This window comes from Budorcas taxicolor, chromosome 3, assembly GCF_023091745.1.
Source record: "Budorcas taxicolor isolate Tak-1 chromosome 3, Takin1.1, whole genome shotgun sequence".
Taxonomy (NCBI): Eukaryota; Metazoa; Chordata; class Mammalia; order Artiodactyla; family Bovidae; genus Budorcas; species Budorcas taxicolor.
In genome coordinates this window covers 106234985-106295932 of record NC_068912.1, presented here as the reverse complement: position 1 = coordinate 106295932, position 60948 = coordinate 106234985, and the positions used below count along the sequence as shown (strand labels likewise).

The window sequence follows — 60948 nt, the reverse complement described above, 5'->3', positions numbered from 1 at the left end:
CAGCCATGGGCATACATGTGTTCCCCATCCTGAACCCCTGTCCCACCTCCCTCCCCATCCCATCCCTCAGGGTCATCCCAGTGCACTGGCCCTGAGCAACCTGTCTCATGCATCAGACCTAGACTGGTGATCTATTTCACATATGATAATATACATGTTTCAATGCTATTCTGTCAAATCACCCCACCCTCGCCTTCTCCCACAGAGTCCAAAAGTCTGTTCTTTACATATGTGTCTCTTTTGCTGTCTCGCATGTAGGGTCTTCGTTACTATCTTTCTAAATTCCATATACATGCATTCAGTTCAGTTCAGTTCAGTTCAGTTGCTCAGTCGTGTCCGACTCTTTGCGACCCCACGAATCTCAGCATGCCAGGCCTCCTTGTCCATCACCAACTCCCGGAGTTCACTCAAACTCATGTCCATCAAGTCCGTGATGCCATCCAGCCATCTCATCCTCTGTCGTCCTCTTTTCCTCCTGCCCCCAATCCCTCCCAGCATCAGAGTCTTTTAGCATCTTTTAATTTCACGGCTGCAATCACCATCTGCAGTGATTTTGGAGCCCCCAAAAATAAAGTCTGACACTGTTTCCACTGTTTCCCCATCTATTTCCCATGAAGTGATGGGACCAGATGCCATGATCTTCGTTTTTTGAATGTTGAGCTTTAAGCCAACGTTTTCACTCTCCTCTTTCACTTTCATCAAGAGGCTTTTTAGTTCCTCTTCACTTTCTGCCATAAGGGTGGTGTCATCTGCATATCTGAGGTTATTGATATTTCTCCCGGCAATCTTGATTCCAGCTTGTGCTTCTTCCCTGGTGGCTCAGACGGTAAAACGTCTGTCTGCAGTGCAGAAGACCCAGGTTCAATCCCTGGGTTGGGAAGATCCCCTGGAGAAGGAAATGGCAACCCACTCCAGTATTCTTGCCTGGAGAATCCCATGGGCAGAGGAGCCTGGTGGGCTACAGTCCACAGGGTCGCAAAGAGTCGGACACGACTAAGCGACTTCACTTTCACTTTCACTCTGCATATACGTTAAATAAGCAGGGTAACAATATACAGCCTTATATTGTATTGGTGTTTTTCTTTCTGACTTACTTCCCTCTGTATAATAGGCTCCAGTTTCATCCACCTCATTAGAAGTGAGAATGCTTGACTTTTAAAACCTTAATTTTAGTAAAACTAAGAAGTAAGTAAGTATGAACTGTCTTACCTTGGCATTCTATAGACTGGTGAGCATAAACACTGGTGAAAATTTCTAAAAACATTTGTGTTCTTACAGAGAACAACTGATATCTCAGGATCTTTTATTTATTCAATAAATTTTCATCACTTAGCTTAAACTGGCATAGCTCTAGAATTCTAAGTTACCAAGTATCTGGAAAGATCATTTTTTTGTTTGTTTTTTCTTTTATTTTTGTTGGAAAGATCATTTTTGAATAGTTTTAAAATATAAAAAGAATTTACCCTAGAGTCCTTATCTCATTTAGATTTATCTTAAAGTTACATCATTTCAAGTTATTTTTCTTTCAAGAGATCTAGTAAGGTCTTATTTATTAAACATAGGTATGATACAGTATTATACTCAATTTCAATGACTGTAAATGACATATCTATATTAACTAGGTCAACAAACTTAAACATTAATATCAGGTGTCAACTTACTATTGAATATTTCCTAGTTAACATGAACCTGAAAGTCATCTTGGTCAGTTTCTTTTAAATGCAAGTTCTTTTTGTTAAAATTAAATAGAGCTCTTTATAAATCCAATTCTAATAATACTTTTAAAAAGTAGAGATATCTTATATGTATAATGTGTACACAGACATAAATAGGCAAACCAGGAATCTCATGGCTTCATTTAAAAGCTTAGCTAAGAATCAGGAATACAATATAAACATACTAGTTCACAAACATTTGGAATACACAAAAGTTGCTTGCTCAGATGATAAAGGCTTACTATCTGTAAGGTTTGGCTGAGGGAATGGTCTCAATGGTTTGAATTTAAAATTGCCGCTTTTTTCCTTTGGTTTCAGTTCTTGCCTGCTTAACTGGCCTCGGTGTCAAGTCCCTCTGGCCTGTACTCATATTCTGGTTTTTAGACAGTTGCTTAGTTTTCCACCTTTAGAGTTTAATTTTTCATGTCTTCAAAGGTTTGTATAAGCCATTCAGCAAAATACCTTTCTGGGTTTATGAATTAAACCAAAGCAAAATCACTATTTTTATTTTTATTAGCCCTTGCATGTTAGTTCCCACTTTTACTTATTTTGTAACTCTACTGGTTTCCTCAGTATATTTAGTTAACACTTCTTTAGTGGCAATCTATATGCCTTCTCTATCCCACAATAAAAATAAGTAAGAGCTATGACCATCATATACAAAGTAAGTGAAAGTGAAAGTCACTTAGTCGTGTCCAACTCTTCGTGATTCCATGGACTATACAGCCCATAGAATTTTGCAGGCCAGGTTACTGGAGTGGGTAGCCTTTTCCTTCTGCAGGGGATCTTCCCAACCCGGGCATTGAACCCAGGTCTGCCGCATTGCAGGTGGATTCTTTACCAGCTGAGCCACAAGGGAAGCCTTCATATATAAATGCCATCTAAATATACCAATTTTATATACCTTTATCTAAACTCTGCCACCAATTTCTATGCCTTTAACTTTAGTTTTCATTACATCAAGGCTGTATATTGTCACTCTGCTTATTTAACTTCTATGCAGAGTACACCATGGAAAATGCCAGGATGGATGAAGTTCAAGCTGGAATGAAGGTTTCCAGGAGAAATATCAGTAATCTCAGATATGCAGATGACACCACCCTACTGACAAAAAGTGAAGAGGAACTAAAGAGCCTCTTGATGTAGGTGAAAGAGGAGAGTGAAAAAGTTGGCTTAAAACTCAATATTCAAAAACTAAGATCATGCCATCTGGCCTCACCACTTCATGGCAAACAGAAGGGGAAACAATGGAAACAGTAACAGACTTTATTTCCTTGGGCTGCAAAAGTCACTGCTGATGGTGACTGCAGTTGTGAAATTAAAAGACACTTGCTTCTTAAGCTTTGACAAACCTAGACAGCATATTAAAACGCAGAGACAAATGTCTGTCTAGTCAAAGCTATGGTTTTTCCCAGTAGTCACGTATGGATGTGAGAGTTAGATCATAAAGAAGGCTGAGCACCAAAGAATTGATGCTTTTGAACTGTGGTGCTGGAGAAGACTCTTGAGAGTTCCTTGGACTGCCAGGAGATCAAACCAGTCCATCCTACATGAAATCAATCCTGAATATTCACTGGAAGGACTGATGCTGAAGCTGAAGCTCCAATACTTTGGTCACCTGATGTGAAGAGCCAATTCATTTGAAAAGACCCTGGTGCTGGGAAGAATTGAAGGCAGGAGAAGGGAATGACAGGGGATGAAATGGTTGGATGGCATCATCGATTTAATGGACATGAGTTTGAGCAAACTCCTGGAGATAGTGAAGGACAGGGAAACCTGGTGTGCTGTGGCCCATGGGATCGCAAAGAGTCAGACATGACTGAGTGACTGAACAAGAAATAGGGCAAACACAAATTAACCCAGGAACACAGAACAACCTAGGAATATCAGGTAGAAACATTTACAACTCGAAGACACAGGGAAATGTGAGTTTCCCTTTGTTTAAAGTTTTACTAAGCCAGTTTTTAACTTTGCATACAAAATAAGGACCCCCTCAATTTCTAGGGTAAGATTTCCTTCAGTATAATTTCTCCAATTAAAGTATAATTTCTCCAATTAACTAGGTATTTGCAAGTATGAGCTCCTTATGAATCTGGCTAGGGTGTTAGTCACAGGTTGACTTTCTGATGCCCTTTGTTTTCCTTTTGAGAAATTCTATTTCCCATTTTTTTTTTTCTATTTCCCATTTTAACTTGAATTTGTCAGGGATAAAAATTCCCTAGCGAAGTCGTGTGGTGAGCCTGTGTGCTGCTTGTGAGTGTAACTCCTCCCAGAGTCAGCCCAGAGTTGTTTTAGCTCATCTTATGTGTCTCAGAGTCTATCTCTGGCAGTTAAGGACCACTGAGTTTTTGAGTGCTTGAGTCGCTGAACACCCAGTTCTTATTTGTTTCCCCAGGTGAGCAATTTTTTAATTAATGAGAGGATTTCTCTATGGGACCACTGCTCAGCATGAGGACTCAGCCTCTACTATTCCCATAAATATCTCAGGCACCTGAGGAGACTGTAACTGGCTTGGAGCTATGTTCCTTTTCCTCAGGGTAAAGCTTTCATGGAATATCTTCACTTTTATCCCAACAAATTCTATTAAGGCAGCCAAACTGAGGAAAAATGTCAGATCAGGCTCTTACCTAACTACTCAGCACAGACTGCTCAACTTCCTACAATGTAGCAACCTTGGTGTCTTTCAACAAAGATCCGGGGATTCCTCGGTGGGTATTTCAAGGTATCTTCTAACTGGATGGGTATTTCCCTGGTTATCTGTTAACCAACCCCTTTCAGTGTCTTACAACTGGGAGGGGGTATTCCTTGGTGTTTTGTAACCGAGTCCCACTCAGTGTCTAGACTGTGGGTGGGCCCCAGTGTTTTTCAACTGAGTGCCCCCGCTAGGAACTTTCAAGTGAGAGGAGGCAAGGACCTGCTACATCCCACCAAATAAAACTCAGGATCTTCAACCAATATGAGCGATCCTAGAACCAGAAGAGACTCAATCAAATCCGTCTGAACTCCCAAGGAGATGGATGGGCGCAAGGGGCCTCTGCTGGTACCAAGGCTCCAGATTCCTGTAGAGCTCAGGCAGAGGAGAAGGAATCTGCTCTGGGTCCCTTTGTGTTGGTTGCCGAAACTGTCTACTAAAAAATATAGTCACAACCTGAAAGCAGAACGTATTTTATTTGGTGAGAATGTTATGACTTCAAGCCTGGAAGGCAGCGTCTCTGGTAGTCCTGAGAAACTGCTCCAAGGAGCTGGGGGGGAGGAGTCAGGATATATAGAAGTTTGTAACAAAGCAGGGCAGGCAGTCTGAACATCAAAGATTACTGTTAATTAAGGAAAACCAGATATCTCAAGTTAAGGAAATTAGCACTCTTCTATGTATGGGCAGATGCGAGTCTGGGATTATTAAAGTCATTTCATTCATACACATCTCAAGTATCTGGGACCTGCATCCTGTTTTTTTGATTTCTTACTCCCCACCCCATCCCCTAGCTCCTCAGCAATCACAGGGAGGGGGTGAGGGGGAATGCGTGGCAGCATCTGCTGGATCTCAAGCTTTGTTTTCCCTTTGGGAGCCCTTATTCAAATCTGGAGGCCCCAAATCGCTGATGGCTATTACATCCTTATTTATTGATATGGCAAGAGATACTCTACTTCACAACTGGTAGCCTCAGATGACTTGAAAAGCTCTTAGCTACTTTCTACATGAAGAGTTTCTCTTGGGACCCTCAAGAGTCTCTCCTTTCTACTTTCTGCTCTTCCATCTCCCTCCAGGGCAAACAAAAGGACTGGGTACAGAATAGCTTCAGGCTACTCCAATGCTTGCCCAGCCCTAAGCTCTTCAGCCTGGCCATTTCCTGTCCTCAGGCCTCAGACCACCACTATCCAGTTCAGCTCAGCTCTGTCTGACTCTGCAACCCCATGAACTGCAGCACACCAGGCTTCCTGTCCATCACCAACTCCCGGCGCTTCCTCTGTCATCCCCTTCTCCTCCTGCCTTCAATCTTTCCCAACATCAGGGTCTTTTCAAATGAGTCAGCCCTTTGAAACAGCTGGCCAAAGTATTGGAGTTTCAGCTTCAGCATCAGTCCTTCCAATTATTTTCAGGACTGATTTCCTTTAGGATTGACTGGTTTGATCTCCTTGCTGTCCAAGGGACTCTCAAGAGTCTTCTTCAACACCACAGTTCAAAAGCATCAGTTCTTCAGCGCTCAGCCTTCTTTATGGTCTAATTTTCGCATCCATACATGACTATTGGAAAAACCATGGCTCAGATGGTAAAGTGTCTGCCTGCAATGCAGGGGACCCGAGTTTGGTCCCTGGGTCGGGAAGATCCCCTGGAGAAGGAAATGGCAACCCACTCCAGTACTCTTGCTTGGAAAATTCCATGGATGGAGGAGCCTGGTGGGTTACAGTCCGTGGGGTCACAGAGTCAGACACGACTAAGCAACTTCACTTTTCTTTCTTTCACTTTTCTTCTTTTGACTAGATGAAACTTTGTCGGGAAAGTACTGTCTGCTTTTTAATATGCTGTCTAGGCTTGTCATAGCTTTTCTTCCAAGGAGGAAGCATCTTTTAATTTCATGGCTGCAGTCATCATCTGCAGTGATTTTGGAGCCCAAGAAAATAAAGTCTCTCACTGTTTCCATTGTTTCCCGATCTATTTGCCATGAAGTGATGGGACTGGAGGTCATGATCTTCATTTTTTTAATGCTGAGTTTTAAGCCAGCTTTTTCACTCTCCTCTTTCAGTTTCATCAAGAGGCTCTTTAGTTCCTCTTCGTTTTCTGCCATAAGCACCAACCAAGGTATAAACTTACCAGTGGCTCTTGAGATAAGTATGGGCTTCCCTAATGGCTCAGACATTAAAGAATCTGCCTGCAATGCAGAAGACCTGAGTTCAATCCCTGGGTCAGGAAGATCCCCTGGAGGAAGGAATGGCTACCCATTCCAATATTCTTGCCTGGAGATCCCATGAACAGAAGAGCCTGGTCAGCTACAGTTCATGGGTTTGCAAGAGTAGGACATGCATGACTGAGTGACTAAACAGGAACTCATAAGTTGAGATAAGTATGTTTTAAAGCATGGGCTGGGCTCCTTTTTTCCAGAAGTCAGGGTGGTAGATCTGCCATTTAAGGACTAAAGAGATCTTACCACAGGATAACAGATTGTTGTTCTACTTGACAACCCTGGCACCTGACAACACCTTCACTTAGCAACAATCTTTTAGCCTGTCCCGGCAGCACCCCACTGGGTTAGAAAAACCATCTTGAACCACCAGATATAAATCTAGCCCCTAGCCATTTAAATCAAATTTTCTCCCCTCTGACTTAAATGATGTTATTTGGTGTGGTTTCACCACTCTAATCAATACTACTGATGATAGTGACTGTGGTGATGCTGATAATGATAACAAATATTTTTTAAAGGCAATCCACACTCTTTGTTTTCATTTATTTATTTTTTGAACGGAGTTAATAAGCTCTCTGGGGCATTTAAATTTTTAAAAAATTTTATTTATGTATTTTTTGGCCACGCTGGGCCTTTGTTGCTGCACACGGGCTTTCTCTAGTTGTAGGGAGAGGGCTTCTCATTGCAGTGGCTTCTCTTGCTGTGGAGCATGCACTCGAGGGCACGTGGACTTCACTAGTTGCAGCGTGTGGCTCAGTAGTTGTGGCACACGGGTTCAGTTGCTCCACAGCAAGTGGAATCTTCCCGGATCAGGGATTGAAGCCATGTCCCCTACTTTAGCAGGTGGATTCTTAACCACTGAACCACCAGGGATTTCTGCTTAAGTTCTTACTACAGGCCAAACACTGTTCTACGGACCCTACTTAATCCTCATGACTACACTGTGAGATATACAGAATTATTATCCTCATTTGACAGGTGAGAAAAGTGAGGCTCAAAGAGATTTTGTAATTTGCCCAGGAGTAAACTGTATGGTCAGAAAGATCTCCTGGAGAAGGAAACGGCAACCCACTGCAGTATATTTGCCTGGAAAATCTCACAGAGAAGCCCAGCGGGTTAGTCTATCGGGGTGCAAGAGTCCAAGACAACTGAACAACTGAGCTCACACACGCACAAACTGTATGGTAGAGATAGTCTATGAAGCCAGTGACCTGTCCTTCGAATCTTTGCATTTAACTCGGCTCCTCTGTCTCCAGAGAAGCTCAGGGGACCCAGCAGCATTCCCCAAAGGCCCTCAGGGGAGTACAGTAGGGTGTGAAGAAGCCCTTCAGGCTGGGCATGGCGCACTGTGAGGGCACAGACAAGTGGAAAGCAACAAGGGGAGCTCTGAAAGGTATTTGCCCTTGGCTGTGAGACTAGGCTACATCTAGAAAAGGTCAAGGATGGCCACAAGGGTAGTTTCATCACTGAGTGGGGAGCTGCCTTTCTGCTCCTCAGGGAGAAGCCCTTGTTCTCACTACTATCCTAGATGAAAAGAATGTTGCTGTGAAGAAAGGGTCCAGGTCTCTGCTCCAGGTTCCTGAGGCTAATGGAGCTGATAAAGTTGCCTTTTGCCCATCTTGGACTGGAGCCTCAGCAAAGCCCCTTGGGCTCCAGGCCTGGTGGTGAGGGGGAAAGAGGGGAGGAATGAGAACAGCCAAGACGGCCATGCAGGCACGTGGTCAGGACTGTGTGTAGCTGGAGGACAACATTTCTAAGCAACAAATTTACAGCCAAGCACATGGTCAGAAAAAGGGGCTTGACTCTGGGCGTGTAAAACCGGTCCCTGCTTTCCCTCCCTTAGTCTCAGATTCATCAACTACTCACTGATGTTGTGAGGAAATGAGATGGTATATACATAAAGCACTTAGCACCATGCTTGCCCAGCAATAATTGGGAGCTGTTGTAATTAGCTGGGCCCTAATTCAGTCAGTGGTGAAGAGTGTCTCTAGTGGAGCGTTGTGGGACTCTGTCCTGATCAACAGACCAGATGGTATAGTTGATGTGGAGAGGAGCAGCCTGTATCTAAAATTAGAGAGGGAGTAGGACTTCCTCCATTGGTCCGGTAGCTGGGATTCTACCTTCCAATGTAGGGGGCGCAGCCTCGATTCCTGACAGGGGAACTAGGGTCCTGCATGCCACATGCTGCAGCGAAAATTTAAAAAACAAAACAAAAACAGAAAAATAAACCGAAAGAGGGAGGAAACAGGAGGCAATAGAACCAGCACTGAAAACAATTTCAACAAGTGGAAATAAGCAAGAAGACACTGTTGTCCTGTGAGCTTCATGAAGGGGGAGACACTACACAAAGCAGAGGGTCGGGGAGAGACCTGACTTGACCCCAGTTCCAGTGAAAAGGATCTGAATAATTTAATTGACCACAACCTGATGGGAAATAGTCATGGGAGAGAAAGACTCCGAAGCCCAGCAGTCTTAGGCTGCATTAACAATGTGTCGTGTCCAGACTGCGGGAAATAATAGGCCTATTGTTCTCACTTGGTCAGGCCATATCTGGAATCTTACACTGCTACACTTTCAGACTGGAATCGGGCCAAGAGAGGGGAGGGGACCAGCCCAGCCTTGGCTCCCAGGCATTTGTGCTAAGCACTTCCCCTGCATTTTCTGGTTTCATACTCAAAACAGGTAGTCATTTAATATCTCTACCTTATAAATGTAGGACAGTTAACTGGGTTGCCCAGGATCAATCACACAGCTGGTAAATGAAGGAGCCTGGGGCTTTTCTGAATGGGCTCCCCCTGTGCTGTCCCTCAGGGAGACTGAGCAGGCATCACTGAATACATATTTAAGTTCCTACTATGAATCAGGCCCCCAGCTAGTCAGTGGGGATACAGGAGTGAAAAAGATGTGATTTTCACCTTCTGAGAGCTCAAGGTTTGACTGGGGTCTAAATCACGTCTGATGCAGTGTAATCCCCTAGCGCTGAAGATGTTAGGGCTGTGGACTCAAGCCCAGAGAGGGGCAGAGATACAAGAGCGTCACACAGCTCACGGCAGAGCCATGGGGGCCAGTCCAGGCCCTTTGCACCAATTCAGCTGCCTCATCTTGGCTCTCAGCAGTGGCCAAGATGGGGATTTTCTAGGGCAGATGAGGAAGCTTGGTGTGGCCATCACGGGGCCGCGAGACCTTATCTCTCCTGCTGGCAATAAGATTTTATGAAAGAAAAAAGAAGCCTGACACAGCAACCACAGACACAGGATTGAGGGGCCTTTGAGTAATCACTTCACTGGTCAGTGCCAGCTGGCACCCTCCTGGCCTCTTGAGTGTCTGGGAAGCCAGGAGTGATGGTGACACAAGGGACACACTGGTGGTAAAAGACTGTTTTCTGACATCTGTCTGGCCTCCCATCTTCTTTCTTTCTTTTTCTTTTGGCCAGACCCCAAGGCTTTGCAGGATCTTAATTCTCCACCAGTGATGGAGCGCCCTCAGAGTCGTAACCTCTGAACCGCCAGGGAATTCCCCTCCCACCTTCTTTCAAGGAGCAGATTATTCAGCACTCTTTCAAATCTTTCCTTGACTGTTTCAACTCAGGGCTTCCTATATCCCAGGGCTTCTTGTTGGGGAGACAGGTTCAGCCTTCTCATTTTTGCTAAGAGGGATAGCGTGGTGCTACGAAGAGGGAAGGCTTTGAAATGGGGCAAAACCTAGCCCTGGCTCTGCCACATCACAGCTATTTCACTTCTCTGAGTTTTCCTCCCCTTAGTTGCAAAACGGAGATAATAATAGTACCACCCTCACAGGGTGGTTAAAGGGCTGAAGGAGGTCATGTCAAGCCTGGAGGAAGTTCTCCATAAAACGCTGCTGTTACTATCATTGTGTGCTAATGGCTGTGGTCTCCACTCCTTTCCACAAAGTGGGGGTTTCTGCCCGAGGTGACGCGTTGCCTCTGTTGCCTGGTTACCTCAGCTTGTCTTTCTCCCCTATCATGAGGACCCCAAAGATGCCACTGTCCGTAAGAAGAAATAGTCCATCTTGGGGAAAGAGAGGGGCGTCGGTTAGGAAAGTGCCAGCGCTACATACTCCAGGTTTAGAGGAGAAGGAGACTCGACTTGACTGCGGACGTTAAAGGGGGGCAGTGGGCTTTGGAGCCCCTACTTTTCCTGGACCTGCGGGTCCGAGGTCATGAGGTGTAGATCTCGCTCTGGGAGAACTCACTCTGGGCGTCCGTGGGCAGGTCACTTTTAGCCTTGGGCTTCAGTTTCCTCGTGCGTGTCAGGTGGGTCTCCAGGCCTTCCCCCGAGGTTCCGCGGAGCAAGCGCAGCCGGATACGGGTTCCGGACTAGAGAACGTGGCTGGATGGCACCAGCTAGCTGGCCGGGTGGTTTGGGCAGGCGGGAGGACCGGCGGGCTCCAGGATTGGCTGGAGGCGGGGTAGCAAAGCTCCGGGATTGGCCAGATCAGAGAGGGCTGGACGAACCTTTAAGAGGCGCGGGGGGCGTGCAAGGGAGTGAGTGTTTCGCCTAGCCGCCTGCCGGCTTAACTTCTGTACGGCGACCGAAGTGGCGGCGGCGGCTACAACTACAACGCGAGCCCGGGCGGAGCGGAGGCCCGCGGAGCAGAGGAGCATCCCGGCCTCCCGGTCCCCGGGCGGCGTGGCCCGCGGGTCATGGCCAAAGGAGAGGGCGCCGAGAGCGGCTCCGCCGCGGGACTTCTGCCCACCGGTATCCTCCAAGCCGGTGAACGCCCGGTCCAGGTGAAGGTGAGGTCCCCGCAACCCTAGGTGGAGGGTCTGGGATGGGGGGCCAGGATGAGATGGGGGCGTCGCGGGATAAGCCTGGTTCTGGGACACACTGGGCTAAGCCGGGGACAGAAGAACTCAGAGGTAGGAGAAAGCTCTGGGGGTGCCCTGGAGGCGGGGAGTGATGGAAAAGGTTTGTAGGCGCCAGGCCCCCATTTTGCCCACCCCAGCTCTGGGCATTTCTGGAGAGCAGCCTTTCAGGCAGCTCCACGTGGTACCCGGCTCTGCCTAGTAGGTTTCCGTTCCTCTGTGATCAGCCGCTTAAGTTTGCTGCCCCAAACGGCAGGGAGACCCCAGAAATCTGGGAAACCCACCTTGGTCCCCCGACTCTCATCTGCCTACGCCCCACCCCCACATCCTACGCTAGCTTCTCAACTCTTCGGCGAGGGCGGATCAAGTTCATTCATAAAACAAGAGCTCTGCTCTTAAAGGAGCCGCATCCGGTAAGCTCTGTGTGAGTGTAGGTATCGGCCCGCGCGTACACTTTGCGCTTTGCCTGTCTTGACTTTCGGCCCCATTCCCAGCTCTCTGGACGAAATGAAGGACCCAGTGACATCAGGCGGCCCCAGAGAGGGATCCCAGGCAATATATCTGCCTGGGAGGAGACTGCCTTTTCATTTTAATTTTATTAACCGATCTTTGGAAGGAGCCTGGGTAAGCAATTAATGCTGCTGCAATGTATGAGTAATCTACTTTCCCTGGGCAACCTTAACCTCCCTAGTGCCCCACCCAGAGAGGGCCCAACCCAGCACCTAGAGGCCTTCCTACCCTACTATTCCCCAGTCCTCACAACAAGATCCCCTGGGCACTGGGGGAGGGGGACAGGGAGAGGGAGGGTAGGACATCTCCTGGGTTTGCCTGAAGTTCTGGCTGCCTCCAGGGGCCAGGGAGGCTCTGGGACAGATGGAAGGAACAGCTGTGCCTGCAGCCAACTGGGCTGGGTCCTTAAAGATCTCTAGAGCTCTCACCCAGTAGGCAGGTGGGTTCTACCCTCTGAACCATGGCAGGAGCTGGGCCTGGGCTTACGCAGCTTTTGGCAGCAAGAGGATTTTCAGGTTGTGGCAGTTGGTGCCAGGTGGGGACAGGTTCACTGCTGGAGCATACTCCCCCTTCAACTTGGAAAGAAACATGACTGAGGCCTTGGGGGGAGTCATTAAGGGATGGTGCACTGATTAAGGCTCTGGGGTTGGGGTGAGGTGGCTTAGGGGCTGCTTCTTCAGTATGAATTCGCCTTTTCCAGATTTTTAAAAACAGAAGACCTCTCTTTTCTTGTGAGAAGTGAGCTCTCCCTGGGTGGTAACAGGGCAAGGCAGACTTATCCTTCCTGGCAGAGTTGGTTAGAGGGATGGTCCTGGCTCTGGAAAGTTCTAGAATGTGGGCCAGTCTCGTGGGTCTCTTCATTCTTTCCTCTTATTCCCAGAAGGAACCAAAGAAGAAAAAACAGTTGTCCATTTGCAACAAACTTTGCTATGCAGTTGGGGGAGCCCCATACCAGGTGACGGGATGTGCCCTGGGGTTCTTCCTGCAGATCTACCTGTTGGATGTAGCTCAGGTGAGTAAGCTGAACTCCCTAGGGTTCCTACATCATCCCAAGGTGGGAGAGACAACGGACTCTAGGCTAGGGTTTTTTTCCTCAACTGGGAAATGGGACTAGGCACCCCTACACTTCTGCCTCTCAGGGTCACAGTGGATTAGAAATAAGGCTTTGGAGAGTATCCAGAAGGGGAGTCTCTCAGCCCCAGGAGTCTTACTTAGCTGGCAAGGTCAGGCAACTCCTCCTTGCCTGGCAAGAGCAACAGAGCCTGGAGGGGTAGGCAATGGTGTGAGAGAATAAAGCCCGCTGTGACGTTCTTAGAAGAGACTGGTACACCATGTCCCCAGCTGGACGGCAGTCAGCTAGCTTGGCTCAGGGGTTGGTGGATGTTGTCAGGCCTGTGGACGAGGTGCATCCCACCTTCACCTAAGGAGCAGAGGCGTGCAAGTGGACAGAGGGGGCCTCACAGGGTACTTAGGGTGTCACAGGGCTCCTCGGCCAGCAGCCTGGCATCCTGAGAATTCACCTTGTCTGGTGCAAGAGTAGGAGGCCAGACTGCCAAGGCTTTCAGGGTGCACACACCGGCTGCCTTTTGCATGTAACTTCTGACTTTGCAAACAAGGCATCTTAGTGGTGTTTACTTACAGATGGCGAACCCTGAGCCCCAGAAAGGACAAATGACTCCCTTTAAGTGGCTAGTTTTCAAGCAACTCCCATGCCCTGGGTCCTAAGTTGGGTGGAAACATGACTAACCCCCTGTCAAAACGTAAAAAGTTAGAAAAGTCAGATGAGGAAAGTCCTCTCCATCTTCTTGGAGTGATAGTAATAGTGATAGTTATAGCAGAGCCTTGATGAATGAAAAGAGTCCAGAAAAATTGTCTGTAAGCCGAGAAGTTCTGGAGGCAGAGGTATAACTTTACTGGGTAGTGATAGTGACAGCCTACTTTCTTGACATTTTTTTCTATTTAATCCTTTTTCCACATCCAAGATAGAGCTCGACCCTGTAAGACAGGGATCATAACACCATTATACAGATGGGAAAACTGAGGGCCACTGTGGTGACCCAGCAAGTGCTATCTCTGCACTGGGTCTTAGTTACACTTAGCTGCAGCATGTGGGATCTTATTCTCCCTCCAGGAATCAAACCTGGGCCCCCTGCATTGTGAGCATAGAGTGTTAGCCACTAGACCACTAGGGAAGTCCCTCAGATGCTTGTTCTGGCATCAGGTGGTTAGGGGCTTGTGAGAGGGAGATAAAGAAATGCAATCTGGATTCATTCTAAATGATGAGTTTTCAAGGGCAGTGGAGGGGAGGACAGAAGGGGGCGGATCTGGCAAAGTTTCTCAGGAGACACACAGTACCACTGCTAATGGGGAACTGTTGTTGTCATTATTAATAAGGCAAGTAATGATGCTTGAGGCCTGGGTAGGAGCAGTACAGGGTCCTAATGGCCTGGCTGAAGTGAGGAGGGAGCCCTGCTTTTGCCCGTCAGTGAGGGTTGAGGTTGCCCGTCAGATGAAGGAAGAGGGAGTCATCTTTTTCCTGTTACTCATCCCAGGTGGATCCTTTCTCTGCTTCCATCATCCTGTTCGTGGGCCGAGCTTGGGATGCCATCACAGACCCCCTGGTGGGCTTTTGCATTAGCAAATCTCCCTGGACCCGTCTGGGCCGCCTCATGCCCTGGTGAGTAGAAGATGCTCCTTCAGGGTGGTAGAAGGCGGGGCCTCTGGTTTGTCATAGACTGGGAGGTGAGAAGAAGGGATGATGGCAAAAGCCTCAGCAGGGCCTTAGCTGGCTCAGTCATGGGCACTGGAACTCTTGCCAGTTCAGGCTGGTCTAGCTGTTAGACTGAGCAGATTCCCCTGTCTCAGGCCCCATTCCTCCCCAAGGTCCTTTCCCTCCATGAAACTGGAATTCTAACCTCTTCCACTCCATCACTTCCTATAGTGGCTGAAAGGTTACACTCTGGAGCCAGCCTGCCTCAGTTTTAATACCAACTTGACCACTTATAGCTGTACCACCTTGGGCAAGACATTTAACACCTCAGCCTCAAGTTCCTTCATTTGCACAGTGGAGATAATAATTATGTCTTCCTCACTGGGTTGTGGTGAAAATTAAATTTTGTAATATATAATGTACTTGGCTTCCCTGGTGGCTCAGACAGTAAAGAATCTGCCTGCAGTGCGGGAGATATGGGTTCGATCCCTGGGTTGGGAAGAGCCTCTGGAGAAGGGAATGGCAACCCACTCCAGTATTCTTGCCTGGGGAATTCCATGGACAGAGGAACCTGGTGAGCTACCATCCATAGGTTTGCAAAGAGTCGGACATGGCTGAGTGACTAATACACCCACTGAGCATAATATGTACTTAGAACAGTGCCTTTCACACATTAAGTAATATATAACTGGGAACCCCTGCAGAGTGGCTCCTGGAGGTGGGGTACGGGTGGATGATAAAACCGAGAATGGGAGTGTATAACCTCTGGCTTCTTGGACCCTGAGAACAACCTTTTCCTTTGATACAAAGCCTACACTCCTCAGCTTCAGACTGTGGGGCAGGGTTGGGGGAGGTGGTGCCACAGATCAGACGGCAGAGGCAGGCACAAGGGACAGGCGAACAGGCCGGAGCTCTGGTTCCCTCCAGGACATCCTGCTTGGTGGTTGGGGGGGAGGAGGACATACCCCTTTCATCTCTGGCCCATCCAGGCTCAAGTGGGCGCCTTCCTGCCCCAGGGGCGCTCATACCTGGTCTCCGGCCTTCAAGGCCTTCAAAGCTCTTCCCACAGTCCCTGCCCCCCCACCACAGCTTCCTTTCCCACGAGGCCCCCCTCCCTCCGAAATCCCGCCAGCCCCTGGCGAAGGCCCAGGTTGAGGCCTTTGATCCAGGCTTCGGGGCCAGGGGACAGGAGAGCCTGCCTTACCTGCGCAGGATGCTGGGGCTCCCAGGGAGCCGGCCCCAGGGGCCCTATACCCGCCTGTACCCGCAGCCCCTTGTACCCGCCTCCCTGGCAGCCGGTGGGGGGCGGGGCCCTGCTGCCACATCTCCTCATGAGGCACAGCCAATGGCAGGCAGCCGCTCGGGCCAGCCCGAGGCAGCAGTAACCCGGGTTACTTTCAGTCACATTTGGTTCCTCAGCTTCCTCAGCGCGGCCGGCCGATGGGAGTATTTTGGCGAGGGCTGCCAGAGGAGCCCTTGTTCTGGGAGGATTGGGGAGGGGAGGGGAGGGGTGGGGTGGGGCGAGGCAGGGGGCGGGGAGGAAGCCCTCCCTGTGGGAGGTAGGATCTGAGGCCACCTTGCCTGCCTGGGCAGGTGTGGCAGCCGGCTTGGTGAAGTAGCTGAGGGCCCTTCGGGCTGGTTTCTGATTTGATGCATGTCTCTGGACGTGTCCTCAGCTGTCTGGGTGGGACCTCCTGGCAGTATCTCTCTGAGTGGTCCCCCACCCCCGTCTGAGTGCGTCCCGAAGGCTGCCATGAATACATGTGACCCAACTCTCCGTCCATACCTGTTAGGAGCCGGGAGCCCTTCTCCTTCCAGTGTAAGAAGAGGCTGGGCCTTCCAGGGGTTCCTGAGCGCTGGGACGCCCCTCTCCTCCTAGGCCTCAGATCAGCCCCTGCCCTCAGTCATTTACGTCTTCCTTTTCAGACCAGGAAGACTTTGGCAAACACTTTCCTGGAGTTCCCAAGGCTGTCCAGTGAGGGGCAGGGTGTCGGCAGGGCCACGTGGGAAATGCGGCAGGGCTGGACCTGAGGTTGGAGTCTCAGCCCAGGGCTTTGCAGCTCCTGAAGTCTCCTGCTGGGCTTTCCTGGCGTGATAATCACAGCACGCACTGTGTCCCAAGCTCTGTTCTACATTTTAATATTAACTACTTCAACCCAGTGAGGCAGAGCCCAAGTCCTTACAGTGGCCTGTAGAGCCCTGGTATCCCATTTCCTCTCCAAGCTCATCTCCTGAGCACCCTTGCCTCGCAAGCTCTGCAAGGCCAACTCCCTCTCATCTTGGCACAGAGGTCACCTTCTCTATGAGGGCAACTTTGGCCACTTGGCTATGGATTGTATCCCTATACTCTTAATCCCCTTCAGCCTGCTTTCTATTTTCCACAGCACTTAATTACTATCTAATACGTTATGTAGCTTTTGTGTATGTGTGGATAAAATACACCCTTTAAGAATTTGTAAATTGACCATTTTAGCCATTTTCGAGTGTACAATCCAGTGGCATTAAGTATGGTCACACTGTTGCACGACCATCTCCAGAACTTTTTCCAAACTGAAGCTCTGCACCCATTAAACAGTCTTCATTCCTTCTTCCCCTCTAGCCCCTGGCAACCAACTGTCTTCCGTCTGTGAATCTGACTCACACCAGATTTGTCTTTCTGTGTTACTTCTGGGTTTATATTGTAGCATGTCTCAGAATTTCATCCCTTTTTAAGGCTGGATAGTACCTATCTTATGTGTATTTTTTTGTTTGCCAATGAGCGTGGAATGTCATGAGGGCAGTGACTTGTCTGTTTTGTTTCCTGATACATTAGAATAGCGCTCAGCTCAGCGTTAGCACTTGACTATTTCTTGAGTAAATGTTGAAGGTGAGGTAGGTGTTCTTACTACTCTCATTTTACAGATGAGAAAATGAGTCTCAGAGAAGTTAAATAACTTGCCCAAGACCAAGGTATTAATCGTTAGTAGTAGAGCCAGAACTGGATCCCTGAATTTTGGTCCCTTCTTCTAACCACGGGTCTTGGTTCTCAGCTGCCTTTCTTTTTTTCTTTCTGAAGATTTTATTTATTTTATGTTTGGCAGCACTGGGTCTTGGGTGCTGCACACAGGCGTTCTCCAGCTGCAGTGAACAGGGACCTCTTTCTAGCTGCAGTTCCTGGGCTTCTCACGGTGGTGGGCTTGCTTCTCTTGTTGCGGAGCACAGGCGCAGTAGTGGGCCATGGGTTCTGTTGCTCTGCGGCATGTGGGATCTTTCTGGACCATGGGATTCACATGTGGGGAGGCAGACCTTTGCCACCCCCAACCCCGCTTATGGTTATTTCACGGGGCCCAGTCCTCCCTTGTGGCTGCCGCAGAAGGAAATCTTCCCTTGAAGTTGGCCTCCCTTCACCCTGTGTGTACACACAATGGTGAGAACCCCAGCACTGGGGCTGCTCCTTCTCCCCAAAGTCTCAGCCTCCATTCTCATCCCCCAGCCCATAGAAAGCCCCTGTCTCTAGAGCCTTAACCCCTGGGGAGAGACAGTCAAGACTCGGGAGGGTCTGACCTGCTGCTCCATGCTCGGGACTGTAGGCCAGAACCCTGTCTCAGTCTGCCCTTCCAGGGTTGGCCATCAGTACCTTCCAGAGACCCTGGGGTGGGTGGATCCAGAGGGAGGAATTTTCTTCCCACCGGGCACCTTGTGGGGCTGCTGAAGAGTCCAGGCCAGGCTGGAATCCTGGGGTTTTGGCATCCAGCCCCCCACTCAGACTCTCCCCTTCCTCAGGATCACCTTCTCCACACCCCTGGCCATCATCGCCTACTTCCTCATCTGGTTCGTGCCCGACTTCCACCAGGGCCAGACCCTGTGGTACTTGCTTTTCTACTGCCTCTTTGAAACACTGGTCACGGTGAGTGTGGGCAGCGGGAAGGAAGTCCCTGGGGCCTCCGGGGTTGGTGCCCAAAGCCACATCTGTCTGTCCATCGTCTGACTGGCCGAGGGCCTCTCTTCCATGCCAGTGTTTCCACGTTCCCTACTCAGCTCTCACCATGTTCATCAGCACGGAGCAGAGTGAGCGCGATTCTGCCACTGCCTATCGTAAGTTTCCCCAGCCCACTGATCCCACCCACCAGGGACCGAGGGTCTGCCACTCCTTGACTCTCCTCCCATGTTTCTTCCCTTATGGGCTCAGCTCTCTGCTCTTGGGAGAAGGTGTGAAACCATACTAAAAAATAACTGATTGTTCTCTTGAGACCAGAGAGGTACAAGGACCAGGCAGAGCTAGCCATCTGACCTTCCTGAGGGCCCACAAGCCTTGCGGCCCTTCCAAAGGACTTCTTTTTTTCTGCTCAGGGATGACCGTGGAGGTATTAGGTACAGTGCTGGGCACAGCAATCCAGGGGCAGATCGTGGGCCAAGCAGATTCGCCTTGTATCCCGGATGGCAATGCTTCTACAGTCAATCGCACGCAGAGCTCCACTTCGATCAAAGAAACAGTGAGTCCTTGGCAGGGCAGGGATGCGGGAAGATGAGGAATGATGGGGTGGTTTGCAGTTATCCTCAGAATAGTAATAATGGCTAGTGTTGGTAATTTGTTGGGCATTTGTTACATACAGTTTTAATATGCCCACTTTGCAGATAAGGCAACTGATGCACTGAGAGGCTAAATAATTTGTCCAATGTAATATAGCTAGTGAGTTGCAGAAACTAGCTTTCGGAAGATTTGAACTGTGGGCTTTCAGACTCCACATCCTGGCCTCCTTAGAGTTTTGTTCATCTGGGCTTGTTCCAGCCTTGGGAAGCAGCAGTAGGCCCAGGATAACTTTCCCATTTCACAGGTGGAGACAGAGAGGCCCCCAGAGAAGGGACTGATCCAGGGTCATTGAGTAGAGCTGCTGGGCGCTGGGATGAAATGGGACTGACTGTGTCCCTATGTGATCTTTACCTGCTTTAACAGCAAAATGCATACCTGCTGGCGGCAGGAGTCATCGCCTCCATCTATGTCATCTGTGCGGTCATCCTGACCCTGGGCGTGCGGGAACAGAGAGGTGAGGGGTGCAGACCCCACTGTGGGCCAGTTTTTGTCCCTCTGCCTGGGCTTCAGACTCTGGGAGGGGCCTCTGCTCCTGCTCACTGTCCCCTCTGGCCCCCAGAATCCTACGAGACTCAGCAGACCAAGCAGATGCCCTTCTTTCGGGGCCTCCGGCTGGTCATGAGCCATGGGCCGTACATCAAGCTCATCGCCGGCTTCCTCTTCACCTCCTTGGCTTTCATGGTGAGTGGGGCTCTGATACGCTCAGCCTGATGGGGGAGTGCAATAGGGGATGGGATAGGCCTTAGAATGGGACAGGGCCTGAGGGACAGGTGGAATGGGGGTGGGGTGAGCAGAGGTCCCCTGAGCACGCGAAGAGTCTTCGAGGCTCAGCTCCATCATCACCTGTTTCTTTGCCTTTTTTCCTGCTACGCCGTCCTGGCCCCCAGCTGGTGGAGGGGAACTTTGCCTTGTTTTGTACCTACACCTTGGGCTTTCGGAACGAATTCCAGAATCTGCTCCTGGCAATCATGGTGCGTGTGGGGCCCTGAGGGTGGCTGAAGGGGCTTAGGCTGTGAGATGGTTCTTTGGATAGCCAGAGGATGTTTCCCAGACTGGCCCAAGATCATGAGCGATGAGGGAGGCTCCTCAGAATGTTTGGATCTGACCTACAATGGCTTAAGTAGGACTATGAAAGAAAGAGTTTGGGTACATATATCAAATCTTTATTGGGATTTCCCTGGTGGTCCAGTGGCTAAGACTCCACATTCCCAATGCAGGGGGCCTGGGTTCAATCCCTGGCCAGGGAACTAGCTCCCACATGCTGCCACTGAAGATCCTGTAACTAAGAGTTTGCATGCTGCAACTGTGGGGGGAAAAAAAAGATCCCACATGCTGCAACTCAGACCTGGTACAGCCAAATAAATATTTTAAAAATATCTTTATATTGTACACCTTGAACTAGTAACTAGTATAATGTTCTTGTCAATTATATCTCAGTAACACTGGGGAAAAAAGAAAGGATTGGGGTTAGATGTTCAAGTAGAAAGCATAGTGAAAGCAAAGACGTGGAGGCCAGAACTCGGAGTTCTGCGCTCAGAGGGCAGCAGATAAGATCAGGACTTTGTCCCAGCTCCTTGAAGAGCCATCAGCTGCCGTGGAGCAATCCAGGTGATGGCATCTGGCTGCTCCTGGTCAGGGCTAGCAGCACCTTTGGAGTCCTAGGAAGGGCAAGAGGGATTCCAGGGCTCTAACCCACTTCCTTCACCCCTTTGCCCCTCCATAGTTCTCAGCCACAGTCACCATCCCCATCTGGCAGTGGTTCCTAACCCGGTTTGGCAAAAAGACAGCTGTATACATTGGAATCTCGGTGAGTGGAACTGAAGGGGTAGGGCCTGGGCTGGCCTGGAAATTACTGCTGGGAGCCTCCCAGCTGACTCATCTTCCTACACCCACTCTCCTAGTCAGCAGTGCCATTTCTCATCTTGGTGGCCCTCATGGAGAGTAACCTGATTGTCACATACGTGGTGGCTGTGGCAGCCGGCATCAGTGTTGCAGCTGCCTTCTTACTACCGTGGTAAGTGTGTGTATATATATATATATATATGCCCACCTTGGTATGTTCCCCAGCCTCCCAGCTCCCCAGTTCAGAAACTCCTGAGGGAGAATCTGTGGGGACTTGTCTTTCTGCAGGTCCCGGGTGGGAGTGGGGCAGGTCCTCCCAGTACAACTGTACAGATTGTGAACTGCTTGAGCACACCTAGTCAGGATGGGAAATGGGGCTTCAAACCCTGTACTTGACTTGCCCAGCTGAGCAGCTACATGTGTGGCTACTTCATCTCAGAGGAAGAGGCCTTCTTTTTTGATTCACATGCAGTTGCCATGTCGTCACTGAACTGTGTGTGTGTACTGTAGAACCGCCAGCTCCCAGAGGAGCGCTTTATTGACCTGGACCACACGGGCTAGTGGAGGCCTGGGGTTGCTAGGTGGGAGGGTGCTCACGGCTGCCCCCACTGTGTGCAGGTCCATGCTGCCCGACGTCATTGATGACTTCCACCTGAAGCAGCCCCACATCCACGGGACCGAGCCCATCTTCTTCTCCTTCTACGTCTTCTTCACCAAGTTTGCCTCTGGAGTCTCTCTGGGCATCTCCACCCTCAGTCTGGAGTGAGTGGGGTGGGGGTCTGGGTAATGCTGGGCAGGGGCAGGCCCCAGGTGCCCCCTCCTCACCACTCCCCTAACCACTGGGCCTCACAGCTTCACTGGGTACCAGACCCGTGGCTGCTCCCAGCCAGCACGTGTCAAGTTCACGCTGAAGATGCTGGTGACCGTGGCTCCCATAGTCCTCATCCTCATGGGCCTGCTGCTCTTCAAGCTGTACCCCATTGACGAGGAGAAGCGGCGGCAGAACAAGAAGGCCCTGCAGGCTCTGAGGTGAGTGGGCAAGGGATGGTTGGCAGACAAAAGGGCAGCATGCAGTCTAAGCCCTTGAAAAGCGCCTCCTGGAGAAGCCAAGCTCAGATCTGCCTCCCACACACCTTCCCCTCCACCGCTCCTCTGCCCTTCCCTTCTGCCAATGCATCACAATGGCAGTTGATGTATCTTTTTTTTTTTTTTTTACCTATTTTACTTTTTAAAAATATTTGTTTATTTGGCTGCATCGAGTCTCTGTTGCAGCACCCAGAATCTTGGCTGCAGCATGCAGGCTGCTCTAGTCATGGCATGCGGCCTTTCTAGCTGCACTGTGCGGGCTTAGTTGCCCCTCAGCATGTGGGATCTTAGCTCCTCAACTAGGGATCGAACTGATGAGTCTCCAGATGCCAGGAAGGGAGCTAAAGACCACATTCCCTTGCATTGGAGGGTGGATTCTTAACCACTGGACCACTGGGGAAGTCTCCTAGTTAATGTTTCTTGAGCCCTTTGCTGTCTGCTTATGCTGAGTGGTTTTACGTTCATTCATTCAATAAGTACGTATATGGGAAGCCTGTGTGTCAGGCCTTGGTCTAGTGAATGATACAAACAAAAGTCCCTGTCACCTAAGGGGGTTTACATTTTAGAGAGTGTATCCATGATCTCCTGTAGTCATCTTAATAGCCTTGGGCGTCAGAGATTCCTGTGATTCTCACTCAGCAGATGAAGAAACTGAGGGTGATAAGGGGCAGACCTGGGGTTTGAGCCCCTGTATTCTAACTCCAGAGCCCACACTCTTCACAGCTCTCCTGGCATGCAGGACCTCGGTGTGAAGACCAGAGAGCTGGGTGGAGTGAGTTATGCCAGCTCATCAACCCGCCCAGGCCAGGATGTAGTACCAGAGTTTGGGGTGCCTTGAGGGCAGCAGGAACAGTGAACAAACCTAGCAGTAGTTTCTGGGCTGAGAGTGGGAGTGAACACTGTCCTGTGATTTAGACTAAACTGGCAGTCAGCTAAGCCTGCAGAGCCAAGATCCCTCGGGGAACAAGCAGGTGAGTAAGGATGCTTCCTCCAACCAGTCTCCTCTGGTTCTTGCAGGGAAGAGGCCAGCAGCTCAGGCTGCTCTGACACAGACTCTACAGAACTGGCCAGCATCCTCTAGTGCCTACTGGATGGCCCGAAGCCGCTATATACAGGGCCTGGGTCACCAGGCCAGACGAGGAATCGAGGCCTGCTTGCCTGCTCCCTGAATAGCTGGTCTCCAGATGCCAGGAAGGGAGCTAAAGACGTCATAGTAAGCGACCCAGGACACCTCCTGTGCCTATCATGGGGCGGGCATCAGCCGCCAGCCTCCCTGTGACCACCCTGGGGGCCAAAACCAGGGACTGCTACTGTGAATATGCCAAGGACTGATTGGGCCTAGCCTGGAACACTAATGTAGAAACGTTGTATACAGAGACTAATTAATAACTTAATGACCATGTAAATAGCAGTGTGTATGTATATATATGTCTGTGAGCTATTAATGTTATTAATTTTCATAAAAGCTGGAAAACTGAGCTGCCTGTTTCTGCCTTTGTTCTCAGCAACTCACTGAGCCTTTCTGTTCCAGGATGCAGAGAGTGAGAGGGAGCCAGAATGTTGTGGAGACGTAACAACAGCATTGGCTAACATTTACTAAATACCTGTCTGTACCAGGCCCAGGTGTGGAAGTGTTCCTCTCACCTTGATGGTGTTCTCACTTAATCCTGGAAACCATTGTGCTGGGTCAGGACTGTCCTCATTTTATTTTATTAGTATTTTTAAATGTTTTGGCTATGTGGCATGTGGGATCTTAGTTCCCCAACCAGGGTTAGAATCCATGCCCTCTGCAGTGGGAGCACAGTCTTAACTACTGGACCACCAGGGAAGTCCCCTGTCCCCATTTTACAGATGAGGAAACTGAGCCTCACTATTGAGAGAAACTTGGCTAAACTCCCACAGCCAATAGAGATCTAACTGGAATAACATCCCAGGTGTGTGAGACTCCGGTATCTTAACCACTACCCACTGTACCCTGAGTCTGAGAACAACCAGCTTGCTCTGCTCAGGCCTGTGTGCCCTGCTTCCCACCCTGTGCGCTCTGCTTCCCGCCCTGTGCGTGCCTGAGCATGCAGGGCTGGCTCTGCAGGGGCAGATTCTGTGATTAGGACCCTGGGGGCCCGAGAGACCTGTGATTCTCTATCACTGATGACAGTAATGGAAGGCAAGTCTATGTGTTGGTTGAGGGGAAGGATCTCACAATTGGTGTCGGGGAGGAGGGTAGTGGGATAGGCCTAGTTTGTAGCATTTGCCTATTTCCAGAGTGTAAATATTCCCACTGTAGCCAATTTCAAGTTACCAGTGGTTGTTCTATCCTGAAAATTTCCTGAAATTTTAATAATTGGCCCTCGCAAGTTGGTAGGAGCTTGTCTTAGCAAGTCATTGCGTGTAACACATTCAGGCCAAGTTCCTCCTGCCAAAAAAAAAAAAAAAATCAAGAAAACAGCACTTGCAGGATTAGAGTCTGTGAGTCTAGCCCTTTATTTTATTGTTATTATTCATTTTTAAAAATTTTGTTTTCTTTTTTCATTTAGCCCTTTATTTTACGTAGATAGATAAATGAGGCCCAGAGAAGAGACATGGTTAAATTGTTTAAGCTTGGTTTCTACTTCGGGTTTGGGGCTCCATTTTTTTTTTTTTTTTAATTGGAGCTCCATTTACTGGATGAAGCTCTATACAACCACTTTTACAGGCACTGTTGCACACGCCTAATAAATATAAATTTCATTAATCCTCATAACTTTCCCATATTACAGATCAGGAAACTGAGGTGCAGAAAAATTAGCAAGTGGAGAATTTGATACTTGAACCCAGGCTATCTCACTATAGATGTGATGTGAAGTTGCTCAGTCATATCCGACTGTTTGCAATCCCATGAACTAGCCTACCAGGCTCCTCCGTCCGTGGGATTTTCTAGGCAAGAGTACTGAGTGGGTTGCCATTGCCTTCTCCAGAGGATCTTCCTGACCCAGGGATCGAATTCGGGTCTCCTGCATTGCAGGCAGACGCTTTACCATCTGAGCCGTCAGGGAAGTCATCTCACTCTAGGGCCTGTGTTCTTGAACCACTGCTTTAGGGTGTTATGTGAACCAATAGTTCTGCCACCACCAAGCCAGTTCCCACTGCTGCCTTTGGATCTGCTCTCAGGGTCAGAGGCTGCTCTGGTCCAGTCTCTACAGCTGGAGCATTCAAGGACTCCGGTTGCAAAGAGTTGCACACGACTGAGCTACTTCACTTCACTAACACCTCCCTTCTCCCTCCACTCTAATCAATAAGCACCAAATCCCATCTTTAAAACAGAAATTCCCTAAACCACCCAAGTTTGCTTCTTTCCCCCTCCCTGCAATAGCTTCCCAGGTTTTATTTTCTCTCACCTGGATGATTGTACCTGTGTCTTCACTGGCCTCGATTTTCTCAAACCATATCTAATTCCTTCTGCAAGCTATTTAAGATAACCAAGTAGCTCTCCAGGTTAGAAACTTGAGTCCCCATCATCAGATGGAAATGTTCTACCTGATCTTTTCAGTAACCCTTATCTCTAGCATCTTTTTAAAATGCAAATTTTAAAAAAGAGGGTTAAGTCATTTAGAACTTGACACTTGCTTGGTGGTTCAGATGATAAAGAATCTATCTGCAGTGTGGAGACCCAGGTTCCATCCCTAGGCTGGGAAGATCCCCTGGAAAGGGGACTGGCAACCCACTCCAGTATTCTTGCCTGAAGAATTCTAGGGACAGAGGAGGCTGGCCAACTACAGTCCGTGGGATTGCAAAGAGTTGGACACGACCGAGTGACTAACACATCTTCAGGAGAAAATCCAAGACCCCTGCCAACTTCCCAGCTCTAGGTTATATGCAGGCCACCTGCCTGGCCCTGGAACATACCTCTGACCTCTGGTACTCCAGCATGTCTTGGCTCCAGCGTGCCTCTCATAAGCTGTTCCTGCCTCCTGCATCTTTAGGGCAACTCTGGGAATCAATGCCCTCATCATGGCACCAGGCAAGGAGGGAAGGGGTGGGCTGTGTGGTGCCAAATTAATGAGCTAAGACTAATGAATTAATGAGCGAGGGCTTTGTCAGCTACACCCAACTCCCACTCACCGACTTCCCTGGTCTCAGTTTCCCCCAACTATACAATGAGGATTTGGAATTGAAAACCCTTGCCTCTCCAGTTTCATGTTCACAGAAAATTGCTCTCCTCAAAAACCCCTTCTGACTTTTGAGGCGGGATAGGTGGGGGAAGTGGGAAAGCAATTTGGGATCTCAGAGACGGCTTGGATCACTGGCTGCTCCACGTCTCTTCTGGACAGCTCCCACCTTGACTTGCTTCACACTTGGATCCAGCATCACTGTAAACCCTGCCTCTCCCTCCCTCTTCACTGTCAGCCAGGCCAACCACACACCCCTCCACAGACCCCTGCAAAGGACCAGGTGTGGCTTTGGCTCCACCTGCTGGAAGAAAGGGGAAATACCTTTTAACATAGCAAAGAAGGACTTCCAGAGCTATCACTGACTGGCTCTAGGACTCTGTTCTTTAGTCGCTAAGTCATGCCCACCTCTTTGCGACCCCATGGACTGCAGCACATCAGGCCTCCCTGTCCTTCACTGTCTCCCAGAGTTTGCTCAAACTCATGTCCATTGAGTCAGTGATGTCATCAAACCATCTCATCCTCCATTGCCCCCTTCTGCCCTCAGTCTTTCCCAGCATCAGGGTCTATTCCAATGAGTCGGCTCTTTGTATCAGGTGACCAAAATATTAGAGCTTCAGTTTCCGCATCAGCCTTTCCAGTGAATATTCAGGGCTGATTTCCTTTAGGATTGATTGGTTTGATCTCCTTGCTGTCCAAGGGGCTCTCAAGAGTCTTCTCTAGCACCACAGTTTGAAAACATCCTTTCTTTGGTGCTCAGCTTTCATTATGGTCCAACTCTCACATGCATACATGACTACGGGAAAAACCATAGCTTTGACTATATGGACCTTTGTTGGCAAAGTGATGTCTCTGCTTTTTAATACACTGTCTAGGTTTGTCACGGCTTTTCTTCTCTCTCAGTCGTGTTCGACTCTTTGCAACCCTGTGGACTGTAGCCTACCAGGCTTCTCTGTCCATGGGATTCTCCAGGCAAGAATACTGGAGTGGGTTGCCATTTCCTTTTCCAGGGGATCTTCCTGACCCAGAGATCGAACCTAGGTTTCCCGCATTGCAGGGAGACGCTTTAGCCTCTGAACCACCAGGGAAGCCCTTCCAAACAGCAAGCGTCTTATAATTTCATGCCTGTGGTCACTGTCCACAGTGATTCTAGGACCCTGGCTATCCATTTACACAGCAAGTATTTATAATGAGCCTACTATGTGTAATACATCGACTAGGCCCTAAGGATAGAGTGGTGAACAAAACAGAACTTTCATTCTTGGTGGGGCCAATGACAAACAAATGAACATGCAAATAAAGTAACTTCGGATTGCAGTAAGTGCCATGAAAGAAATAAGCAGTTTGCGCTAATAGAGGGCACTGATACAGAGGTCATTTTATTTTAAGATTTTTGAAGTGGACCATTTTAAAAGTCTTTATTGAATTTATTACAATATTGCTTCTGTTTTATGTTTGGGTTTTTTGGCCATAAGGCATGTGGGACCTTAACTCCCAGACCAGAGATCGAACCTGCACCCCCTGGATTAGAAGGTGAAATCTTAACCACTGGACTGATAGGGAAGTCTCAATTTTATTTTAAGTTTATTTAAAACAGGTGTTCAGGAAAGAATGTTCTGAGAGAGTGATGTTTGAATCGAATCACAAAGGAGGAGAATGAGCCAGACATTTGAAGAGCTTGGGGGAAAGCTTTGCAGGTAGAGGAGACAGCTAACATAAAAACCCTGGGGTAGGAAAGAGCTGGCGTATGTGAAAGACTGGAAGAGAACAGTACAGCCAGAAGGTCGTGAAGGAGAGGATAGGTGGTGTGAGCTGGGTTTGGAGAGGCATGCGGGGCCCTGCAGCCTACAGAGTTTCAATTTTATTTTTAAGAGCAGTCAAAAGTCATTGAAGAGGTTTAATCAGAAAATTGATTTACATTTTTAAAAAAGCGAAGGCAGACGCAGGTGGCACCAGGCTTTGTGAGCCATGTTAAGTGTTTTGGTCTTGATTCTAAGAGCAGACAGAAGCCACTGATGAGTCTTTTCAGTGGGGGAACCATGTGATAGATCAGGAGTTTAGACAGAAGCATCATCTGCTTTGTGGAGAGAAGACTGAAGACAGTGAAAGTGGAACAAGATGACTCATGAAGAGGCTGCTCTTTAGTGCTCCTGGGTAATGAAGAGCACCAGAGTGCCACTGGAAATAGAAGGAATAGTGGTACTGGTGGCAGTGGAGATAGAAGGCAGATTCGGCAGCTGATTGGCCTAGGAAGTTGGCAGAGGAATGGTGAGCGAGGGAAGGGAGAGAGAAATGAAGGCAATGCCTAGATTTCTAACTTAGGAAGCAGATGGCACTTCTGCTGGGTAATAGAGGGAACACTGGAGATGGAGCAAACTTGGGGACAAAACAAAAATTTGTCACCTGTTTGTATCACTTTCATATAAAAAGAAATAATGTTACTTTATATTAATATTAATAATATTACTTAGAAATTCCACTAAATCAGGAAAAGGATACACATGATCACCACTATTACTATCTAACGTTTCACTGGCGATATGAGCTGATGCAATTCGATAAAAAAAGAAATAAAAATTGGAAAGGAGTAGGTCAAGTTATCTTTATTTGTTGATGGCAGTTTTGTATTCCAGGAGAACCCAAGTGAATCAACTGAAAACCTAAACAAAAAAAGTCAGCAAGGAAATGTGTTATAAAATTAATATATGAAAATCAATACCCTTTACATATACAAACTGAAACAGTTAAAACTGCATCCTTTGACATGATGACCACTACCGTGTGTAGCTATTTGAATTTAAAAGAAAAAAAAAGGAATAAAAACAAAATTCAGTTTGTCAGTCCAACTGGTCACGTTTTAAGTTCTCGGTAGCCACATGTGCTTAGTGGCTACTGTATTCATATAATTATAGAACATACCCAACATGGCAGAAAGTTCTGTTGACCAGTGTTGAGTTGGAAGATATAATGAAAGAGAAGATCACACTCATGAGAGCGACAGAATACCTAGAAATAGGAAAGAAATAGCTCTATATCAAACCGCATGACGTGGGCACAGCCCCTCTGTCTAGACTTCTCTGTATTCCAGGTCACAGCCAAAGTCCCCTCTCTTTGAGAATTTTCCCAGACTCTATCTAACAGGCTGAGTCAGAGGTTCCTCTAGGATCCCCTAGTTAAACATACAGTTGATCCTCATTATTTGCCAATTCCATGTGTGTGAATTTCCTTACTTGCTAAAATTTATTAGCAACCCTAAGAAGGGAGGCAGGAGAGGGAAGAAGAAAGAAGCAGCAATGAGAGAATTGGTGGGGAGCCAGGGCAGGGTTAGGACTGGGTGTTTTGGATGAGATCCAGGGCCTCCCTCTTTTTCTCCAGGGAAGCTGTGCATGGCAGGGTGGGGCTCACAGCTCCAGGGCAATCAAGCAAGGGAACGATTGCTATGGCCTAAAACATTGTTCATTTTCCGGGGTGAGGCCCAAACCCTAAAGTGGCCCAGCCTTGAGTGAGCTCTGATTGCTCACTCATCCAGGAAATTACCTTCTGTCTGACAGAGATCCTGTTGAAAATGACCTGGGGTGGGTATACTAGGTCCCCGCTCCAAGCTGATCCAATATGGCCTGGATAGCTTGGAGGGAGTATGGGATATGCTGGAGTGATCTAGGTCAGAGAAGCAAGGAGGGCACAGGACTGCCTGCCCTTAGAGTGGTTCATCAGAGACAAGGGAAGAGGCCTGAAGTCCCTCTGTCTCCCACTGGAGTCACGGCAGTCACTCATCCCGGTACCTTCACCGTGCAGCCCATGCAGCCTCAAAGGATATCTATACTGAAGAGGGCAGGGAACCACCCAGGGTAGCCCCCAGGCTCAGAGAGGGTGGTGGAGTCACACAAGGTCACACAGCCAACCAAAACAGGCAGAGTGGAATCTAGCCCTCATTTCCCCACTTGGTATCATTTTTCTTTTCCCACCAAATGGTCACTTTCTTAAGGACCCAGACTCTTGTCCTGTATCAGTCCCTTCCCCTTTATTTCTACCAGGGCCAGATTCCTGAGCTAGTTTTCCAGCAGATGGGTTTGGTCTTTTCTGTTAACACCCAGGTGCTATGCAGTTCCACTCCCTGCTATTCCTTAAAGGGACCCAGACACAGGAGCCACAAAGGAAGAGACCCAGGTTGTCGAACCCAACTTCCACCTGTTGCTTGGACGCCCCTACAACATTCCTGCCTTATGGTTGGCTGGCTGCAGTTTGCTCACACATGCCATTGGCAGACAATTTATGATGGTTCAAGTTTGTCTGTTTTATTTGTAAAGAAAGAAAGTGAAAGTTGCTCAGTCATGTCCGACACTTTGTGACCCCATGGACTATACAGTCCATGGAATTCTCCAGGCCAGAATACTGGAGTGGGTAGCCTTTCCCTTCTCCAGGGGATCTTCCCAATCCAGGGATCGAATCCAGGTCTCTGGCATTGCAGGTGAATTCTGTACCAGCTGAGCCACAAGGGAACCCCAAGAATACTGGAGTGGGTAGCCTATCCCTTCTCCAGCAGATCTTCCTGACTCAGGAATTGAACCGGGGTCTCCTGCATTGCAGGCAGATTCTTTAGCAACTGCGCTCTCAGGGAAGCCCATTTTATTTGTAAAGAAAGGTGTTAAAAAAAGAGATTCCTCATCCTAATTGGAACTAGGTCCTTGTGGTTCGTCCCCATAAATCCACAAAACACAACCTCCCTCCATCCATTTCCTACTTAAGAGTCCATTTCTAGACTCTTTATTCTGTTTCAGTGATCATATTTGTCTATTGTTGCTCCAAAGTCTCCCTGTATTAATTATTATAGCTTTATAAATCTCAAAATCTTCCAACTTTTTGGAAGTTGATGAAAGTCTTCCAACTTTTTTTCAAGAGTTCTTGGATATTCTAGGTCCTTTAATTAGCATATAAATTTTGCTCTCACTTTATCAATTTATACACAATCACACACACACACACATACTATACATATGGAATTTTAATTGAATTGCACTGAACCTATAGACCAATTTGGAAAAAACTGATAACAATATTGAGTCTTCCAATTCATGAACATGGAACATCTGTCCATTTACTGAGGTTGTGTTTAATTTTTCTTTAGATAAGTCTTCTTTTTCGTTCTTGGCCATGAAGCTTGTGAGAGCTTAGTTCCCCGACCAGGGATTGAACTTGGGTCCTAGACAGGAAGACCACAAACTCCTAACCACTGGACCACCAGGGAATTTCCTCTTGAGATAAGTTTTATAGTTTTCAGTGTTGAGGTCTTGCACAACTTTGATAGATTTATTCCTAGGTATTTAATATTTTTCATGCAGTTAAAAATGGTATTGTTTTTTAAGTTTCGTTTTTCCAGTTGTTTCTTGCTAATTTGTAGAAATACATTTAAGTATATTGATCTTGTATCCAGTAGTCTTTTAAATTCACTTATTAATTCTAAGAAACCTTCACATATTTAATTAAAATTTTTTTTTCATCCATCTAATGTTCCAGCTGGTATTTTCATTATTTTAAAGCCCATGTTTTGACCATCATGCTTATATTTCTGACTCTCTTAAATATCCTGAATCCATTAACTTTCTAAGCTCTTTAGGACCTCCAGCCTATTGACCCTACCACCTTTTTATTGCCCTTCACCTTGCCTACTTACCTCTTGGGGTCCATGGTCTCATCATTACTGTTATTTTCTTGCCCCTTTCCCCTCTATAGAGGGGAATCTGTAGATCTTGCCTGGATACATTTCTGTTTCAGTCCAAACCCCAGGCTCAAGGTGGTTGAGAAAAAGACACAATGATGTTGACTAACTTCACAATAAATGGGCCTGTAATGCTACTCATTTCCCCAGTCCCTTTGCTTCTTTACTCTCAACTGACCATCTCACACCTTCTGTCTTCTCAAACCTCCAAAGCCTTCTTTCCATCTTCAATCTCAACTGACCATCTCACACCTTCTGTCTTCTCAAACCTCCAAAGCCTTCTTTCCATCTTCAATCTCAACTCATGACCTTGCTTCTTATTTCACTGGAAGAGCAATCAAAAGAGGACTTCTGCATTCTACAACCACATCAACCTACCCACCAGCACATGCACTCTCCTATTCAAGCACATTCCTCCTACAATAGCTTTATCTTTCTCTCTCACATCTTCCTCTTCTCCCTATCTAATGATTCCTTCTTCAGTTCAGTTCAGTTCAGTCGCTCAGTCGTGTCCAACTCTTTGAGACCCCATGATTCGCAGCACACCAGGCCTCCCTGTCCATCACCATCTCCCGGAGTTTACTCAGACTCATATCCATCGAGTCAGTGATGCCATCCAGCCATCTCATCCTCTGTCGTCCCCTTCTCCTCCTGCCCCCAATACCTCCCAGCATCAGAGTCTTTTCCAATGAGTCAACTCTTCACATGAGGTGGCCAAAGTACAGGAGTTTCAGCTTTAGCATCATTCCTTCCAAAGAAATCCCAGGGTTGATCTCCTTCAGAATGGACTGGTTGGATCTCCTTGCAGTCCAAGGGACTCTCAAGAGTCTTCTCCAGCACCACAGTTCAAAAGCATCGATTCTTTGGTGCTCAGCCTTCTTCACAGTCCAACTCTCACATCCATACATGACCACAGGAAAAACCATAGTCTTGACTAGACGGACCTTAGTCGGCAAAGTAATGTCTCTGCTTTTGAATATACTATCTAGGTTGGTCATAACTTTTCTTCCAAGGAGTAAGCATCTTTTAATTTCATGGCTGCAGTCACCATCTGCAGTGATTTTGGAGGCCCCCCCCCCCCAAAGTCTGACACTGTTTCCAATGTTTCCCCATCTATCTCCCATGAGATGATGGGACTGGAAGCCATGATCTTAGTTTTCTGAATGTTGAGCTTTAAGACAACTTTTTCACTCTCCACTTTCACTTTCATCAAGAGGCTCTTTAGTTCCTCTTCACTTTCTGCCATAAGGGTGGTGCCATCTGCATATCTGAGGTTATTGATATTTCTCCTGGCAATCTTGATTCCAGCTTGTGTTTCTTCCAGTCCAGCGTTTCTCATGATGTACACTGCATAGAAGTTAAATAAGCAGGTGACAATATACAGCCTTGACGGACTCCTTTTCCTATTTGGAACCAGTCTGTTGTTCCATGTCCAGTTCTAACTGTTGCTTCCTGACCTGCATACAGATTTCTCCAGAGGCAGGTCAGGTGGTCTGGTATTCCCATCTCTTTCAGAATTTTCCACAGTTGATTATGATCCACACAGTCAAAGGCTTTGGCATAGTCAATAAAACAGAAATAGATGTTTTTCTGGAACTCTCTTGCTTTTTCCATGATCCAGCGGATGTTGGCCATTTGATCTCTGGTTCCTCTGCCTTTTCTAAAACCAACTTGAACATCAGGAAGTTCATCGTTCACGTATTGCTGAAGCCTGGCTTGGAGAATTTTGAGCATTACTTTACTAGCATGTGAGATGAGTGCAATTGTGCGGTAGTTTGAGCATTCTTTGGCATTGCCTTTCTTCCTTCTTAGCAGCTTACAAACACATCATGTTATCTCCTATCTTAAAAACCAGATCAAACCAAATCCCTCCTCTGACAGCACACTTTGTTTTCTAGGGACCAGCTCACTTCTCTAATCCACTTTATAGCAAAACATCTCAAAAGCCTGACTTTACCCCCTCTACTTTGTCTACTCTTACTCTTTGTCTAATCTTAGGGTGAGCCTGCTTACCCTAAGCTGCAGGGAGTGCTGTACAAGGGGCAGAGAAAAGAGCAGTGTTGAAAGACGGGGACGACTGGACTCTAATCCATTCAGGCTCTGCCCCACCATTCCACCAGAACCGTACTTATCAGGTCACCAAATGACCTCCGTGTTAAGTCCAGTGCTCAGTTGCACTTGTATTTGCTCATCTACAGCCCAGATGTTCATTTCCTCCTTGAAGCTCCTTTGACCTCACAGGGACATCTTTCTCTCTTCTCTTCTTCCCTGCCTGACTTTCCTTCCATCTTTGCAACCTCTACCTGAAGTGCTCAGGACCCAGTCTCAGACCTCTTTACACTACCTGCTTTGGTCAATGGTTCTCAACCCTAATGATCAAATGCCCCTTTGAATTTAATTTACTTTTTACCTGTTTTATCATAAAGAATGTCAAACATACAAACAAAAACAGAGAGAATAGTACAGTGTATTCCTATATATCTATTGGTTATGGTAGTATAGGTGCTAAGTCATGTCCGATTCTTGTGACCCCCTGGACTGTAGCCTGCCAGGCTCTTCTGTCCATGGGATTTCCTGGGCAGAATACTGGACTGGATAGCCATTTCTTCTCTATCATGTGTCTATTATCTGGGTTCAATACTTAATAATACTTCTCTCCATTTGCTTTATCTATCCCTTTTTTTTCTTTTTCTATTTTCTTTGCAAATCCCAGGCACCATGTCATTTTACTCTTACTTACTTCATTGTGAATCTCTTTTTTCTTTTTCTCTCTTTATTTCTTTTTTTTTTTTTTGTAATTCAAGCATAATTAGTATGCATTTCTTAAAGACATGGGCCATTGTCTTGCAAAACCACAATGCCATAACCAAACCTAACACATTTAAAATAGTTCTTTGGTATCATTTAATATCAGGTCCATAATTTACACTTTCCCTAATGTCTCAGATATATCTTGTTACCTTGAATTTGTTTAAATTTGGATACAAATAGGTCTCCACATTACATTTTGTTACTGTATCCTTTCAACATTATTCACTACCAGCAAGCAGTCCTTCCCCTCCCTTTATTTTTCACACAATTGACTTATTGCAGAAACCAGCTCAAATGCCCTGTAGAATGTTCCACATTCTGGATCTACTTCCTTTTTATAACAAATCTTTTGTAATTTGCCCTTTACTGTCCTGAAATAAAATTCAGAAATAATGTAGCTACTGTATCAGTTAGGGTCTGGCAGGAAACAGATGGCACACTCAAGCCGAGTCCAATTGAGTTCAGTTTTATGAAGGGATTATTGACAAAGATGTGGGCAAATTTAAGGGAACCAACAAGAAATGAGGAAGCACTGGAGGGCGTGTCTCATCCCTGGGCCTGAAGGACCAAGATGAGGGAGTGGTAGCTCCCTTTGGTTGAACACAAGTGGAAGCCACTGGGCAAGGAAGCCGGTTGATGTCATGTATGAAAGTCTGCTTTCTGGGGCAGAGAGCAGGGTGCAGAACAGAGATCTGGAAGGGACAAATGGAGAAAACTCATAGCAATCTATACACACAATTTCAGAATAATGAATTGAATTTCTTGTTACCAGGAGAAACAAGAGGAAAACTAATGCATAAAGTTTATATATTTGAATATGCAAAAATTTTGCACAACTTCACCAGAAGTCCTAATGGAACCATCAGATGCTTGCTTCCCAGAATCACTGTGTCTGCTGAAGCTGCACATGCAGACGGATCCAGCAGAACTGGAGTGGCATCTCAAATACAGAGAAAAGCTGCGTGGTTGATTTTCTGAACAAGGCAAAACACCCTCTTCCATCAATTACGTGGAAATGGTATTCCTGGGAAACTTGATGTATATTAAAAGCATATGTTGAATACTCTGTGTTTATGTGGAGAATCCAATTTAGGCTCTATGTTGAGATAAATAATAAGCATATTTTTCATCAAATGAATATCTGATAGGACATTTGAAAGTCGTGTGGAACATGAGACAATTTCGGTTGTGCAGAACTGTCCCATCCATTGCAGGATGCTGAGGAGCTCTGGCTCCACCCACTAAAGCCTCATAGTGCTCCCCACCTAATCACCATGGCATTACCTAACCCCCAGTTAGGTAAAAAAAATTCTGGCAATTTTCCAAAATTTTCTTTAGTGAGTGGATTATCTTGTTGGAGAATCACTGGCTTACATGATCTTCTCCAGTCTCATGGGTTTAGGTGCACTGACAGCTTCTGATTTATTCATTTAGGCTCATCTTCTCTCCTGAGTTCACACTTGTAGATTCAATTTCTACTTCATGTCTCTCTCTCTTTACATCACTAACTGGTATCTCAAAATTTGTCTCTAAAACTAAGACCTTGAATCTACTTCTCAGCTCGGACACCCCCACCCTTTTCCTCTCCCAGATTTATTTTAGTTTAGCGACAGTTTAATTCTCCTAATTGTTCAGGCCAAAAACATCTGAATCATTCCTGACGCCTCCCTTTTTCTCACGCTCCACTTGGGATTCATCAGCCAGTTCTGTTGGCTCCACCTTCAAGTGTTAGTTGCTCAGTTGTCTGACTCTTTGGACTGTAACCCGCCAGGTTCCTCTGTCCATGGGGTTTTCCAGGCAAGAACACTGGAATGGGCTGCCATTTCCTTCTCCAGGAGAATCTTTCAACCCAGGGGTTGAACTTACATCTTCTGTGCCTCCTGCATTGCAGGTGGATTCTTTACTCACTGAGCCTTTGCAGAAGCCCCCATCATATGAATTTGGGGGGAACACAGTTCAGCCTATAACAGTTGCATTGTATCAAGGAGAACATTACTATTGTTTGAAAGTTAAATATAGACAGAAAATGTGTATGAATTTCACTGACTAGCCAAAGGGATAGACCATACCAGGTTGTTGGCATCTCAGTACCATTCTAACTTCCATCTAAGATTCATCCTCACTTACCTTATATTTTGGAGGCTGGAAGACTTAGGATTACATTTCCCAGATTCCTTTGACAGCATGGTTCTAGACTGGGTCTTGCAAATGAGAGGTGTGCATGTGAGATTTGCAAGGCAGAGGCAAGGAGAAGCTATTGTTACTCTATCAGTGGTGACCAAGCTATAGCTATAGGTGATTTGGGGTGTAGCGTCAGATATCCTCCTGTGAATCACCCACTTTTGTGTCTCTGGTAGCTAAGATCCTTGGTGTTGGTTCCTTATGATTTCTGTACTTCTTGATTTCCTAAACATTAGCAGACATATTTTTGGCTGCAGGATTCTTTGCAGGGTACTTCCCCAAATTTCATATTATTCATTACGAAGCCCTCTTCTTCCTCAATTGTACAGCCACGGAGACCAAACTGGGCAGGACAGTGTGTGGTAGCCTGGTTCTCCAACCAGGAGCAGAGGCAGGGAGCTTTCATAACACCCTCAGGACTTGGAGTCTGACATTTTTCCCAAGGGAACTCTGCACCTGGTGGTTGGTTGCAGGACATTTAGGGAGATGAATTAAATACTGCGCTAGGATCAGAAGTCCTTAGTTCTAGGCCCAGCCTAGGTGATTGCTACATGGCCTTGAGCAAAATCTTTGTCTTTTGGGATCTCCCTTTCCCCATATATAAAATGGGAGAAAGAAGAAGAAAACACATTTGAATAATAGCTAATATTTACACACTACTTTCTATGTTCCAGTCATTATTATTCTGAGGACTTTTTGTACATCCACTCATTGAATCATCACAAAAATCATATGAGAAAGGTAGTATTTCTATCTTACATTTGGGCAAACAGATATTAAGAAACTTACTCAAGGGAATTCCCTGGTGGTCCAATGGCTAAGATTCCAAGCTCCCAATGCAGGAGGCCTGGCTTCAGTCCCTGGTCGGGGAACTAGATCTTACATGCCACAGCTAAGACCGAAGATCCTTTGTGACACAATTAAGACCCAGCACAGCCAAACAAACCAATAAAATAAGTAAATATTGAAGAAAAACAAAACAAATCTAAATTGTTTTTTAAAGTACACTTCTTTTTTAAAAAAAGAGAGAAAAGAAAGAAACTTACCCAAGTCACCCAGGAAGTCACAGTGTCACTGATGGGTTTTAGCCAGTAAGCTGTTTGGCCCCTTGTTACATGAAAATGTGTGACAGATGGCAACTGAGGGCTTCCTGGGTGGCTCAGTGGTAAAGAATCTGCCTGCCAATGCAGGAGACATGGGTTCAATCCCTGATCCGGGAAGATCTCACACGCTGAGGTGTAACTAAGACCCTGAGCCCCAACTAATGAGACAGTGATCTAGAGCTCAGGAGCTGCAACTGTTGAGCCCACACGCTGCAATTACTGAAGTCCATAGGCCTAGAGCCCCCTGCTCTGAAACAGGAGAAGCCACCACAATGAGAAGCCTGCGCACTGCAATAGAGAGCAGCCCCTGCTCGCCGCAAATAGAGAAAACCCCACACAGCAACGAAGACTTAGCACAGCCAAAACAAATAAATACAGAAATAAAATTGTGAAATGGCAACCTATCTACAGCTTGGAAATGGCTCGTTTGAGATGTAGTGACCTTTGTCCCAAGTTCTTTGACCTCCCCAGACAAAGCAGGAATTCACTGGATCCAGAAACTGAAGACGTCAGGAACTATTCTGTTTCTTTTTCTTATATGTCTGTCTGCACATCTTTGCTCAGCTTTTTTCACCCACTAACAGGTAGAAAACGGCCAACTCATAGCTCTGAAACATACTTCTCTGTTCAAGTGACCTCCCACATTTGAGTTGGCCACTCTTGATTCTAATTATTGATTTCCCTGAGAGAGACCCTATCAGCCTAGCTAGAATCTGGAAGTGATTGCTCTCCAGTCACTTGGAGGTGACACACTCGCTGTCTTGACTATAAAGATATTTAGATCCTTTCTCACTGTCGTAGCCACGTGTTACGGGAAACAAATTCACTCCAAAGGATAATGCAGATAGTGGGGTGCAATTTATTACACCGGTGGGCCCAAGGCAGTCTCCTCTTAGCCAAGGACCTCGACTAGTTTTTATGAAAACCTTATATACCCTAAGTGTACATGCTCAAACCCACCTCCCCAAATTCCCTGAAACTAGTCTGAACAAAGGGAAAGAAAGAAACAATTAAAGTTAACCTGTGATGCATTTGCCTTAAACCCGTGGATTGGTGTGCCTCCAGAAAAACATCTATTTCTGCTTTATTGACTATGCAAAAGCCTTTGACTGTGTGGATCACAATAAACTGTGGAAAATTCTGAAAGAAATGGGAATACCAGATCACCTGACCTGCCTCTTGAGAAACTGCCAGTGTGAGGAACTCCGCCCTTGGCAAAGGTCATGAGGAAGGAGGCTCGGCATTACGCAAAGGCGAGATCGAGCCTCAGGAGACACCCTGTTCCCGAGCATCTACCCCCAAAACCAGAGTGCCTACTTTACTGTTTTATGCTCTCACCTTGTTATGCCCAGAGTCTGAGTCCCCAGAACTGAGAGAATAAGACGTCCACAGCAATGCAAAAGCATAAAGGGCTTTATTGCTAGCTCGAGTTAGGGCCCAGGTCTCATCCAGCACAGTGGAATCCAACAAGAGCCCCGAGCTCTGAATCACATCTACTTTTATACAGACGGTTCTTTGTTCCTGTAACAGCATAGCTGATTGGCTAAACCATACGCGCGGATGGGACTTTTAACCTCACATCCCTATCCGGATTGGCTCAGGTCTGGCGCGGGCGGGGGACTACAGGGATTTTTTCTGACTGGTCGAGCTACACTGCCTGTGGGAGTTCCCAGTGCCTCAGCTCTTCTAGAGACTAAACTTCAGGCCTAGCCTGCCCCTTAGAGCCTGTCCTGGCTCCAGTTTGGTCCTAACATTCCCCCCTGTCTTCAGCTACATAGAGGAATCTTCCTCTTTATTTTGGGGCAGGGCCTGATACTGTTGCCTCAGTACTAGTACCTGGACTGTATTGATGCGCTCCTTAACAAATGTGATAAGTCTATTTAGGATACAGGGGCCAAGAGTGCGAATCAGTAGTAGCACTATGAGAGGGCCCACCAGGGTGGAAATCAGCCTTGTTAACCATGGGGACTGTTGGAACCAGGACTCAAACCATCCCCGTTGGGCCTCTCGCTCTCTTGTCCATTGGGCTAGCCCTTTTCTTACTTTGGTCATAGATTTTTTATTACCCCTGATTGATCTACATAAAAACAATGTTTTTCTCCTAACGCAGTATATAAGCCCCCTGAGAGACTTCATATTCAAGATACTTATTGGGAATTGGGGCGGAGGTCTCTTTTTTTGGTAACTTCTTCCTGCTATGCATGGGCGTAGGCCTGCCTAATAGAGCAGAAGTCTCTCTCTACCTGATCTAAGTTGGGGTTTTTCATATCTGAAACCAGCTTCTACCTTTGTAGTAATTTAGTTGGCCCCTCTCAGAGATGAAATAGACAAGGGCCAAACAAGAGACCTAACAGGATGGTCATCTCTGGTCCCCGGAAACAGAAGGCAACATTTGGGGTGAGGGTTACAGGGTTTGTGACCCTCTCTGATTGGTTGGTGGTGAGGCAACAGAGCAGTGCTCCAAGAATCTTGTTTTCAGTCTGAAGTTACCATCTTCTACCTGGGTGGGGGCTCAAAGACATTGTTATGCATATTTTTTTGAGTAGGAACCAGGACTCTGTCTGGAAGCTGTACCAACCTTTGATTGTTTCTGTTTTTGTATCCCCTCCCTTCCCTGATTAGCAATTGTTTGAATCCATGCTTTGGAATTCAGGGAAGGCCAAGGAGGCTGAACAAAGTCTACATCCTACAGATAAGAAATGGAGAACACAGAGCAGATCTGTACTCCAGAGCCCCACAGAGTCCCGCTCAGTTTTAATTTTAGGGAACTAGGCAACAATGACTATGATAACTTTCTGTCAAAATGGGGCATAGGACTGCCCCAGCTTGGAGCAATACAAGCTCTAATCTGAAAGTACACCCATAGCATCACCTAGTTATTTTCCAGGATATCTGAACCGTAGCTACTCTATTTTGACTTTTAATTGTAAACTATTTTTTAATAGCCAAAGCAGATTTTACCGTTAATGACGTCAGTGTTTTTTTAGATATGAGAAGATGCAAGAATTGGGACTCATAAAATCTTTTCTTGAAAAAATCTAACTATCTGATGGCCTGTTCTGCCGGTTTTTCCCAGAGCCCAGACTGCCTCATTTCTGATTTTTACCCTGAACTCTTTTCAGGGGCGTTGAAAGTCAGCAGTTGCAGCGGCCATGATTTAATCTTTGTAGATGCAGATAGCGAGTGTCAGTCTTCAGTTGGCAGAGCCCCATTTTGCTCATAAACTTGGCCATGATTATGAGGGGGGCACTTCATGACTATTTTATCCCATGGTGCTGAGAGTGTCCATTTTCAGGTAAACAGGCCACTCAATGTGCTGTTACTGGACTAGGCCATAAAACAGTATTTAAAATTTTCTGGACCACCTGTCTTACTAGCTTTTTGGTCCAGGAAAATATTTTCTCTTGTTGCTTCTTGCCATATCTAGAGTTACACTGTTACCATCATTGATCTCATACGGGACTATATATTATTTTATTAGAGGCCTCACACACACATTTGACAATGTAAGAAACAGCAGTTTTGTAAGACAAGGGAAATACAAATAACATAGCCAGCAGTATTAGTAAAGTCACAAGTAAGACTTATGTTAAGAACTTCCATTAGATGTAGCCCAGTATATCTTCAGGTCATCTGACTTAGTCTGTCCTATAGAATCTTTATCTTTTAGGGAAATTATATACTGGCACCATCTATAAGGCAAATAGCCCAGTTTTTTAGTGTTACTAGACTGATAATCTTTAGTATGATTTATTTATTTTTTCTTACAGAGGAGACTTTAAACCTAAATTATTGTAGCCTGGTATTATCTATATAAATCTATCCCATAATTGTGGGAGATTTCCCCCTTCTTTGTGGAACCTTTTTTTGTTTTGATTGAGCTTGGGTAGTAGAAAAAAGCTCAAATTTATAGCCAGAGTCAGAGCAGGCATTATTAATTGGCCTGGTGAGGGGATCCTATCTAGTAATACCATAGTGACCTGAATATGACTATAATTTTTAAGTAAATTTTCTCAGGGCCAACCAGTTAGAGTCTGGTAGTAAAGAAATTTACCAAGGTAACCCAGAACTAGACACAGGTAATTGGCCACAAACCCAACAATTGGATTGATTTTTAAAACTAGCATAGGATCAGGCCTATGATAGAAAAGCATTTGACTTATATGCAAAGGTCTAAGAAGTCAAGAAAACATAAATGATCATACGAATCAGGTCCTGCATCTCGGGGAAGCTGTCTACCTCTGATGTCGTCGTCTTCTCATCCTGGTGTACTGTAGTTTCTCCTGATAAAAAAAGTCCTTTCATCCATGTTGGAGACAGTCCCTTAAACTATGTCTTTTTCCAGTCCTGGTTGCAGGTCATGAGGCATCTGATCTTCATCCAAAGATAGATTACTGAGATAAGCTTCAGAAAAAAACTTAGAGTGTTTTTTTTTAAAGAATTTAATTAAATTTTACATTAACATCACATAACAGCAAAGAACTATCTAAGAGATGAGTCTTACTAGATGCAGACCTCCATTAACAAACTGGTATTTAACATTTTGAAATATCTTTTTTTCCTTAAAGTTACCCTTATTTTTATTAAATATACCCAAATTAAGGCTAGTTTGTTTGCAAAATAGGTCTGTTCTCACTGATTTTGGTCTGATGATTTTTATAACCATAATTGATCATAGGCTTTTTATTTTGCTGAAACATTTATAGAGTCTCAGACTGAACTTTTAAAATAAAACAGGGCTGGGAATCTCACACCAAAGTCTTATCACAGATTTTGCCTAACAAATCTAGGTGAATTTTTCCCTTTTTAAGGTCTCAAAAATTTCTTGAGATTTTTGTATCCGTGAGATAAACTTCCTAACTCATTTGATAAACTTACTGGAAACCTAAGAACTTTCCATTTTTAGAGGAGTCAGAAAATATAATTGTTTTGTTTATAACATTTACTTTTACCAAAGTATTGTCATAATTAGTTTGAGAGGAAGATTTTTCTTACTCCCTGAAAACATAAGATTTAAACCCATAATTTTTCAGATAGAAACCATAAAAGTTATAAGCATATTCGCTGGTTCATTCAAGTCCTTTTGCTAACTTTTGTGAAGTCATCAGGTTTTCCATTAAAATACCAGAACATAATCAGAATGTTAAAAATTTCATATAATTTTTAGGATATCTGTATTAGTTATTTTACCATACATTATAACATGAGCGGATTTATTACTCATATGATAATCTTTTCCATGTAATTTAACCAACCAAATAAACACAGTTTAATATCTCTCCTTGGGATGTTTCAGGGGCCCTCTGAAGCACCCCAAAGTTAGCTAGAGATCAAAAGAACTTCAAAAGAGTTCTATTTAAGAAGTTTTATCAAAAAGATCAATTAAAAAGGGTTTAAACCTAGGTACAATGAAAATATTTTACTTAATGTTAATTACTCTAAGACATGTCTATATTAGGTAGGTCAACAAACAAACATTAATATCAGGTATTTAACATTGACTATTTCCCAGTTTACATGAACCTGGAATTTATTGTTTAATTTAGAATTACTTGATTTGTAACTGCTTACCCCCTTTTTTTTTAAGCCGAATAAATAGAGCTCATATACATATTAACCACAAAAATATTACCAAGACATATTTAGACAGACACAGTGCAAGATCTAGCTTCAAGTATTTTTTTTTTTTCCCTCAGTGTCAGGAGTTAGAGATGGTCTAGATAAGTGTTCCTGAGAGCCCTGGTCTCAAGGCACAGGGAAAGAAAATCAAGTTCTAACAAATGGCGGCAGGTCTAAACCACATGGTGGCCAGACAAAGAAAAATGACCATCAAAAATCACAACACAGATCACAGAGTTAAAACACACATATATAAACCCGGCAGTCCTCATCAAAGTGAAAGTGAAGTCGCTCAGTCGTATCAGACTGTTTGTGACCTCTGGACTGTAGCCCACCAAGCCTTTCCGTAACATCAAAGATTTTAAGGGAGGAAAGGAAGCCAGGTCGAAAGAAGAAGGGGGAGGAGGCAGGAGAGGGGGCAAAAGGGGTGGCCTTACAGACGTCTCCTGCCACCTACAGATACCCAGGCGTTACGGGACTTTTCCCTGGGCTTCCAGAGAAGGGAGGACTGGAACTCGGCCCTATCAGAAATCAGAACCAGAATTCGAGTTCTCTGCCAAGAGGAGGTAATCAGTCTCCAATCCTCAGCTGAGGCTGAGGGCCCTTCGACCAGATTTTTGTGTCCAGGACCAGGGGACTAGAAAAACAGGGAAGGATAGGAAGGGTTAAGGAGAGGAAAGAGAGAGAAGGAGAGAGAGATCAATAGTCTCTTGTTTCTTACTGGTCGGGGCACTCTGGCCAGTTGTCCGTGTCAGGAGGAGACCAGGGACAAGAGGGTCCCAGTTGCGGCCGCTGGGTCTGGTCCATTGGCAGGCAAGCTGGCCCTCTGAGTACCCTGAGTGGTCAGGTTGTCAGTCTTGGCGAAGAAGAATCCCACCAGAGTCACCATTTGTTGCAGGAAGAGGGACCCCTTCCAGGGCCCGAAACTGGGCTCTTGCCTAACACTCGGAAATGAATTGTCCGAAGAGATATATCTGCTGACAAAGCAAGAGATTTTATTGGGAAAGGGCACCCGGGTGGAGAGCAGCAGGGTAAGGAAACCCAGGAGAACTGCTCTGCCGCGTGGCTCACAATGTACAGGCGGTGTCTCCTTTAAACCTTTCCCGAACTCTTCCGGTTGGTGGAGGCTTATTAGTTCCGTATTCTTTATCAGGATCTCCTGTCATAAAACAACTCATGCAAATGGTTACTATGGTGCCTGGCCAGGGTGGGGCGGTTTCAATCAGTGTGCTTCCCCTAACAATTCCCCCTGCAAGATGGGGTATATAGCGGCGCCGTTGGTTCAGACTCCTTGAGATTTTTGGGGTTCTTTCTTACATGTGTCACCAACACCTGAGGGGTAGAAAATCCCTGTTGAGGCAAAAAAGGTTTTACCCAAGGAGGGGGGCTTGGTCAGGGAGTCCGATCCACGGTCGGAAGAAGATATCTCGGACTTGGTGTACAGTTCCCAAGTCAAAGGTGCCTTCTGAGGGCCAGCCTACATGGAAGGTCGGCCACTCTGCGCTGCAAAATGTTATTAATTTGTTCTTCTTCACCAGCACCGATAGATTCTGTGCTCTAGACTTAAAATCAGAAAAATGGTCAGTCATAAGGGACAAAGGAGTAGAAGTCGCTTGCCCCATGATTACAGAGAAGAACACAGGAGACAAAATGAACACACAAAGAGCAGAGACAATGCCAGCACTCACACAGACACAACAAACAGATAACAAATACACATCGGCCGAGAACACAGCACTAGGTCTTCCTGGGCCCCCCTGAAACTTTCTTTCCCTCAAGGTAATCTTACCAACAAGGCGTCCACAGAGCCAGCCGCCTCCCCAGCACGATGCTGGGCCTCGGCCTTACGCTGGACTTAACCAGAATTAACACCAGTGTTCAGAGATCTCTCCTCCTAGTGAGGAAACCCCTTCTGCCAGGAGAGTGTTATTCTTCCCAGTTAAAGGGATCCCGGACGAGCCCCCAAATGTTATGCCCAGAGTCCAAGTCCCCAAAACTGAGAGAATAAGACGTCCACAGCAATGCAAAAGCATAAAGGGCTTTATTGCTAGCTCGAGTTAGGGCCCAGGTCTCATCCAGCACAGTGGAATCCGACAAGAGCCCCGAGATCTGAATCACATCTACTTTTATACAGACGGCTCTTTGTTCCTGTAACAGCATAGCTGATTGGTTAAACCATACGCGCGGGTGGGACTTTTAACCTCGCATCCCTATCCGGATTGGCTCAGGTCTGGCGCCGGCGGGGGACTACGGGGATTTTTTCTGATTGGTCGAGCTACACTGCCTGTGGGAGTTCCCAGTGCCTCAGCTTTCCTAGAGACTAAACCTCAGGCCTGGAGAAGGCAATGGCACCCCACTCCAGTACTCTTGCCTGGAAAATCCCATGGATGGAGGAGCCTGGTGGGCTGAAGTCCATGGGGTCGCGAAGAGTCAGACGACTGAGTGACTTCCCTTTCACTTTTCACTTTCATGCACTGGAGCAGGAAATGGCAACCCATTCCAGTGTTCTTGCCTGGAGAATCCCAGGGATGGGGGAGCCTGGTGGGCTGCCGTCTATGGGGTCACACAGAGTTGGACACGACTGAAGTGACTTAGCAGCAGCAGCAAATCTCAGGCCTAGCCTGCCCCTTAGAGCCTGTCCTGGCTCCAGTTTGGTCCTAACAACCTACATCTCTGACTTTATAGGGGGCTGTTCCCCCACCACCTCTCTCGGAGAAGGAGTTAACTTGCAGCTCCAGTTAATAAAAATTCCTGGGCATGACAAGTGTTTCAACTTACAAACTCTTCTGAAGGTTTTCTAGCCTGCCTGAGCAGGTTCGTCTGGCCACATGTGATTGTTTACAGCCTCCCAACCATGAGAGGCACAAGATGCTTTAAAACTTTCTAAATATAGACTCTTTAGAGAAGTTAGAAAATTATTAGTATAGTATAGTGGGTTGATTAGAAATCCTGTTGGTGAAGGGTTTTTCATATGTTGAGCCAATATTTGCTGCTAAATCTCCATATTCCCTGCCCTTATAATGAATATAACTAGAATATAGGAGAAATAAGTATTAACCTTTGAGATTAATCATGTTAAACCTTAGGCTAAGTAAGTTCCTTTCTTGATTGTAACCCACTACACCCTCACCCTATAGGAATGCAACTTTATTTGGAGGGTGGCGCCTGGTTTAAGAAAAAATCACCCCTGGAAAAAATTAGTTTTCTGGTTAACTGACCGTTATCAGAAAGGGCCATAAAATGTCAGCAGGCCTCATGATGTAAAACCCCTAAGACTTTTGTATAATTTTATATGAAGCACCTGATTTTGACAAGGGTCAGGTCTGCTGAACCCGCGTGACTCTGTATTCATCCCTATGTATAACAAAAAGTATATAAGCAAACCTGAAAATAAAGAAATTGGATCAGTTTCTGGAAAGACTGATTCCCCCGTGTCGTTTCTTTCTTGTTCTCCGTTTTTCTGGCTGAATTCCCATCTGGAGCGTGGGTACTCACCAAGCCTGCTAATTTTGCCTGGGCTTCTAAGATTGGACCGGGGAGGCCTCAGTGCCTCCTCTCCTTCGGGAGAACGGAACGCCTGTGGCCTACGTAGGTGGTGCAAATTCCTTGTCTTGGAGTTTTATTGGTATTCCACGTAAACCAAGTTATTCAGCATCTTTTTCTCCACTAATTTTCTTACTACACTATTCTTTTCTAATCTCTCTTTATATCTGTAATTAAATAAGTTTTTTCCTAGGACGCCGATTCCGTCTCCCCTTTGAATTACCCTGGATCCACCAGGGCTGGATCCTGGCAAGAAACCTGTATGCAGGTCAGGAAGCAACAGTTAGAACTGGACATGGAACAACAGACTGGTTCCAAATAGGAAAAGGAGTACGTCAAGGCTGTATATTATCACCCTGCTTATTTAACTTCTATGCAGTGTACATCATGAGAAACGCTGGGCTGGAAGAAGCACAAGCTGGAATCAAGATTGCCAGGAGAAATATCAATACCTTCAGATATGCAGATGACACCACCCTTATGGCAGAAAGTGAAGAGGAACTAAAAAGCCTCTTGATGAAAGTGAAAGAGGAGAGTGAAAAAGTTGGCTTCAAGCTCAACTTTCAGAAAACTAAGATCATGGCATCCGGTGCCATCATTTCATGGGAAATAGATGGGGAAACAGTGGAAACAGTGGCTGACTTTACTTTTTGGGGCTCCAAAATCACTGCAGATGGTGACTGCAGCCATGAAATTAAAAGACACTTACTCCTTGGAAGGAAAGTTATGACCAACCTAGATAGCATATTCAAAAGCAGAGACATTACTTTGCCAACAAAGGTCCGTCTAGTCAAGGCTATGGTTTTTCCAGTGGTCATGGATGGATGTGAGAGTTGGACTGTGAAGAAAGCTGAGCGCCGAAGAATTGATGCTTTTGAACTATGGTGTTGGAGAAGACTCTTGAGAGTCCCTTGGATTGCAAGGAGATCCAACCAGTCCATTCTGAAGGAGATCAACCCTGGGATTTCTTTGGAAGGAATGATGGTAAAGCTGAAACTCCAGTACTTTGGCCACCTCATGCGAAGAGTTGACTCATTGGAAAAGACTCTGATGCTGGGGGGTATTGGGGGCAGGAGGAGAAGGGGACGACAGAGGATGAGATGGCTGGATGGCATCACTGACTCGATAGATGTGAGTCTGAGTGAACTCTGGGAGTTGGTGATGGACAGGAAGGCCTGGCGAGCTGTGATTCATGGGGTCGCAAAGAGTCGAACACGACTGAGCGACTGAACTGAACTGAACTGAACTGAAGCCTAAGTAGTTAATAGTGGACAATTATAAATAGACCGGTGGTCATACCCCAATAAGCATAATAGAATTTATGATTATATTTGGTTACACAGATAATTAGTTTTAGGTAGTTAGAACAGGGGAAAGGAGTCCAGAATGGTGGCGGCTAAAAGATAAAGAAGAGAAAAGCCCATGAAAATAGAACAAAGGAAGGTCCGAGGACCAGAGTGAGGACCTCAGGTAGAACAACACTCCGGGCTAACCCAATTTACATAGGGCAGGCAGGGGGAAAGAAAAACATATAAAAACAGGAGCCAAAAGGCTCTCTCTCTCCCTCCCCCCGCCTCCCCCACCCCAGGGTGTGCTGGAGCGCTCTTCTCTTCGCGTCTTTGGGTCAACATGCCCTCACACCTCGAGGATGGATTTTCCTGTTATTATCTAAATAAAATAGAGCTGTAATACGGAGCTGTAACACTGATTTGTCTAAGAGCTATAACAGGGTCCATTCGAGACCTGAGAGCTATAACACGTTCTGTTCAAGACCCGAGAGCTGTGACACGCCAAGGGCTTTAATGTCCATCACCCCAAATCTTTGTTGTGACAAGACAGAACTGAGGAAAATACACTCGCCTGACAATTAGGGTATTCTTTTAGGCGATGGAGAGTCTAGGTACGAGCCCTGGGGCTCTTCCATGGGGTGGGGGGTGGGGTCTGGTTTTCCAGTTGGTATGTCATTTCCATGGATACTAGGCATATAGCTCAAAGTCCACAGTCCAGCCCAAGACGGAGTCCTGCTTTCAAGATGGAACCTGTTCTGTCTGTTTCCTCCTTCATCACCAGCTCAGGGACAATAATATGTCTCTCTCTTTATCGAAAAATCTCTTCTCCAGGCCTGGCAGCCAGCCTTCATCTCCCAGGGACAGTCCAATTATAGTAGAAAGAAACTGCAATCTGAAGTTCTGGGATGGGATCAATGTCCAGGTCACCACTTACTGGCTGTGTGACCTTGGGTAAGTTATATAACCTCCCTGAGCCTCTGTGTAGTCATTTCAGAAAAATCAGAAAATGCAAACAATTCTAACTAGAAAAAGAAAACTACCTTCTTTGTCCCCTTCTTTTTACGAGGCTCCTTTTGATGTAACACACAGGCACAGATGGGAGGAGTCTAAGGGTTTAATTTCAAAGCTTTGGCAGGGTCTTTGTGTCTTTGTAGGAAAAGGAAAAACCATTAAGAAGTACCTGGCCCTTCAATAGGCCTACTCATTATTCCCAGCGGGCCTAAGTGAACACAGTTGGGGAGGCCAAAGATCAAAGAAAGAAATAAAACTGTTCTGCATTGCAAATAGAAGTCCTATTCCATTGTGAGAGAGATGGCCTTGCAAATTTCGAGGGTAGAGGAGGTGAGAGAGCTAAGTCAGGAACAATTAGTGAAACCCAAGAGGGGAGAATTATATAAACCTCTAGGGGAAGGTAGGCGACAAGGACAAGTATGGGAGGGGTAGGTTTCCCCTTCCTGTTCTGACCCAGTTGGTGGCAGCAGGCCATCTTTAATCTAATCTAATGGGACTCCTTAGAGGAATTTAGTAAAGGGTGCCCCTTCCCTGAGTGGGTGCAGCTCTGTGCCAGTGTGCAGGGTTTGGAAAGTGGAGTGTGAGCTGGGGGGCTTCCCTGGTGGCTCAGGTGGTAAAGAATCTGCCTACAATGCAGGAGACCTGTGTCAGGAAGATCCCCTGGAGAAGGGAGTGGCCACCCACTCCAGTATTCTTGCCTGGAAAATTCCATGGACAGGCGCCTACACACTTCATGGTCTCCAAAGCTATGCTCAGCAGCCCTGAGGGCCAGCCATCAGTGTAGACCAGTGGGCCACAGGAAGATCTGCTTAGAAGATGGGCCCTAATGGAGCCAAAACAAGGGTGATGCCCAGAGCTCTGCCCCATCTCAAAACACACCTGCTGAGATGAGAAAAGGAGAGACCAAGCGTTCAGCCCAACTTGCTACCCTCTGAGATTACTTAAAATTGCTTCTACCAAATAAATAAAGAACAAAACAAACAAACAAAAAATTGCCTCTAACCTCCAATTCTAAACCCTGTAGAGGAAATCTACAGCATCCTTAAGAATCCTGTGAATTCCTAGGGTTTACATTCTCAGGTTATCCTACTGGGTTCCTAATCTCTTCTACATGCATGACCTCACTTCTTTCTCCAACTTTTACAAAAACTACTCAAGCTAAGCATTCATTTGAGTAGCAGGTTTAAAACTGGGGTGGGGTGGGGGTCAGGGAAGTATTTGTAGTGAAGGGAAAGCTCCAATTTTAAAGTTCTTTTCAGTTATTCTGCCATTTTACGGGTTTCTCACTCACATTTAACCCTGTGTACATCCAATCCTCCAGAATTTTGCTAGCTCCTATCGCTCTTCCTTTCCTATATGTTCCTCCTTCTAGAACTGCCTTCTGCACTCCAGCGTGTCCTTCTCTATTATGCAGGGCAATTCAGCTTTCCCCAGCTCTGTATGTGCAACATGGATATCCAAACTCATTCAGTGGGGGTCTTAATGGAATCCATCCTTCTTACAAGGCCGTACATATGATGTAGTTGCCAGAACCTAAAGAAAAGAAAATAGCTTCATTTACCACAAAATGCTGGTAAACCTCCTGGGTAATGTGGTACTTAATAAATAGGAGCTGTAGAATATCAGGTAACGTTAGTTTTAGTCAGAAATATATTGATCTTCTATTAGCGTGACCTTTAAATATAAATTAGGGACTTTCCTTGGGGCTCAGCGGAAAAGAATTCGCCTGCCAATGGAGGAGACATGGGTTTGATCCCCGGGACTGGAAGATCCCCTGGAAAAGGAAATGGCAACCCACTCCAGTATTCTTCTCTGGAAAACCCCATGGACAGAATAAGGTCTCTTGAAGTCTTCAGGTTGTCACTCACTAAAGTATGGAAGCGGAGAAGGCAATGACGCCCCACTCCAGTACTCTTGCCTAGAAAATCCCATGGGTGGAGGAGCCTGGTAGGCTGCAGTCCATGGGGTCACTATGAGTTGGACACGACTGAGCGACTTCACTTTCACTTTTCACTTTCATGCATTGGAGAAGGAAATGGCAACCCACTCCAGTGTTCTTGCCTGGAGAATCCCAGGGACGGAGGAGCCTGGTGGCCTGCCGTCTATGGGGTCGCACAGAGTCGGACACGACTGAAGCAACTTAGCAGCAGCAGCTAAGTATGGAAGAGACGATGGGCTTTGTAGGGTCTGAGGATTGTATAGTTTCACCGAGTGCTTTTTATTTTATTTTATGACCGCAAGTCATGTGGGATTTTAGTTCCCCAACCAGAGATCGAACCCATGGCCTCTGAGGTAGAAGAGCAGAGTATTAACCCCTGGACTACCAGGAAAGTTCCTTTACTGGTGCCTTTTAAAAATGCTGGTTCTTAAACAATAAAAAATTATTATTAGAAGTGTAACTCGGTGAGACTTCAATGTCCTGCTTTGGAAATGATGAAGGGGAAGGGTGCTGCACCTGGGAAGAGCTGTCACAAGTTAGGCCATTGTGTGCAATTTTGCCTAAAGATGGAGCTATCAGAGTCAATGCATATCCAGAATATTTTGATTGTCCATGATTTGGGCATAGAGATCAAAGCAAACAATCTTACCTGGAGTTAAGTTTAATAAATCAGAAAGCGTGCTGTACTTCCAAGAAGTTCAAATACATCCTGCCCGGACTTCAGAGAATCACAGTTTGTATCCTGGATGATAGAGAGGCGAGGCCAAGAGGGACTATTGCAAACTGGTCTCTCTCTGTTCTGTGGAGAAGTGATGACAAAGCTGACATAGAAGTTTTTTGTTGTTATTGTTGTTTTTAATGTGGCTATCCTGGGTCTTAGTTGTGGCCCTGGGGATCTTGGTCGCTGTGTGTGAAATCTACTTCCTTAACCAGGGTTGGAACCCCAGGCCCCCCGCATTGGGAGCACAGAGTCTTAACCACTGGACCACCAGGAAGTTCTGGCATAGAGTTGCATAATAAAGATATTTAGGATCATCTTTTTCAACAGGCAATCTTTCAGGATTCTTGGGAAGGACAAAAAGTGGGGATTGCTAACTTCAGGGTGTGGATGTTGAGTAGCTTGGAATGGTTGGGACAGAAGGTTTCTCAGGGTGTCAGCAAAATAGAAGGTTCCAGGGACACAGTATTGGCTGCTCTTTTCCCCCAACCCATATCATTGACATCCTGAATCTCCTTTCCCTGGTAGCTTCATAAAACCTGGGAAGAGGGGTTGTGAACTTGGTTGCAAAAAGGGGTGAGGGGGATGATCTTTTTAAGGAAAAGGGATACATTAAATATGAATAAAAATTAGGTCCAGGGCTTTGGAAGGGTCTCACACAGGAAGAGAAGGATGAAGCTAAGCTTCATTAGCTTCACGGTAAGTGTGTCTCTATTTTGGCCTGAGTCAGAAAACCTTTTTCTGCCCGCTGTATTTCTGGCCATTGGTCCTTCTGGAAGGCATCATAGAAAAAGATCAAAATCCACCATATTCATTCCTGCGGAGTAATGGCATAACATCAGAGCACCAACCCTGGGCCATCATAGGAACTAGCCTTTCACTAGCTCATCAAAGTTCAACTTTGTAATGAGAGAAGCAAATAGAACAGCAGGGATCTATCTGGAAAATATCAGATTATTATGACCATTTTCCCAGCATTCTCATGCTGATTGCTTAGAGGTTGTTTGTGCTAGCTGACTACACAATGAAGGATGGAGGAGAGCCAAGATGATCAGGCCAATCTCTGCAATTTATAACTTCCCATAAAGTTCTCATGCAGCAACGCTTCCCTCTTTTTCCATTATTTGCTAGAGGTAGAACATCACACTTTTTTTTTTTTTGCAACGGTCCCTGGCTTCCTGCAATGTAGCCAGGGATGACATAGGAGGATATGTTTTCCAGTTGCCTTTCAAATTTGCCCATGACTGGATATCTGATCTGATTTATATTTTGAAAAGTTCCCTCTGACTCTTGCTAGTGGGACATGAATGGAAGCAGGCAGGTGAGCAGGCTCTGTAGTAGGCTAGGCAAGAAATGATAGGGCTTTAGCCTTGGTAGGTGGACTTCAGAGAAGAGATTAGAGTCTTTAAAAATGAGAGTCAGCAGGACAGCTAATGAATTGGGTGTGGGATGAGGGCTGTAGGATGGGATGGAAAAGAGGATTCACAGTTGCTTCCAAGGATTTTGGCCTGAACCACTAGATAAAATTTCAGAAAGGGGGAAGATGGGGTTAAGTATAGAAAAAAAGAATCAAGAATTCTCTTTTGATCATGAAATCGATCAAGTCAAACTCCATAGACTATGGAGAAGCTGTTCTAAACAGTGCAAATTTTCAAGTCAATCACTAAAATATCCATTCATTAAAGAGCAAGCTCTATAAAAACCAATGTAAATACTGTATTTAGATAAATAAATTTTGTTTCTTTTACCCTGACACAGAGAAGTCCATGTCTTGTCTGTGTTATAACTAGGTCAACATAACCAAATTCCACTTCCTCTGGAGACTTTCAAGGTTAAATAAAGTACAAAGAAGTAAAACTACAGCAGAAATGAACACACTGTGAGTCAACAATACTTCAATAAAATAAAAATTTTTTAAACAAGAAGTAAAACTCAAATGACCACCATGTTTGCAGACCAAACAATTATGTCTGCAAAGCAAGTCTCAAGGTTTAATTATCACAACAAACAATTCTGATAGAGAATTTTGTTAAGTGGGGAAAATCTTTTGTGTGCCTTCTCATTAATTGATTAATTAATTATTAATAATCTCACATGCAAACAAAAAATGCAGCTCCTTCCAAAAGGTGACAATCCAAGTCCAGTTCTGGCATCCATTCCTTCTCTGGTTACATTTGCTCATTTAACGAACATGTAATGAATAGACATTATACCAGGCACAGTACTAAATTATGAGAACATAATTATGGATAAAACATTTTCCTTGTCTTTGGAGCTTGCAGTTTAGTCGGGGAGCTGGTAAAGTAAATAATAACAAATTCCAGTGTCAGCAATCAGGAACACTAAATAACCTGAAAATGTTCAGATGATGAACACTTAGAAATGCTGGCAAAATTTTAAGGGGAAAAAATGTAAGGAAATGCATGAATGAACTGGTAAGAAGAAAGAGTAATCCCCAGGATCCAAAGTAAAGAGACAGCTGAAAACCTGAGTGGTAACCATGAAAGCAGATGACGTTGCTACCCTGGGGAAGACTTAATTCCAATAATCTAAAGTAGCCTAGGATTAGGACTTCCCTGACATTCCAGTGGTTAAGACTTCAAACTTCCCTTGTGGGGAGGAGGGGCATGGGTCCAATTCCTGGTTGAAGAACTAGGATCCTGCATGTCTCATAGCTAGGCCAAAAAATAAAATAAAACAAAATAAAGCATTCTAGGGTATATTCAGTGTGGGAGGGGACTACACAAGGACATGATCCCCAGGGGTGAGAGTCACTGGGTGGTACCTTGAAGGCTGACTACCACAACCCATCTGGTAAAGTGCTAGTCCAACAAAGGTGGCAGCCAATGACAAGACAATCTGGACTGGTGGGAGGGGAGAGGAAACATAAATATCATAACCAGTTCCATTAAGCGAGGACTGTTGCCTCTACTTGAATTTTCTTTCTTGCTGTGTCATGAATTTTTTTTTCTCTTTTATCGAGGTATAATTTTGTGAGACAACAGAAAAATATATATACTTTTCTCTGCCTGCTGGTTCCTGGCACAGAGCTCCTAAAACCTTTGTAATTTCCTATGTTCAAGGAATTCATTAATTTATAATTAATGGGAGCATTAGGGGCATCTTCTGTCTAACATTTGGTCTTTGACTCCAGGTCCTGACACAGTTTCTTGGAATTTCCTGAGTGATAGCAGGATCTTTGTTCTAATGTGATGACTCTGAGTAGGCTCATAGATGGGGGCTGGTTACAAGAAAGACCAAGTCATGATTAGAAGCTTGGAATTTTCAGTCCTACCTTCCATTCTCTAGAGAGGAAAGAGAGGCTTGGAGTTAATAATTATCATGTCTGTGTGATGAGGCCTCCTTAAAAACCCCAATAGTGTGAGGTTCTGAGTGCTTCCAGGTCATGTGGAGGTATTGGGAGATTGACATGTCCAAAGGGGCCATGGAAGCCCTGTGCCCATTCCCTGGTGCCTTGCTCTGTGCATCTCTGCTCTGCGGGTGTTCATCCGTGTCCTTCATTGTACTTTATATAATAAACTAGTAAACAATGAGCAAACGGTTCTTCTGAGCCCTGTGAGCCATATTAACAAATTAGTTGACTTTGATGAGGAAGTCATTTGTTGTTGTTTGGTTGCTCAATCATGTCCAATTCTTTGTGACCCCATGGAATGCAGCACACCAGGTTCCCTGTCCTTCACCATCTCAGAGTTTGCTCAAACTCATGTTTATTGAGTCAATGATGCCATCCAACCATCTCATCCTCTGTCACCCCTTTTTCCTCCTGCCCTCAATCTTTCCCAGCATCAGGGTCTTTTCCAATGAGTTGGCTCTTCACATCAGTTGGCCAAAATACTGGAGCTTCAGCTTCAGCATCAGTTCTTCCAACGAATATTCAGGGTTGATTTCCTTAGGATTGACTGGCTTGATCTCCTTGTTGTCCAAGGGACTCTCAAGCATCTTCTCCAGCACCACAGTTTGATTGGAGGAAGGCATCATACCTCCAATTGATAGCCAGTTGGTCAGAAACACAGGTGACAACCTGGACTTGTAATTGGCAGCGGAATTATGTGGGGGAGGGGAAGTCTTGTAGGCCTGAGCCCTTAACCTGGGGGATCAGACATTAATGTCAAGAAGATAGTGTCAGAACTGATACCTATTGTAGGACACCCAGGTAGCATCACAAAGAATTGCTTGTTGTGGAATAAACCTCATATATCTGGTGTCAGAAATGTTTAGAGTGTGGTAGTGGTGTGAGAGTCACAGAGAAACACAGGAAGAAGGCTGGGTTTTTCCTTCTCAAGCTGACATAGAGTAATATGAAGAAAATCAGATGTATTTAAAAAGTAATTATCCTTCCTTTTCTTTTTCCTTTCCCTTAGACTCATGCATAATGTGAATTGTGATGGTTAAATTTGTCATTTTGTCAAGCTGCAAAATCATAATGGAACCAGGGGAGAAATAGATGCCATAACTGGACATGAGTTCTCTCCTTTCAGAAGGAGTTGAGTATATTTTTTGTTTGTATGTGAGACAATTGCATTATGTTAGGCAGAGGCATTTTAAAAATTATATATGGCATGAAAAAAGTGGGAGGGCGTTGCTTGGCAACCCATGGTTGGAATGCGGAGGACATCTGTTGTTTTCCTCTATCAGCGTTCTATCTCCTTCTTTTGGAGTATGCCTCCACCCCCACTGTATGCTGGCTTGGGGGGCTGTCAGTCATTGTTCTCTGCTCTTCCCTAGTTGGGGAGAGGGGGATGGGGTCCAATCCCGACCAGGCCACTTAGAAGTTCCTTCTCTGGAAGAATATCTTACTGGGAGACAAGAGGACAGAAAACTCTTAAAGTTGATTCATTCAGGACACACTGTCCTGAAGAGACTATTTGTTTCTGTCACTTACAAATCCAGAACTGCCCTGATTCCTTATTATCTTGATACTTAACTGTTGAGATTATCTTTAAAAAAAAAATACTAATTTATTTTTGGCTGCTCTGGGTCTTGGTTGCTGCACTCAGCCTTTTTCTAGTTGCAGAGTGGAGGGGAGGCTACTCTTTGTTGTGGTGCATGGGCCTCTCATTGCGGTGGTGGTTTCTCTTCTTGTGGAGTACAGGCTATAGGCGCTAGAGCTCAGTGGATGTAATGCATGGGCCCTGCAACATGTGGCATCTTGCTGAACCCATATCCCCTACATTGGCAGGCAGATTTCTAACCACTAGACCACAAAGGAAGCCCCCATGAATTTTTACATTTTCTGCTTTCTTAAGTTAGCCAGAGTTAGTTTCTGTTGCTTGTAGCCAAAGAAATGTATTTGGTAGTTAATTCCTCAGCACTGAATTCAATTAGAAGAATCCCATTGCAAAAAGAACACTAAATTCAGTTAGAAGGGTTTTGTATCAAAGAGGTCCCCCAAACAAGATGATATTGAGTGATTCAGCTTTTTCAACATCTGCTTATAGTAGGTTTCTCCCCAGGCATTATGCCGTGGTGTCTGGAATAGAAGAGGTTTCAGGAAGGGTAGCAGTACTTGTTGATTTCTGGAAGATGGTGATGGACAGGGAGGCTTGGCGTGCTGTGATTCATGGGGTCGCAAAGAGTCGGACACGACTGAGCGATTGAACTGAACTGAACCAGTACTTGTTGATACCTCGTATGCAGAACCACCACCTAGGATATGGCCTTAAAGATTTTGCACTACAGAAAACTCCAGGGAGTGCCATTCACATAGATTATGATGTGAATGGTACCCTTGGTGATGTGTAGTGAGGTGACTTGTTACTCCCCTCTCATAGTTCCTGTTGCTGGATTTGGCTTTTTGTGCCAGCCTCATACAGCCTTCTCCTTCTCTTGAATTTTCCCTGAAGTGCACAGTTGAATTTCCCTCCAACCAGTCAGGGCTAAACCAATCCATCAGATGAGTTTGTATGTATATAAATCAAATAGTGAATAAAATTCAAAACTTCCTCAAGAAGTTCCTAGGAGGTCAATGGATAAACTGAATGTTTGTGTCCCCCTCAAATTCATATGTGGAATTCCTAAACTCAGCATTGCTGTATTGGGTGATGGAGCCTCTAAAGATGTGGTTGAGATCATGAGGGTGGGTTCCTGTCCAATAGTGTTAGTGTCATTATAAGAAAGAGATACCAGAGAACTCTCTTTCTCTTTCTCTCCACACACGTACATTGAAGGAAGGTCATGTGAAGATAAAGCAAGATGGTAGTCTGCAAGTCAGGACCAGAGCCCTTACTAGAAACTGAATTGGCTGGCACCTTCATCTTAGACTTTCCAGTGTCTAGAATTGTGAGGTTTATTTTTAAGTCAGCCAGTCTGCGGTATTCTGTTATGGCAGTTCAAGCCAACTAAGACAGATTTAAATAGATACGTGTAGGTGGAGAGAAGGGTCTTAATGAATTTCATCTATTAGAAGTACTGACTCCCAAACTGTGTCCCACCTTGCTACATGAAGAAGAAAAAATGAGTTGATTAGGTGTTTTTTTGTTTGTTGTGGGTGAGGACAGGTGAATGGAAAATATGAGAGAGAATGGAGTTGACTCTTTCTGTTTCCTGTTTTCTTCAACATATAATCCATAAATACTCTGCAAAGTAATTATCACACCATGACCGCCACCACCGCAATCACATACGCATAAGCACTAGAACAGTGCTTAAATTAAATTGTATTAATCATCAGGGAAATGAAAATGGAAACAACAATGAAATACCACTTCACACCCACTAGGATGGCTATAATAAAAGGGACAAACAACAAGTTTTAGGGAGAGCATGGAGAAATTAGAACCATGATCCATTGCTGGCAGGAATGTAAAATGGTGCAGCTGCTGTGGAAAATAGTTCAGCATTTTTTCAAAAAGTTAAACACAGAGTTGCTATGTGACCCAGCAACTTTACTCCTAAGGCTTCCCTGGTGGCTGAGGCAGTAAAGAATCTGCCAGCAATGCAGGAGACCTGGGTTCAATCCCTGGGTCAGGAAGATCCCCTGGAAAACAGAATGGCAACCCACTCCAGTATTCTTGCCTGGAGAATTCCATGGACAGAGGAGCTTGGAGGACTATAGCCCATGGGGTCACAAAGAGATACAACTGAGTAACTAATACTTTTTTCTTCTAATACCCAAGAAAGTTGAAAACATGTTCATACCAGAACTTGTACAGAAATGTTCATAGTAGCACTATTCATAATAGCCAAAAAGTGGGAAAAAACACAAATGTGCCTCGACTGATAATGAATAAACAAAATGTGGTATAAATGAAATAATATTCAGCCATAAAAAAAGAATGAACTACTAATAATATATGCTGAACATGGATAAACCTCAAGGGCATTCTGCTTAATGAAGAAGCCAGATGCTAAAGGCCACATGTTGTATGATTCCATTTGTATGAAATGCTCAGGGACTTTCCCCAGTAGTCAAGAAGTTAAGAGTCTGTGCTTCCAGGGGACCCGGGTTCCATCCCTCATTGAGGGAACCTTACAAGTTCCTGCATGCCACACCGGGCACTTTTAATTAAAAAAAATTAAAATAAGTAAATTCATAGACAGAAAGTAGTTTAGTGGTTGTCAGATGCTGTGTGGGAGACAAGGAGGATGACTGCTAATGGGTATGGGGCTTTTTTTTAGCCAAGTAGCACATGGGATTCTGGTTCTCTGACCAGAGAAATTCCAGTATGGGGCTTCATTTTGGGGTGATGAAAATGTTTAGGAATTAGATAGTTCTGATAGTTGTTATACATATACTGAAAATGACTGAATTTTACACTTGGATGAATTTTTTACTATGTGAATTATACCTCAATGAAGAAAACCAGAAAGGATAACAACCTAACCTCTATACTTCTAGATCTTGGACAATCAGCCATTTGGTAACTCCATCCAACTTTGCATTTTCTCCCCAAATGCACGGACTTAGAGAATAAGAAGAAAGAATTGATTATAAATTATGAAACATAAATTTTAGAAGCATCTCTATTATATGCAAGACTAATTATAAATGCCATATAAAATTCTACTAAATATAAACAATCCTAAATGCAGACCTTAGCAAGTTAAAGTCTCCTAAACCCTGTTTTATAAGCTAATGTATGGTGGTAGTTAAACAAATCCTCATGTATCAAGTGCCTAATAAAATAAAAGTTTATTTTTTAATTTAGAATTCTAAAACCGGATTTTTTCACTGATCAATAAGCAGTACTCCCTTAAGCAATGACTCAGGGACCCGACTCCTTTCATCTGGTGTCTCCTTCTTCAACACAGAACTTCCAAAGGTGCTCTTTCACAGAAAGAGAAAAAGCATGGAGAACTGTCCATAATTCCACTGGCCAGATCCCAGGCACAAGGCTATCTGTCTCTATAAGGGGGGCCAAGAAATGTAAGCTAATGAGGGCCCCAGAGGAAGAGGAAAAAGATTTGTTAAACTGCTGGCCAGTCTCTGCCACACCCACCCCTTGGTTAACTCTATCAACAGTTTAGAGCAAAGTCCTCCAACTTCCTTTGTATGCATACATTAATATATAACAATATTTTGTAATGAAAATGGAGTCACACCATGCACATCAGACACTATGCATGGTCGCTGATTCAGATATGACCTACACTTACTTGTCATCCGTACACATTCAGAATTTAAGAACACACAGGTTCACACCTTGTTACGCTCCACCACTGTTATTCAGTGTTCACGCTAACACAGACACTAT

The 60948-nt window shown here is 45.6% G+C and overlaps 1 protein-coding gene across 1 annotated transcript; it reads left to right on the top strand.

Annotated features, from left to right (window-relative positions):
• Window positions 1-11279: 11279 nt before the first annotated feature.
• Window positions 11280-23240, top strand: MFSD2A (MFSD2 lysolipid transporter A, lysophospholipid). Its single transcript, XM_052637676.1, has 14 exons — window positions 11280-11372; window positions 12832-12963; window positions 14504-14628; window positions 18424-18547; window positions 18657-18735; window positions 18991-19133; window positions 19595-19685; window positions 19791-19912; window positions 20119-20202; window positions 20955-21038; window positions 21133-21245; window positions 21692-21835; window positions 21926-22102; window positions 23177-23240. Exons 1-14 carry the CDS (start codon window positions 11280-11282, stop codon window positions 23238-23240), a joined length of 1575 nt encoding a protein of 524 aa, XP_052493636.1.
• The last annotated feature ends 37708 nt before the right edge of the window (window positions 23241-60948 follow it).

Coding starts and splice junctions, on each gene's coding strand:
- MFSD2A (XM_052637676.1), top strand. CDS start 11,280: ATGGCCAAAGGAGAGGGCGCCGAGAGCGGCTCCGCCGCGGGACTTCTG. Junction 19,134..19,594: donor CCACTTCGATCAAAGAAACA/GTGAGTCCTTGG, acceptor CTGCTTTAACAG/CAAAATGCATACCTGCTGGC. Junction 21,039..21,132: donor CTGTATACATTGGAATCTCG/GTGAGTGGAACT, acceptor CCACTCTCCTAG/TCAGCAGTGCCATTTCTCAT.